The sequence below is a fragment of the Dromiciops gliroides genome, chromosome 1 (assembly GCF_019393635.1).
Source record: "Dromiciops gliroides isolate mDroGli1 chromosome 1, mDroGli1.pri, whole genome shotgun sequence".
NCBI classification, from domain to species: domain Eukaryota; kingdom Metazoa; phylum Chordata; class Mammalia; order Microbiotheria; family Microbiotheriidae; genus Dromiciops; species Dromiciops gliroides.
In genome coordinates this window covers 607,975,195-608,047,283 of record NC_057861.1, presented here as the reverse complement: position 1 = coordinate 608,047,283, position 72,089 = coordinate 607,975,195, and positions in this window count along the sequence as shown.

The following is a 72,089-nucleotide window of genomic DNA, read 5'->3' as shown; positions in this document are numbered from 1 at the left end:
ACAGAAAGTAGTCTAATATATGTTATATATGTACAATCACATCAAAATATTTCTGCATTTGTCATGTTGTGAAAGAAGAATTAGAACACAAGGGAATAACCTCAAAAAAGAAAAAAAAAGTAGAAATAGTATGGTTCAATCTGCATCCTGATTCCACAGTTCTTTTTTTTTCTGGATATGGAGAGCATTTTCCATTGTGAGTCCTTTGGAATTATCTTTGATCATTGTACTTCTGAGAATAGCCAAGTCTATCACAGTTAATCATCACACAATGTCATTGATATTGTTTACAATGTTCTCCTGGTTCTGCTCATTTCACTCAGCAACAATTCATGTAATTCTTTCCAGGTTTCCTGCTTATCATTTCTTACAGCACAGTAATATTCCATTACATCCATTTATCTCCACTTGTTTAGCCATTCCCCAATTGGTGGGCATCCCCTAGATTTCCAATTCTTTGCCACCGCAAAAAAAAAACAGCTATAAATATTTTTGTACATGTGGGTCCTTTTTTTCCTTTTTATGATCTCCTTGGGATATAGACCTAGTTGTGGTATTGCTGTGTCAAAGTGTATGCACAGTTTTATAGCCCTTTGGGCATAGTTCCAAACGGCTCTCCATAATGGTTGGATCAGTTCACAACTCCACCAGCAATGCATCAGTGTTCCAATTTTTCCCCAGCTTCTCCAATATTTATTATTTTCCTTTTTTTGTCATATTAGCCAATCTGATAGTTGTGAGGTGGTACCTCAGAGTTGTTTTAATTTGCATCTCTCTAATCATTAGAGATTTAGAGCCTTTTTTCATATGGCAATAGCTAGCTTTGATTTCTTCATCTGAAAACTGCCTGTTCATATCATTCGATCATTTCTCAATTGGAGAATGACTTTCATTCTTCTAAAGTTGATTTAGTTCTCTATATATTGAAATAATCTTTAATTATGGTCTTTAAGAGGTCTCCCAACCCTAATTCCATGATTGTGCAATACTTAAGTTACATTAAGAAAAGCACTTGTAATCTGAATCAAGCCTCCCTTTTAGTAGCTCAATCTCTCTCCAATCTACAAATCATAAAGGTATGTTTGGTTATTGCTATGATGTGTGTATGTGCGTAATCATATATCATTATTGTGATGCATATATGTGTATTGAAGTAGATCATGTATATTCATACAATATACATTTTTAAACATTTAGCTCTGTTGGACTGATAATCAGGAAAACTTGGAATCAAATATTGCTTCTGTGATACTTGTACCTCAGGTAAGTCTGCAAAATAGAGATAATACCAGTAATCCCTACTGTATATGGTTGTTATGAGGATCAAATCAGTCAATACATATAAAGGTCTTTGTAAACCTCAAGGAATTGTATAAGGCCAGTTATTATTGTAATGATGATGGTGATGGTGACAGACCCATAATAATTATAATTGTAACTACGATGATAAACATTTAGTGTTTATTGAATAGTGTTTTAAGGTTTACAAAGTTTTCAAGATGCAAGGGGTTCTAAAACTCTTTTGGGTCTCATTAGATACTACAAGTATTATTATTATGCCCATGTTATTCACAGCAAGTTAAAAGGCCAGGGAAGGGGATCAGTGAACCCCTCAATCAAGGGAAGGGCTAAGGATCTTATGCAGAGAGGATATGTTGTCCAAGAAGAGGAAGCTGGGAAGAGTAGGGAGAAAGGGAGAATCTCAGAGCAAAGATTTTTAAAAGGTTTAGTCATCTATGCAATGCACTTGGCATTAAATATAAATAAATGCCAGAAAGTAGGACAACCAAAAATTATAATCAATAGGAAATGAAAAGAAACAAATTGAATACATATTTACAAAGATACCAAAGCTGTTTACTCCAGCTTCCAAGTTCTCCCCACCCACATACCTGTATTTTTGACAGCTTTAGCACTCTGGGGAAAGAAAAGGTGCCCAGAACCTGCTGTTAAAGTAATTGCAGAAAGGAAAAAGCATAGCAATTTCTCATCCGCGAGGGCCCATTTTTCTTTAAATGCCAGCTACCCTTAGACATCCCCATCCTAATCCAATGATTTTTCTTTCTTCTGCAGTGTTTCTGCAACAATACACAGGGTTTTGTTGCCTCTGGGCGATGCTCAGTTTTATTTCCAAAGATACAGCCTGGTCCTCAGGCTGCATCATTCACTTCATTAGTCAGTTGCTACACCTGAGCTAGAGGTCAAACAAGAGCCTCAGGCAGCTGAAGGAAGGGCCATGGTTAGGATTCAGATTACCTTTTCCCTTTGAAAATGGAAGAAAATTGTGTGGAATTCATTCTGCCTTGGCTTCTGATATTGTTTTTATTTCTAATCTCAACACTTCTGGGTTGAAATTGTAGAGGGGGTGGGGAAACATTGTTTTAAATGATTCCTTACATTTTATTCAATTCAATTAGACAAAAACAAACAAAACCTAAGTGTCTATGTTGCTAGGGATGGGGATAGAAAAGCAAAAGAAAAAATTGTCCCTGCTCCCAATGAGCTTGAGTTCCATGTTAAGCCTTATGGGTCTTTATAGTTCAAGGATAAAAGATCTAGTAATAGAAAGGACCTAAACAGTTACCTAACCCATCCCCTCCATCTTTTAGATCCTAGCTTCTTAAACTGTGAGTTGCAGACTCACTTGGGGTCTTGTAACTGAATGTGGGGGTCACAAAATTTTAGCAACAGTAAAAATTCTATTTTATATACCTATATAACTAGGGAGGCATGAAATTTTTCAGGTGAAAAGGGGTCAAAAGTAGGAAAAGTTTAGGAAGCCCTGTTATAGATGAGGAAGATATAATGTTCAGAGAAATTAAATCACTTGCCTAGGTCAGACCAAAATCAAGTGGCAAAGCTCTAAGCCAGAGTTTCAGGGCTTTTTCATTTGGTTTTCAAAGTCTGTGTGTGTGTGTGTGTGTGTGTGTGTGTGTGTGTGTGTGTGTACACGTGTATATATATGTGTGTGTATGTATATGCATGCACACAAACATGTAGATATATAATTTCATCTGAACTACCCATAATGTGTATATATGTATACATGCATGTATATCTATGCATAGATGTACATATACATGTATATAATTTCATGTATATGTATATAAGATTTCGTTTGAATATTACCACAATTCTGAGGAAAATGGAGCAGGTATTATTAAATTCATTTTAGAGATGAGGATGAGAGCTTAAAGTATTAAGGGTCTAAGGTCACAATAAATCCCAACTTCCAGGGTGTTAAATTTTAATTTGTCAATTTAACTTGCCAATTAACATTTAGCTTTGCAAGTGTCTAGTAAATGGAAAAAGTGAGATTTGATACTATGTTCTCTAACTCCCAATTCAATATTTTCTCCAGACAATAGCCCTGACAAAGTTAACTTGTAATTGATAATTTCTTATTTCACTTTTTCCAAATTCACATTTTGAGGACTTCTTGTTGAGTGATTTTCAGTGGTGATCAACTCTTCCTGACCCCAATTGGTGTTTTCCTGACAAAGATACTGGAGTGGTTTTGCCATTTCCTTCTCCAGCTCATTTTACAGATGAGGAAACCGAGGCAAATAATGTTAAGTGACTTGTCCAGGGTCACACAGCTAGTGAGTATCTGAGGCCAGATTTGAAATAAGGTCTTCCTGACTCCAGGCACAGTGCTCTCATCTAAGGAAATATAAAGAACTGTTGGCTCATATCTATCATACTGTCCCATTAGTGCCTGTATACCTCCCTCTCCCCACAAATTGCAGGAACAAGATTTATTTAAATCATAGCTAATTTCTGCTGCTGTGATAAGAGGGTTGGCTGCTGCTACAGGCATCCAGTGCATTCAGGTAGAACATACATGCTGTGCTGCTGAATTGGGTATGTCTCCTCACTCTCTACACTCTCATGGAATATTTATAGGTGATGGAAGAGTGCAGAGAAAGGGAGAGGAGTAGAAATAAAAGGGTTAAACCAAAATCAAGCATCTCTTCTCCCTTTTTTCCCTCTTCTCCCTACCCCCCTCCCTCCAAGAAAAAAAAAAGGCTAACCCTTCTAGGCTGTTGCAGCTGTGCTGTCTTCAACAGGGTGCCTGCATTATTCACATGTACAGATGTTCCCCTTAGCCCTTTCCTCTGACCTTACTTTGATAATGCTGGACTGCATTGGGGGATTCCACTTTGAACAAAGGCTAAAGGTGAATCGGAAGGCTTCTGGCCAAAAAGAGATTTCATTTCCCAACAAAGGGAGCATTGCAAGTCTTAACAAATCATTTGTGCTCCTATTAAAGACAACAGCACTTGCTCTATCATTTCCTCAATCAGAGAAGCTGCCACTGCTCTTTTCTGCCAAAGGGAAGCCACCCTCTCCTGAGCTTCCTGATGAGTTTTGATTTATTTCTCCTGCCCCCAAGAAACATGTGTGCTAAGAGGTCAGGCATCCAGAGATTTATGCTTTGTTTTATAAGATCTCTCTGAAAGAGACTCTTTTTTTTTTCATCCCCTCTCCTCCTCAGCTTGTTGTCCATTTTTCTGCCCAAGCTCAGCCACAGAAAGGAAAACTTCCTGTAATCAGAACCCAGCTGTTTGCTGCCTTTTCATATGGCAGGGTGTGTGAAACAGTGAGGGTAACTAACCTCCTGTGGCCAGCAGCCAAATTCCACTCTGAAAGGGGCACATGCATCAGTGAGCCTTGTAAATCTTTTTTAACCTCAGTCTCGGGCCTGGATTTATTTGTTTTTCTAGGCAGACGGATTGGGCTCCCCCTGGGCCCTACAAAATGATCTGTCACTGTCTACCCTGATAACCTGCAGCAGCCGGTAATGAAGTCAGCTTGCCATGTCTTGCAAATGGACCGCATATCTTAGATCATGTTAGACCTTTTCATTTATTAGATTTCCATCTTGGGGGTCCCATGGACCTCTGGATTTCCTTTAAAGCACACCCCCTAGTCACTCAGTGATCTCACTAAGAAAATAGGTCTATCAATTAGTATGAGGTGGATCTTCTATTGTTAGATAGGAACTTTTCATGGCTTTTGTGATTGGTATAGTAATAGCCCCAGCAACTTAACTACTCCAAAATAAAATAAGAAAGAAATGGGGGGAAATCGATTTTTAATTGATAAATACGATAATATAATAAAATATGACTAGAATGGGAGGTGACCTGATCACATAGCTGAGACAATGGGTGGCCATCCAAGTGCTTTTTCCCCACACCACACTAAAAAGAAGTAGAAGGTCTGCATTGTGTTGGTATAGAGCTTCTATGAAGAATGTGTGGAAAGAGCTGGTCAGGAATTAATTACACAAGATGAGAAATCTTGGAGACGGTTAGGATCTGTGTTGGTGGAGAGAAGCTTCACCCTGGTGAACTCAGGCAGTTGAGCCTGATTGTCCTTAATAAGCACCTACCATGTGCCAAGCTCAGGGGATACAAAGAAGGAAACAGTTCTTGGTTTCAGAGTTTATGTTCTATCAAATCATAGATACCCCTAAGTCTTTTAGCAGGTAAGTAAAATTGCTAAAATCATCAAAACCCAATCTTGATGAACACTGGGGGGGAAAAAGTGTTTGTTTCTCGCAATAGCCCCTATGAAGTGGGTAGTATGTACATTATTATTCCTATTATAGGAAAGAAGACTGAGGCTCCAAGAGTTTGACCTTGCTCAGGGTTACACATCTTGTAAGTGCTGAAGGGAATTCTTAAACTTGGATCTTCCTACCCCAAGATTAGTACACTCTATACTTTATGTAACTCACAGCCTATGGTGTTGTGCTAGAAACTATTTAAAGGGTCATAGACCTTCCTATCTCTGTCCATCTATCAATCTCACTCTATGTCTATATATATATATATATATATATATATATATATATATATATATATATATATATATATATATATATGTTTATATCTTTATCAATCTGCTTATTTATTACTCTATTATCTATATCTATCTGTCAGTCTATTAGTCTATTGGCCTCTCTATCTATCTATGTCTATCAATTTACCTATCTACTAATATATTATCTATCTATATTTATCAATCAGTTTATCTGTCTATCCATATGTGTGTGTGTGTGTGTGTGTGTGTGTGTGTGTGTGTGTCTTCTGGTAACATAACTGAAGACTATGGCAGGTAAAAAGAGCTAGGTTAGATTTAAAACTACTCTCTTATTTCTTTTCCTTCCAAGACCTTGACATCAACTGAACCATTATCTTCTAAAAGATTTACATGGGGAAATGTTCTTATGACTTATCTCACTACTACCTGTAATGTGCCCAATCTCTCATAAGATTCTATACTTTTATCTTCTTTCAGAAGGCTAAGTGGTGCTAAGGAGTAACCCCCTAAAATTCTTCTGTCTTCCTTCCTTTCCAAGATCTGTTACCCTTGGCATGGAAACATGAATTTAAACAGTCTTATTCCCTAGGATGCCCCACATACACACACACACAGACACACTCCCTACATATAAGGCCTCTCATACTCAGTAAGGGCAACAAAAATGTTGCTCAGTTCTTTCCTGACCTTGGACATCATCTTGAAAACTTACTGTTCCCCAAGTAACTGTAGAATAATGGTGCTGCTGCTTTGGTGGAATCATAGGAGGGATAGGGATCTTGGATCTGCTCATATTAAGTTAGTCCTAAAGAAAGCCACTTCCCAAATCTTTCACTAGGGTGGAGGTAGTGCTAGCTATTCTGATGGGAAAGGTGACTAGTGCCCTCTCCCCTAAAACATGAGTTCAAGTGTCTACAGTATGACCAAACCCTGAAGAATTGAAGTTTTCAGTTATCTTCCATTGATTGTTCCCCTATACTCACTTGCCTATTTTTTAACTCCTTCCTATCCTGATCCCAGGACCACTACTTTAAATGATCCAGTGCCTCTCACACCTAAAGCACAGAACCCAGTGTATCTGATAGAACCAACTCTTAGAATCTTACCATTTTCTTTTTTGTTTGTTTGTTTAGGTTGTTAATAACTTTAATGACTTTAATTTATTTTATTAAATATTTCCCATTTCTATATAAAATAATTTTTAACAATAATTTCAAAAAATTTTGAATTCCAAGTTTTCTTCCTCTTTCCTGTTTCTCTCCCCTCCTTGATAAAGTGAACACTTTGATTTTGATTATAAATGTGAGGTAATGAAAAATATTTCCATATTACTCATGTTGCAAAAGGAAACAAAATAAAACAATAAAAATGAAGAAAGGTTTTTTTTTTTTAAATTGTGCTTCAATTTCCATATAGGATTAATGAGTTCTGTATTTGGAGGTGTATAGCATTTTTCATCATGAATCCTTTGGAATTTTCTTATATCATCATCTTGATCAGAGTACCTAAGTCTTTCACTGTTGATCATCCTAACAATATTGCTGTATTGTATACAATGTTCTTCTGCTTCTGCTCACTTCACTTTGCATGAGTTCATGTAAGTCTTCCCAGGTTTTTCTGAAAGCATCCTACTTATCATTTCTTATGGTACAATAGTATTCCATCACAATCATATACCACAATCGATGGGCCTCCCACAAATTTCTAATTCTCTGCCACCACAAAAAAACAGCTGCTATAAATATTTTTCTACAAACAGATTGTTTGCCCTTTTCTTTGCTCTCTTTAAGATAAAGAACTATAAATGTTATTGTTGAGTCAAAAGGTATGGACAGTTTTCTAAAATTTTGATCATAGTTCCAAATTGTTCTCCAGAAGGGTTAGAGTAGTTCACAACTCAACCAATAGTGCATTAATGTCCTAAATTTTCCATATCCCCTCCAGCATTTTTCATTTTCCTTTTATGTCATGTTAGTCAATCTGATAGGTGTGAGGTGGTTTCTAGAAGTTTTAATTTGCATTTCTCTAGTCAGTACTGATTTAGAGCATATTTTCATGTAACTATTCATAGCCTTGATTTCTTCTGAAAAATTGCTTATTCATATCTTTTGACCATTTATTAATTAGGGAATGGCTTTTATTTTCATAAATTTAGCTCAGGTCCCTATATATTTGAGAAATAAAGGCCTTATTAAAAAAACTAGCTCAATTATTTTTTCCACTTTCCTGTTTTCGTTTTATAATTTTGGCAACAATAGTTTTGTCTGTGCAAAACATATTTTTTTTTTTAATTTCATGTAATCAAAATTATTTATTTTACTTCCCATAATACTCTCTCTATTTCTTGTTTGGTAATAAACTCTTTCCTTATCCATAGTTCTCACATCAAATTTTCCCATGCTACCCAAATTTATTTCTGATACCACCCTTTATGTCTAAATTATGTACTCATTTTGACCTTATCTTAGTATATGATGTGAGATGCTGGCCTCTGTCTAGTTTTTCCAGGTTTCCAAGAATTTTTTGTCACATATTGAGTTCTTATCTCAAAATCTTGAATCTTTGTATTTATCAAACACTAGATTATTAGGGTCACTTACTGCTGCACACTGTGTACCTAATATATTCCACTGATCTATAACTCTTTTCTTAGTGATCATCAAATTGTCTTGATGACTGCTGCTTTGTATTATAGTCTGAAATCTGGAATTGCTAAACAGTCTTGCTTCACATTTTTTCATTGATTCCTTTGATTTTCTTGATTGTTTTTTTCTTCCAGATGAATTTAGTTACGATTTTTTCTAGTTCTACAAAATAATTAGTTGGTGATTTGATTTGTATGACACTTAATAAATAAATTAACTTGGGTAGAATTGTCATTTTTATTATATTGGCATTAACAATTAATATTTACCTAATTGTTTTGACCTGTCTTTATTTGTGTGAAAAAGTGTTTTGTAGTTATAGTCCCCAGTTTTGCCTTGGGAGGTAGCCTCCCAAGTACAATATATTGTCCGCAGTTATTTTAAATTGAATTTCTTTTTCTATCTCTTGCTCCTGGGTTTTGTTAGTAATATATAGAAATACTCATAATATGTGTAGGGGGTTTTATATACTGCAATTTTGCTGAAGTATTTAATTGTTTTTAATTGATTCTCTAGGATTTTCTAAATATAGCATCATATCATTGGCAACAAGTGATAGTTTTGTTTCCCTATTGCCTCTTCTAATTCTTTCAATTTATTTTTATTATTGATTTATAATAATTTTATAATTGAATTATAATAATTTACTGCTATTGCAAGTATTTTTAGAACAATATTCTATAACAATGGTTATCCTTGATTCACCCCTGATTTTCACCCTTAGGCTTCAATTTTATGCCCGTTTCAAATTTGATTGCTCTTCATTTTAGATAAATGCTATTTATCATTTAAAGAAAGATGTCAGTGATTCCTATGCTTTCTAGTGCTTTCATAGAAATGAGTGTTGTATTTTGTCAAAGGCTTTTGTCTGCATCTATGTATATGCATATATGTATATGATAAAATAATATGGGTTTTGTTGTTTTTATTATTGATATAGTAAATTATGCTGATACTTTTCCTAATATTGAACCAGTCTTGCTTTTCTGTTGTAAATCCCACCAGATCATAGTGTATCATTTTTGTGATATATTACTATAATCTCCTTGCTAGTATCTTATTTAAAATTTTTGCATCAGTATTCATTAAGGAAATTGATCTATGTTTTTGCCCTCTTGTTTAGGTATCAAAACAATATTTGTTTCATAAAGGAAGCTGATAGGACTCCTTTATCTAATTTTCAAATAGTTTTTATAGTATTTGCATTAACTGTTCCTTAAATGTTTGGTAGAATTAACTTGTGAAGCCATTTGGTCCTGGGAAACTTTACTTGGAAAGCAAGTATGACTTGTCTAATTTATTTTTCTAAGATATGGTTATTTAAGTATTCCATTTCCTCTTCTGTTAATCTAGGCAGTTTATATTTTTGTAAATATACATCCATGTGAGTTGAATTGTAAGACTTATTGGCATATAATTGGGCAAAATAACTCCTAATAAATGCTTTAATTTCATCTGTGTTTGGTGATGCATTTTCCTTTTTCATTTTTTATATTACTAATTTGGTTTTCATTTTTTCTTTTATAAAATCAAATTAACCAATGGTTTATCTATTTTATTGAATTTTTAAAAATAAAACCAGCTCCTAGTTGTATTTATTACTTCAATTTTTTAATGTTCAAATTTATTAGTTCCTCCTTTGATTTACAGGATTTCAGTTTTGGTGTTTAATTGGGATTTCGAATTTGTTCTGTTTCTAGTTGTTCTTTTTGGTTTTCTTGCTGTTGTTGTTGCTTTTTCTAGTTTTTTTTTTTAGTTACATGCCAGATTTATTGATCTACTCTTTCTCTCTTTTATTGTTATAGGCATTTAGAAATATGCATTTTCCCTAAGTACTACTTTGATTGCGTCCTACAAATTTTGGAATGCAGTCTCATTGTTGTCATTGAATTTACTGAAATAACTAATAATTTCTATGATTTATTCTTTGCCTCACTCATTCTTTAGGATTTAATTATTTAGCTTCCAATCAGCTTTTAATCTATACTTATAAGACCTTTTATTAGGTATAATTTTATTGCATTATTCTTTCAAAAGGGTACATTTAATATTTCTGCTTTTATGAATTGGGTTGTGAAGTTTTTATGCCCTTAACACAAAGTCAATTTTTTGTGTAGGTTCCAATAGCCCTTTATTTTTGTTTTTGTTTGTTTTTTGTTTGTTTTTTGTTTTGTTTTGTTTTGTTTTTTGTGGGGCAATGGGGGTTAAGTGACTTGCCCAGGGTCACACAGCTAGTAGGTGTCAAGGGTCTAAGGCCAGATTTGAGCTCAGGTCCTCCTGACTCCAGGGGCTGTGCTCTATTCACTGTGCCACCTAGCTGCCCCCAGCCCTTTATTTTTTATCATAAAAGTGTTTTATCATTTTCCATTTACATTTAAAGATAGTTTTCAACATGTTTTCATAAGATTTTTAGTTCCAAATTTTCTCCCTCCCTCCCTTCCCTTCCACTTCCCTAAGACAGAAAGCAATCTGATATAGGTTATATATGTACAATCATATTAAACATATTGCTGCATTAGTCATGTTCTGAAAGAAGAATCAGAACACAAAGGAAAAATCTCAAAAAAAGAAAAAAAAATACAGCCAAGAAGTAGAAACAGTATGGTTCAATCTGCATTCAGGATCCACAGTTCTTTTTTCTGGATGTGAAGAACATTTTCCATCATGAGTTCTTTGGAATTGTCTTAAATCATTGCACTGCTGAAAAGAGCCAAGTCTATCACAGTTCATCAACACTCAATGTTGTTGTTACTGTGTACAATGTTCTCCTGGTTCTACTCACTTCACCTAAAATTAGTCCACTTAAATCTTTTCAGGTTTCTTTCAATCTACCTGCTCATCATTTCTTTTTTTCCCAAAGTTTGCTTTCCTTTTTAAATTTATTTTACATTTTGCAATGTTTTTTCACAATATTTAAGTTTTTCAATATTTAGATTTTTTCTTCAGTGAAGCAGAGGTTCCATTTCGTGGTCCCTGATCTTTTCTTTTAAACAATTGGAATGCCAGTGGCACTGTTAACTGCTTTCTGGCCAGCTTCTTTAGCTTGGTGCTGCTCATCATTTCTTATAGCACAATAATATTCCATTACATTCATATAGCACAAGTTATTCATCCATTCCCCAGTTGACGGGCAGTCCCTTGATCGCCAATTCTTTGCCACCACAAAGAGAGGTGCTATAAATATTTTTGTACATGTCGGTCCTTTTCCCTTTAATATGATCTCTGTGCCAGCCCCTTTTTTTAACTCTGTTTTATCTCTCAGTTTCTAGTGTGTTTCTTGTTTAAAAAATAAAACTAAACAAAACATATTGTTGTATTCTGGTTTCAAACACATTCTGATATCCACTTCCATTTTATGGGTGAATTCATTCCATTTACTCACAGTTATGATTGCTAATTTGTATTTTCTTCTATCATGCTCTTTCTTATCCAGTTTTTCCTCTAGTTTGTTTTGTACATATGTGTATATGTATATATATATATATGTATATGTATGCATGTATTATACATGTGTGGATTCCATCTTTGAACCAATTTAGATGTGAGTGAAGTTTGTGTTGTCTTTTGTGGTTGTTTTGAGTCATTTCAGTCATGCCCAATTTTGGTGTCTCTATTTTAGGGTTTTCTTGGCAAACATACTGGAGTGGATTAACATTTCCTTTTCCAGCTCATTTGAAACTGAGGCAAACAGGGTTTAATGACTTCTCCAGGGTCACAATAGCTAGTAAGGGTCAGAGGACAGATTTGAACTCATGAAGATGAATATTCTTGGTTCCAAGTTCAGTGCTCTATCTACTGTGCCACCTAGCTGCTCTTAAGTGTTGCCTGCCCCAGCCCATTTTCCCACTCACTATAAAAACTATTCCTTGTAACCCCTCTTTTATGTGAGATAATTTTCCCCATTCTTCCTCTCCTTTCCTTATTCTACCAGGGAATTCCTCTTTTTCACTGATTCATTGTTTTTTTTGGCGGGGCAATGGGGGTTAAGTGACTTGCCCAGGGTCACACAGCTAGTAAATGTCAAGTGTCTGAGGCTGGATTTGAACTCAGGTACTCCTGAATCCAGGGACAGTGCTTAATCCACTGCACCACCTAGCCGCCCCCACTGATTCATTTTTTAAAAAATTATCACAACCTAACTGACTTAGTCTAGCACCCTCTTTCTATGTCAAATCCTTCTAAATACCCTAAAAATGATAAAGGTCTTAGAAGACACATCTATCATCTTCCCATCTAGAAAAGTATAGCATTTAACTCTGAGTCCTTTATGATTTATCTTTCATGTTTACCTTTTTATGCTTCTCTTGACCATTGTATCTCAAAGTCAAATTTTTTATTCAGCTCTGGTCTTTTTATCAGGAATGCTTGAAATTCCTGAGAAAAAAGGTATACTTTGTTTCCATTCAGTTTTCTCCAGAGGTCTATCATACATAACTTCTCTACAATTATATTCACATATATTAGAATGGATCTGTGTTAATATTGATTCGAGAATTACCTCTGATGACACAATTTGCAACAGAAGCATATCTCCCCAACCTTTTTCATTCTTGCCCATTTCCTCCCATAAGTTCCCTATAAGAAGTCAACCCAATATGATGGAGACCTCCCATGCTTTCTGCCTCTAAACTCTTGCCACTGATATGAGGCAAACTTGTCTTTGCTTTTTATCATAAATCGAACTTTTGACATCCTTTACTCCTATTTTCCTAGGTTTGTCCCTGGTTTATGTTGCAGCATATTCATAGCTGTCATGTAGCTTTCCAAAATATTTTTTTAAAAATCATTTGGATATGATTGTTTTCCAGAGTTTGTTGCTATATAGCATACCTGGTGAAAAGTTGATATTGAAAATCAGTATTTTTTTTTGAAAAAAATTTTTAAATGGGGCAATGAGGGTTAACTGATTTGCCCAGGATCACACAGCTAGTAAATGTCAAGTGTCTGAGGCTGGATTTGAACTCAGGTCATCCTGAATACAGGACTGGTGCTTTATCCACTGTGCCGCCTAGCTGCCCTTTCTGAAAAATTTTTATTTTGAATGAACAAGGATGTATTTATTATCTCTTCTCCACACCTCCAAATTGAAAAAGGAAGTGAAAACCTTGTAATTAACAAACATAATAAAACAAATTTTCTCATTGGTCATGTTAAAAACCACATAACCCATCCTGCATGATTTCAAAAAATAAAAAAACCTGGAAAGATTTATATGAACTGATGTATAGTGAAGTGAGCAGAGCCAGGACAACATCGTGCAGTGACAGCAATACTGTTTGATGAAGAACTGTGAATGATTTAACTATTCTCAATACAATGAAACAAGACAATCCCAAAGGAATCATCAAGCACACTACCCACCTCCAAAGAAAGAACTTGTATTAATTGAATGCCGACTAAAGCATGCTATTTTTCACTTACTTTCTTTTTTTGCTATTGTTTTCTTATACAAAATGACTAATATGGTAATGTTTTACATAATTGCACATGTATGACCTATAACTGATTGCTTACCAGCTCTGTGAGGGAGGGAAAGAAGGATAGAATTTGGAACATAAAACTTTAAATTAAAATGTTTATTTAAAAAAAATGGGGCAGCTAGGTGGTGCAGTGGATAAAGCACCGGTCTTGGATTCAGGAGGACCTGAGTTCAAATCCAGCCTCAGACACTTGACACTTAACTAGCTGTGTGGCCCTGGGCAAGTCACTTAACCCTCATTGCCCTACAAAAACAAAAACAAAAACAAAAACAAAAACAAAAACAAAAACAAAAACAAAAACAAAAAACTCATCTTGCATCCTGAGTCCATTAAGTCTCTCTCAGGAGGTAAGCAGTGCCTTCATTATCAGTTCTCTGGAATCATGGGAGGTCACTGCATTGATCAGAGTTCTTAAGTCTTTCAAAAAAGTTTGCCTTTAAAATACTGTAATCATATCAGTTATCTACCTCTGTGAGTAACTTATGTCATCATGTATGTTCTATTCACTTAACTCTGCATCAGTTCATATGAGTCTTCCCAGGTTTCCCTAAATAAATCCACTCCATCGTTTGTTATGATGCAATAACTTTCCACTACATTTATGTACCATAATTTCTTCAGCCAATCTCATATTTGTGTATATACTTCCCTTGGTTTCTAGATTTTTGCCATTCCAAAAAGGCTGCTATAAATATTTTTGTACATTTTTCCTTTTTTACTTTCTATGATCTCTTTGCAGTAAAGGCTTAACAGTGGCATTGAACTTTTGTTTCTTTGGGAAACCTGTAGTAATTAAAAGAGTTTTGCAATTTCCCAAAGGTATTAAACCCACTATCCTCTTCCTAGTCAACTCTGGACTCAACTGGCTATCCATCTCAGACTAGTTCTATTAATTATTCAAATGCATGTCATAATACATATTCCTTAGTTGGTCTAGCTAAACTTTCCAGTGATGACATATGTCTTCCAGGATACTCTGCCATGTTCTAGGATTGAAGAAAACAGTACATGTCACTCACAAATAGGATCATTTAAAGACCTCACTATCTGAAAAGAATCTTTTTTTAAAAGGTCTTTATTTATACATTCAAGCACGAACGGGCCAGCTCCCTAATGGAAATGGCCTAAAAAGAATCTTTCAACAACTTGAATTCTATGCAAAATCTTCTTTATCACAGTAGTGGACACCTTTGACAAGAAAACAACATTCCCTTTCTTTATGTCTTGTCTGATATTTATAATCTGAAGGACATCGAATAAATTTATTTTTTTTGTCTTTCAAAGAAGTTTGGCTGATTATAATGTGTGGATGGGAGATTCTTCCTTAGGAAAAGACTGTTTAATGCTGCATTTTATTGAACCAGAATGCCTTTTAATAATTAATACAGAATTAACACTATGAGATCTTATATTTTCCACAACTTTTTGTTTGTTTTTTAGTGAGGCAATTGGGGTTAAGTGACTTGCCCAGGGTCACACAGCTAGTAAGTGTTAAGTGTCTCAGGCCAGATTTGAACTCAGGCATTCCTGACTCCAGGGCCGGTGCTCTATCCACTGTGCCACCTAGCTGCCCCCACAACTTTTGATAAATCATGAAAGGATGAAGATGTAGTTTATTGTTTAATATCACTTGAAATAGCCATTTTCTTCCCCATTGACACTCTCATAAATGATGTCCTAAATTTATGTAGTTGAAATGCATACTTTGTATAGGTGTGAGAATATGCATATCTATTAGTTATTGTTGATGTTTTCTTGGTAGCTTTTTTTAAATTAATAAGGTCTGAAATTTTCTCTTTGCCTTTGTTATCTTCTCCTTCTTGATAGCAGTCTTATAGAATATTTACAATTGTGTCTTCTCCAGCATAGATCTCCTCTAGATGAACTTGATCTTATCTGGCCAATTTTTGAATCTTTCTTCTACAATGTCATGTCTATCTTCCGACACATTGTCCTTTATGGTTAACAACAACAACAACAACAACCTAATCTATTATATTGGTCTTTGCCATTTTTCTTCTATTTGTTGTCCTAGCATTTTTGCTTTTCAATATCCTGAGAATAACTTTGACTCACTGGATTTCTTTCCAAATTTTATTTAAACTGACTTTCCTCCTCATTCACTCTCTTTGTATAATGACACAATACTATGATAGTTTCTTACCCTTCTTCATGAGATTTAACAATTTTACATTCTAAAGAGGTGTTGCTTTTGGCAACCATCTCTCTACTCGTCAAGGAAGAGAGATTTTAGTAAGAAGCTTTCTAGGCTCACTTGGTCTTCTTGTACTGGCAATAGATTTCCACTGGTTAAGCTTCTATGTAAAGTTATTTTAATTAGTATTAAGAAATTCATCAGGGGGGAGCTAGTTGGAGCAGTGGATAAAGCACTGGCCATGGATTCAGGAGGACCTGAGTTCAAATCCAGCTTCAGACACTTGACACTTACTAGCTGTGTGACCCTGGGCAAGTCACTTAACCCTCATTGCCCCACAAGGAAAAGAAAACCATCTTGTCTGTTTCCCATATTTTCCATTCTAATTACTTATTGAGAAAATTCAGTATCAGGTTTTTCCATTGTATACCATATTTTTTCTTATTATTCCATCTTCTTGCTTTTTACTAATTCTGATATATGCCTTGACAATTCATTGGTTTAACAAAACTATACAAAACAACTGATTCCTGAATAATTCCTCTGTCATTATCAAACCTTTTTTATTAGTTCTAATATTATCCATTTCATTGTTTGTGATGTTATTTGGGGTTATCATATTTAGTGCCTAACAAATCTTTTCTATAAGAAAAAATTATGATATAAAATATACATTACAAATCTCTAACCTCTCTCTCTCTTTCCTGAAGCATGCTTTCCTATATATTTCTCACAACCTTACTTTTTTTGTACCACATTTGCATTGAAGTTACCAAGTATCAGGTATCAGATAGCCAAGTATACATGCATATATACATACATACATACCTCTCTCTCTCTCTCTCTCTCTCTCTCTCTCTCTCTCTCTCTCTCTCTCTCTCTCTCTCTCTCTCTCCCAATATCACCAAATACCCAACCTACTCATAGTGAGTATCTCTGTACTTAAACAGGTCTGCTCCTTAGGAAGCAGACTGATTCTGTTCCTGGAGCCATACTAGAAGCCCTCAGCATGATAGGACATACTAGAAATTATGCTCTATTAGCATGACATTCAAGAAGCTAGAGCCATCTTCATGTCACAATAAAGAACTAGAGTATAAATTTGTAAAGGATGAGGCAGCAGAGAAGAACTTTATTCCTCTCTGGAATCCACTCACATTTTCCATACTTTAGCATGCCACAAAAGCCTCTTAACCCTGGAAGTGCATTCCACCCCTATATTTCTCACACTGGTAGCACATTCTATCCCCACAGCCCTTTCTTCTGATTGGATAATTCCTCTCAGATCCTTCATTTTAAGGAAATGCCCAAACCATCCAACTTCATTCACCTTCAGGAGGCAATTCTCACACTCTGGACTTTCTCTGCTATTCTCCATTAATTCTTCAGTTACCTCTCTCATCTCCCCCACTTCTTCCAGCTATTAGAATTTAAATTTCTTGAGGACAAGGACTTTCTTTCTGTTTATAATTGTATAACCAGCTCTTAGCACAGGGCCTGGTACACTGTAAACACTTAAATGCTTGTTGATTTGATTTATGTTTACATATGACCTGTGGTTGAGTGGAGTGGCTCATCAGCTTGGTACAACAATATGTGCATCTTGGGCAAAGGATACAAATGGAGAGTGAGCTGAGGATGTAATTGTTTGTATTTTAACCTTAAGGCAATTGGTAACCACTGGAACTCCTTGATCAGGGGAAACAACAACAGGAAATTAACAGCACAGAAAACTTTATTGAAAATTCAATGACCAAAAAGGGAGGTGAAATTGTCATGTGGATGAAAGACAATTGGTGGAAAAGTTGAATGGTAAAAGAACAAGAAGGCATCCAGTGCATTGAATCGAACTTCTGTGAAAGATTTATGGTAAAAACATGGGAAAAAATTTCACAGGATGAGAAGTGGAAGTTTTGTAATATGCATTAGTAGAGAGGATATTAACACCAATAAAATCATGAATCCATCAATGCAGTTTTAGAAAGCTAACATAATATTAAATTAACTATAATAACTATGTCATTTAGCCATTTATCATGTGATGTGATGAAATTTCTACTATTAGCAGGGCTAGTTCAGGAAGTAAATATAATAAGATTAAGCTTGCGCCACACTTGCATGATCTTTTTTTTTCTTTTTCCTTCCAATAGTCATGCATTTTTGAAAATCTGGGATCAGATTTGGCTCTTTCCTCTCGCATCTCACTGAGGACTGACAAGTCCTATCAATTCAGCCTCCATCATCTATACCTCCATCATCATCTCATTTCCACTACCACAATCACAATTCAAGTCCTCATTACTACTTTTCTAGAAAATAGAACGCCAGCTACTATGCCTGCTTCCAGTCTTTCTCTTTCCATACTATCCTACAGAATACTGTTAGTTTTATGTCCATAAAGCAACTAATAAAATCTCTCCCTTGTTCCAAAAACTTGTAATGGTTCCATGTTAATTAACAAAATAAGCCTGAATTATTTTAGTTAATGTTCAATGACATCCATGAAAGTGGTTTCACTCTACCTTTCTACCTCATTTCCCACTATTCTTTTGCTCTACCAGATTAGGCAACAGAATTATGGTATAAAAATTATCAATTCTGGAAAGGACTTTGCCAGCCATCTAATCTCTTTCTTAATCAAATGAAATATGTGAAGCACTTAAAGTACTATATAAATGTTCACTATTATTATAAGCAGTAGTATTATTCTCCAATCCAACTTTTAATGTCTGAAAGGATTCCTGATTATAATGTATCCAATTAGTGGCCATCAAGCCATCATGTGAAGATCTCCAATGAAAGGGAACCCACTATATCATAAGGCATCTTTTTACTTCTCTGTATATTTGCAATGTCTTTCCATTGCTCCCAAGTATACACTTTGGGGTAAAAAAAAAAAGTTAATCCCTCTTTCATGTGATATCCCTTCAGGTATTTGAAAATAGCTATCATATCCCCTTTGAATCTTTTTTTACCCCAGGTTAATTTTCCTCAGTTCTTTCTACAGATCCCAAATGCTCATATGAACTCAAGGTCTTTCACCATTCTGGTTGCCTTCACCATAAAGGATAGTCACTAGCTATAATCTATTTTCTTATTCAACTGTGGCACCTGGACATGAACACCACTATGTCACATATGTGGTCTGAGCACAGAAGAATACAGTGGGATTATCACTTCCATATTCTTGAAAGCTATCCTTTTTATAAATGCAGGCCAAGATAACATTTACTTTTTTTGGTAGTCATATCACATTGTTGAAGGAGCGAAGTCAAGATGGTGGAGTAAAGGCAGTGATTTTTCTGAGCTCTCCATAAGACCCCGCCAAATAACTTCAAATAATTCCATAAGACAATTCCTGGAACAGCAGAACCCACAAAGGACAACATGAAATAATTTTGCAGCCAAAGAAAACTTAGAAGGTCAGCAGGGAAGGTCTGTTACACCATGGTGAGAGTAGAGTATAGTCCAATCCAAGCCACACCAGCATAGACCCAGATCCAGCAAAAAAGGAGCAGGATTTTGGAGCCACTGAATCAGCATTAGCAGCAGCAGTACCAGCAAACAGCAACTGCGTCTAGAATTCAGCCCATAGAGAGTAAGGTGGTTGATCAGTTGGACAGAAGGAGATTACAGGGGTCTTTTTTTTTAATTAATAAAGTATTTTTTTCCCTTTACATGTAAAGATAGTTCTCAACTTTTGTTTATACAAGCTTTCCAATGTCAGATTTTTCTCTCTCCCTCCCCTCCCTCCCTTCTCCCCTAGACACCAAGTAATCTGATATAGGTTATACACACACACACACACACACACACACACACACACACATATATATATATATATATATATATACACATAATAACATTAAACATATTTCTGCATTAGTCATGTTATAAGAGAAAAATCAGAGCAATGATGAAAAACCTCACAATAGAAAAACATCAGCACCAAAAACAAAAGAAAAAGTATGGTTCATTCAGCATCTATACTCCATAGTTTCTTTTTTTCCCTGGATGTGGAGATCCTCTTCTATCATGAGTTCCCTGGAACTCTTCTGTACCATTGCATTGGTGAGAAGAATATAGTCCATCACAGTAGATCAACACTCAATGTTCATGATACTATGTACAATTTTCTTCTGGTTCTATTCATCTCCCTCATCATCAGTCCATGCAAGACCCTCCAGGTTTCTCTGAACTCCTCCTGCTCATCATTTCTTATACCACAATAGTATTCCATTGTATTAATATACCACAACTTGTCCAGCCATTCCCCAATTGATGGGCATCCCCTCAACTTCCAATTCCTTGCCAACACATAAAGAGCAGCTATAAATATTTTTGTACATGTGGGTCCCTTTCCCCTTTCCATGATTTCTTTGGGAAAAAGACCTAAAAGTGGAATTGCTGGGTCAAAGGGTATGCACAGCTTTATCGCCCTTTGGGCATAATTCCAAATTGCTCTCCAGAATGGTTGGATCAGCTCCCAGCTCCACCAACAATGAATTAGTGTTCCAATTTTCCCACAGCTTCTCCAACATTTATTATCTTCCTTTTTTGTCATTTTAGCCAATCTGATAGGTGTCAGGTGGTACCTCAGAGTTGTTTTAATTTGCATCTCTCTAATCATTAGAGATTTAGAGCATTTTTTCATATGGGAATAGATAGCTTTGGTTTCTTCATCAGAAAACTGCCTGTTCATATCCTTTGACCATTTCTCAATTGGGAAATGACTTGGATTCTTATAAATTTGATTTAGTTCCCTATATATTTTAGAAAGGAGACCTTTATCAGTAGTACTGGCCTCAAAAATTGTTTCCCAGCTTTCTGCCTCCCTTATAATTTTGGATGCATTGCTTCTGTTTGTACATTTTTTTTTTAATTTAATGTAATCAAAATCATCCATTTTACATTTTATAATATACTCTATCTCTTCTTTGGTCAAAAACTGTTTTCCGTTCCAAAGATCTGATAGTTAGACTAATCCTTTCTCTCCTAATTTACCTATGGTATCAATTCTTATGTCTAAATCATGTATCCGTTTTGACCTTATTTTAGTATAAGGTGTAAGATGTTGGTCTATACCTAATTTCTGCCATACTATCTTCCAGTTTTCCCAGCAGTTTTTGTCAAATACTGAGTTCCTATCCCAGAAGCTGGAGTCTTTGGGTTTATCAAACACTACATTAGTAGTGTCATTTACTACTGCATTTCCTGTGCCTAGCCAATTCCATTGATCCTCCACTCTATTTCATAGCCAGTACCAGACAGTTTTGATGACTGCCGCTTTAGAGTAAAGCTCCAGGTTTGGGACCGCTAACCTACCTTCCTGTGAATTTATTTTCATTATTTCCCTGGATATTCTTGATTTTTTATTTTTCCAGATGAATTTTGTTATTATTTTTTCTAGCTCTACAAAATAATTTTTAGGTAGTCTGATTGGTATCACACCAAATAAGTAAATTAATTTAGGTAGTATTGTCATTTTTACTATATTAGCTCTGCCTATCCATGAGCAATTGAGATCTTTCCAATTATTTAGATCTGATTTGATTTGTGTGAAGAATGTTTGGTAGTTGTGTTCATAGAGTTCCTGGGTTTGTCTTGGCAAGTAGACTCCCAAGTATTTTATATTATCTACCATTACTTTAAATGGAATTTCTCTTTCTATCTCTTGCCGCTGCACTTTGTTGCCATGTATAGAAATGCTGATCATTTATGTGGATTTATTTTATATCCTGCTACTTTGCTAAAGTTGTTAATTGGTTCAAGTAATTTTTGAGTTGATTCTCTAGGGTTCTTTAAGTATACCATCATATTATCTGCAAAGAGTGATAGTTTTGTTTCCTCCTTGCCTATTCTAATTCCTTTAATTCCTTTCTCTTCTCTGATTGCTAAAGCTAACATTTCTAGTACAATATTAAACAATAGGGGTGATATTGGACATCCCTGTTTCACCCCTGATCTTATTGGGAAGGCCTCTAATTTATCTCCATTGCATATAATACTTGCTGATGGCTTTAGGTAGATACTGTTTATTATTCTAAGGAAAGCTCTACCTATTCCCAAAGTTTTTAATAGGAATGGGTGCTGTATTTTGTCAAAAGCTTTCTCTGCATCTATTGAGATAATCATATGATTTTGGTTGGTTTTCTTATTGATGTGGTTGATTATGTTAACAGTTTTCCTAATGTTGAACCAGCCCTGCGTTCCTGGTATAAATCCCAACTGGTCATAGTGTATTATCCTGGTGATCACTTGCTGTAATCTCCTTGCTAATATCTTATTTAAGATTTTAGCATCAATATTCATTAGGGAAATTGGTCTATAATTTTCTTTCTCTGTTTTTGCTTTGCCTGGTTTTGGTATCACCACCATATTTGTGTCATAAAACGAATTTGGCAGAACTCCTTCTTCACCTATTTTTCCAAATAACTTGAATAATATTGGAATTAATTGTTCTTTAAATGTTTGGTAAAATTCACCCATAAACCCATTTGGCCCTGGGGATTTTTTCTTAGGGAGTTCATTAATGGCTTGTTCAATTTCTTTTTCTAATATGGGTTTATTTAACGATTTTATTTCCTCTTCAGTTAACCTGGGCAATTTGTATTTTTGTAAATATTCATCCATTTCATTTAGATTGTCAAATTTATTGGCATACAGTTGGGCAACATAATTCCTAATTATAGATTTAATTTCCACTTCATTGGTGGTAACATCACCCTTTTCAATTTTGATACTGGTAATTTGGTTTTCTTTCTTTTTTTAATCAAATTAACCAATATTTTATCTATTTTATTGTTGTTTTTTCATAAAACCAGCTCTTAGTTTTATTGATTAATTCTATAGTTTTTTGCTTTCAATCTTATTAATTTCTCCTTTAATTTTCAGGATCTCTAGTTTAGTATCTAATTGGGGATTTCTAATTTGTTCTTTTTCTAGCTTTTTAAGTTGCATGCCCAATTCATTAATCTCCTCTTTCTCTTTTTTATTCATGTAAGCATTTAGAGCTATAAATTTTCCCCTAAGCACTGCTTTGGTTGCATCCCATAGATTTTGGTATGTTGTCTCATTATTGTCATTCTCTTGGATATAGTTATTGATTGTTTCTATGATTTCTTATTTGGCCCATTCATTCTTTAGAATGAAATTATTTAGTTTCCAATTGATTTTCATTCTACTTTTCCCTGACTCTTTCTTACTTGTTTTTATTGCATCATGATCTGAGAAGGATGCATTTACTATTTCTGCCTTTCTACATTTGACTGTGATGTTTTTATGCCCTAATACATGGTCAATTTTTGAAAATGTGCCATGTACTGCTGAGAAAAAGGTATATTCCTTTATATCTCCATTCAATTTTCTCCAGACATCTATCATGTCTAACTTTTCTAGTAATCTATTCACCTCTTTCACTTCTTTCTTATTTATTTTTCAGCTATATTTATCTAATTCTGAGAGGGGGAGATTCAGATCCCCCACTCGTATAGTATTACTGTCTAATTCCTCTTGTAACTCATTTAACTTCTCCTCTAAGAACTTGGATGCTATACCACTTGGCGCATACATATTTAATATTGATATTATTTCATTATCTATAGTACCTTTTAGCAAGATGTAATTTCCTTCCTTATCTCTTTTAATGAGATCTATTTTTGCCTGTGCTTTGTCTGAGATAAGGATTGCTAGCCCTGCTTTTTTTTTTACTTTAGCTGAAGCATAATATATTCTGCTCCAGCCTTTTACCTTTACTCTGTGTGTATCTCTCTGCTTCATGTATGTTTCTTGTAAACAGCATATTGTAGGATTCTGGTTTTAAATACACTCTGCAATTTGCTTCTGTTTTATAGCAGAGTTCATCCCATTCACATTCACAGTTATTATTACTGACTGTCTATTCCCCTCCATTCTATTTACCCGCTTTGTACTTTCCCCCCTTCTTTCACCCTATTCCTCCTCACCGACGTTTTACTTCTTACCCCTGCCTCCCCCGATCTGCCCTCCCTTTTTATCAATCCCCTCTCTTTTCTTTACCCTTTTCTCCCTTGCTTTTGTCCTCCCTTTTATCAGTCCCCCCTTTCCCTTCCCTTTTTGCTTCCCTAAAGAATGAGCTAATTTTCTTTATCTCAATGAACGTATATGTTATTCCTTCTTTGAATCAAATCTAATGAGAGTAGGGTTGAAAAAATGTTCACCCCTCCTTTCTTTCCCTCTATTGTAACAGGTTTTTTTCACCTCTTCATATGATATAATTCACCCCATTCCACCTCTCCTTTCCTCTCCTCCTCATAGACTCCCTTTTTAACACCTTAATTTTTTTTTGTATCATCAGAACAAAGACAATTTATATTTATATTCTCTGTGTAAAGTCCTTCTCTCTGCCCAAATACATTTACCATTCTTAAGAGTTATGAGTATTATCTTCCCATGTAGGGATATAAACAGTTTAACCTTATTAAGTAACCTTTTTTTCCCCTCTGTTTAGGTTTTTAAACTTCTCTTGAGTCTTGTATATTAAGATTGAATTTTCTATTCAGTTCTGGTCTTTTCATCAGGAAACATTGAAAGTCCGCAATGTCATTGAATGTCCATCTTTTCCCCTGAAAGAGAATGCACATTTTTGCTGGGTAATTGATTCTTAGCTGCAATCCAAGCTCCTTTGCCTTCCGGAATATCATTTTCCAAGCCTTGCCATCCTTTAATGTTAAAGCTGCCAGGTCCTGAGCAATCCTGATTGTGGCTCCATGATATTTAAATTGCTTTTTTCTGGCTGCTTGGAGTATTTTCTCCTTCACCTGATAATTCTGGAATTTGGCTACAATATTCCTTGGAGTTTTCCTTTTGGGGTCTCTTTCAGGAGGTGATCGGTGGATTCTTTCAATGATGATTTTGTCCTCTGATTCTATGATACTAGGGCAGTTCTCCTTAATAATTTCCTGGAATATGGTGTCTAGATTCTTTTTCTGGCCATGGCTTTCAAGCAGTCCAATGATTCTCAAATTGTCTGTCCTGTATCTGTTTTCCAGATCAGTTGTCTTTCCAATGAGGTATCTCACATTTTCTTCTATTTTTCAATTCTTTTGATTCTGCTAGACTGATTCCTGGTGTTTCATGGATTCCTTCTCTTCCAACAGTCCAATTTTAATTTTTAAGGCATTGTTTTCTTCAGTGAGACTATGCACCTTTTTTCCATTTGGCCAAATGAATTTTTTAAGGCATTGTTTTCTTCAGTGAGATTATGCACCTTTTTTTCCATTTGGCCAAATGAATTTTTTAAGGCATTGCTTTCTTCAGTGAAATTATGCACTTTTTTTTCCATTTGGCCAGATGAATTTTTTAAGGAATTGTTTTCTGCAGTCAATCTTTGTGCTTCCTTTTCCAAGCTATTGATTCTTTTTTCATAGTTTTCTTGTTTTGCTTTCATTTCTCTCCCTATTTTTTCTTCTACCTCTCTCAATTGATTTTTAAAATCCTTTTTGAGCTCTTCCAGGAAGGCTTTTTGTTCTTGAGACCAATTCACTTTCCCTCGTGAGGCTTCACATGTAGGCGATTTGAGGGTATTGTCCTCATCTTAGTTTGTGTTGGCTTCTTCCCTATTGATACAGAAGCTCTCAATGGAGAAGGCTCTTTTTTGCTTCTTACTCAGTATTGCAGCTTATTTATTTATTTTTTAAGTTGAGGTCTGCTCTGGGGGCACCAGGGTACCTCTTCTGGGCTTCTTGTGCAGGGGTATAGGTGCTATATGACTGGCTTTTTACTTTGAGGCCTTTATAGTGTGTGCAGTTCACCCCCCTGCACTTCCTATCTGAGCACACTAGGTCGGTGTGCCTGATCCCAGCTGTCCTGTTCGTGGCCCTTCAGCTGGCAACTTGACCTCTTGACTGGTGCAGGTAGGTTTTTCCACTGTCCTTCTTGGCCACCAGATTTTTGAGCCAGGTTCCAGGGGCCTCATTGTTTGACTGTGGCCCACAGCTCCTGCTGCCTTGCCCCGACCCCCTAGGCGCTGGGCTGCTGCCCTGTGCTGGGACTCCCTTTTGGCTGAGTCAGACTGACCTTTTCCTGAAGTCTTCTAAATTATCTCTGGTTGGAAGATTGTGTCTCTCTGTCTCTTTGCAGGTTCTGTAGTTTCAGAATCCATCCAGAGGCTTGATTTAATGTTCTTTTTGAGGGAACAGAAGGAGAGCTCAGGCAGCTTGCTATTTCCTCTCCGCCATCTTGGCTCTGCCTCCACAAGGGTCTTTTTGCTACCACTGAGACTGGGCTCTGTTGTTTTGCCCATACTGGGATCCAAGTCCCAGTCTTTGGTGGTGGTCCTAGGCCTGGGAAGAACACTAGTATACCGGAGCTTAAAGACACAGTGGAGTTGAATGTTTCTCATAGTTCCAGGGCAGAAAAGCATGCTTGTGGCTTCTTGCAGACTAGAGCACAGGCCAAGAGAGTAGTAAACATACGTCTTCTTAAATCATACAACAATCAAAGATTATATCACATTATTGACTCACGTTGAGCTTGTAGTCCTCTCAAAGTCTAAGATATTTTTAAAACAAAAGTACTTTCTAGCTTTACCTTCTCCATCTTGTACGCAGTAAGTTGTTTTTTGGAACCTTGCATTTATCTATACTAAATTGTATATTATTCAATTTACCCAGCATTCTAGCCTACTTCAATCTTTTTGGATCCTGACATGGTTTTTAGAGTATCAGTTTTTTCTCCCAGTTTTATATCATCTCTAACTTATAGGAATCCAATCTCTGCCTTTATCCAAATTCCTAAGAAAAATGTTTACTTGCATATAGCCAAGTACAATCCTTGGGGTACTTGAAAAAAATCCCATTCCAATTACTGATATTGAACCAAGGATATGGTAATAAATGTTTAACAACCAGATCTGGAAAAAAAACACACAAACCTTATGTTGTAAAGTTGCTATCTGTAAGGGGCTAAAATTCTAGCTAAACTGTCTAAAAATCTATTGACTGGTTGCCATAAATTGGAAGCTTTAGCAAGAGTTTAAACGTTTAAGCATTTATTAAGGTGCATTAGGATCTAGTGGTCAGTAAGAAAGAGGCCAAGTTTCCTTCATCTATCTATCTCAGGGAGCCAGCATCTCAGCTCCACTCAAACTGAGGTCCCAGGTGAAAGAGCACTCCCTTCCTCCTTCCTCCACCCAGAAGCCTCCTCTCCAACAGGAAACATGGTCATACACACACACACAGCTCCAAGCTAATTGGCTGGTAACTTATATTGACAGAACTAACAGGAGGCTCTACAGATGCAAGCCGGCCAACTTCCAGATGCTAATGCCTCATGGTTTGTCCTCACATGGCTTCTTCTCATGGTGGAGCTTCCCTACAGCATCACTCCAGCAGGGGGAGTCATTACAATTCTCACAATGTACAACACACTTTAATGGTTCATTGCATAATTATTAACATTTTCTCCATCACTTTCTTAAAGTCTAGATAATGAACAAAACAAAATATCAAGCTCTGATTTGTAACATCTGCCATTTTCAAAGGTATAAATGGTCATACTTCAAATTTAGCAAACAGATCTCATGATTCAATTAGAACTGACTCCAACAAATCCTTGAATTAAAAACTATTAACTACTACACTTTTGGCCCTATTATTCAACCATCTCTAAATCCATCTCATTGAATATCCTAGCCACCAATTCTCCTCCTCAAGAACACTGTGATACACTTTGTCAAATGCTATACTACAACCTTGGTAATCTGGGTATGTAGTGGTCCTTAATCATAGCATTTTATCATTTAGCTTAGTTTGACCATTTTTTTAAAATGAAGGAATGTTGACTCCTTGTGATCATCAATTTTTTCCCCTAGATGTTCAATAGTCATTCCTTTAATTACCAATTTCAGGATTTTGCCAATAATCAATATCAAGCTAGTTGGGCTAGAGTTTAGAATATCCATTTTCTTCCCATTTTGAGAACTGGAAAACAGTTGTCCTTTTCTGGCCATACAATCATAGATTTAGAGCATTTCTCCTCTAACATTTCTGATTTTCTCATTTTTCATTTTTGTCATTAGTCACTCTGATAGGTGTGAGATAGGGTTGTTTTAATTTGCAATTCTCTATGTGGTAGTGATTTAGAACACAGTTTCATATTGTTAAATTTAATTTCTTCAGAAAACTGCTTTTTCATATCTTTTGATCATTTATCAACAGGGGAATGGCTCTTATTTTGACAAATTTGACTCAGATCCTTATATATTTGATACATAAGAACTTTATCAGAGAAACTTGCTGTAAAAATTTTTTCCCAGTTTCCTGTTTTCCTTCTGATTTGTGCTACATTAGTTTTGTTTTTGCAAAAGCTTTTTAATTTTGTGTCATCAAAATTATCTGTTTTAGTTCCTGTAATCTTCTCTTTTTTATAGTCACAAACTTTTTTTCTTATCTACAAATATGACTTCACACTTTTTCAATTCTTCCCAAATTTACTTCTTATGTCACCCTTTATGTGTAAATCATATACTAATTTTGACCTTATCTTGATATGTGTGTATGTATGTATATGTGTATACATATATATATATATATATATATATATATATATATATATATATGTACAGTGTGAGATGTTGATCTATGCCTAGTTTCTGCAAAACTGCTTTCCAAGGTTCTCAGTAATTTTTGTCAAATGTTGAGTTCTTATAGCAAAAGCTTGGTTCTTTGAATTTATCACACTAGAATATTATGGTCATTTACCACTATGTATTGTGTAGCTAATCTAGTCCTCTGATCCACAACTCTTTCCTTAGTCAGTTCCAAATTGTTTTGATGACTGCTCTTTTGTAGTATCCATAATATTGAACCAGCCCTCTATTCCTGTTATAAAAACAACCAGGTCAGAATTTATGATCTTTGTGATATGTTGCTGTAATCTACTTGCTGGTAACTTATTTATAATTTTTGTATCAATATTCATTGAGAAAATTGGTTGATAATTTTCTTTCTCTATTTTTAAACCTCCTTGGTTTAGGTATCAAAACAATATTTGCATCAGAAAAGACATTTGCTAGGTTTCCTTCTTTACCTATTTTTTCAAATAGTTTACATAATAATGATATTAATTGTTTTTTAATTATTTCAGTAGAATTTATGTCTGAAGCTATTTGGTTTGGGGTATTTTTTTTCTTAGGGAGCTCATTGATGGGTGATTTGATAACTTTTTCTGAGTTAGGGTTATTTAAACATTCTATTTCCTCTTCAGTTAATCTGAGTAGTTTATATTTCTATAAATATTCATCCATTTCACTAGGATTGTCAATTTTACTGTCATATAATTGGCAAAATAATTCCTAATAATTCATTTAATTTCAATGTCATCAGTGGTACATTCACCTTTTTCATTTTTTATACTAGTAATTTGGTTTTCTTGTATTTTTAATCAAAATAACCAATCATTTATCTATTTTATTGTTTTCCCCATTAAACCAGCTCTTAATTTTATTTGTTAGTTAAATTTTTTTAAACTTTCAATTTTATTAATATTATCTTAGATTTTTAGGATTTCCATTTTGGTGTTTAATTGGGCATTTTAAATTGGTTCTGTTTCTCATATTTTTTTTTTGGTTGCATGTCCAATTTATTGATTTACTCTTTCTCTCTTTTATTGGTATATGAATTTAGAGATATAAAATTTTCCTTAAGTGTAGCATGGGCCACATTGCACAAATTTTGGAATGCTGTCTCATTGTTCTCACTCTGTTGTCAATGAAATAATTGATTGTTTCTATGATTTATTCTTTGACCAACTCATTATTTAGGATTTCATTATTTAGTTTCTACTTAGCTTTTAATCTGTGTTTCCAAGGGTCTTGATTAAATCTAGTTTTTATCGAATTATGGTATGAAAAGTATTCATTTAATATTTCTGCTTTTATGCATTTGGTTCTGTGGTTTTTATGTCCTAATACAAACTCATTTTTTGTGTAGCTTCAAGCTGAGAAAAATATATACTCCTTTTTATTCCCATTCAATCTTCTCCAGAGGTGTATTGTATGTAATTTTTTGAAGATTCTATTCATCTCCTTGACTTCTTATTTATTTTATTATTAGATTTATCTAGCTCTGAGAGGGAAAATTTGATGTCTCCCACTAGTATTGTTTTAATATCTATTTCCTCCTGTAATTCATTTAATTTTTCCTTTAAGAATTTGATTACTATTCCATTTAATGTTCATATATTTCATTGTCTATATTACCTTTTAGGAAACTATAGTTTCCCTCCTTATCCTTCTTAATTCGGTATATTTTTGCTTTTACTTTATCTGAGGTCATGATTGCTACTGCTGGCTTTTTTTACTTCAGCTGAATTATTATAGATTATGGTCTGGTCCCTTATTTTAACTATGTGCCTCTCTGTTTCAAGTGTGTTTCTTGTAAACAAGAGATTGTTGAATTCTGGTTTCAAATCTATCCTGATATCCACTTCCATTTTATGGGTGAATTCATTCCATTAACATTCTCAGTCATGGTTACTAAATATGTTTCTCATCACACTATTTTTTCTGTTTATCTTTCCCTCTCTCTTTTTATCCTGTCCCTCTTCTAAAGTGTGTTTTGCTTCTGACCATTGCCTTCTTTTATCTGCCTTTTCTTTCATTACCCCTCCCACTTCTCTTATCCTATTCCCCTCCTACTTCCTAGTTGGACAAGGTAGATTTCTATTACCAGTTGAGTGTATAAATATATTGACACATATATTCCCTCTTTGAACCAATTTTCATGTTAATAAGATTTAAGTGTTGCATTTTGTTTTGAGTCAGTCTAGTCATATCAAACTCTTCCTTAACCCCATTTTGGGGCTTTCTTGGAAGACATTGTAGAGTAGTTTGCAATTTCCCAAAGGAAAACCCGCTCATTTTACAGATGAGAAACTGAGGCAAACAGGGTTAAATTACTTTCACATGGTTACACAGTAAATGTCAGAGGATATTTTTGTACTCATGAAGATGAATATTTCTGTTTCTAAGCCCCTTATGCTATCCTCTGTGCTACCTAGCTTCCCTTAAGTATTGACTACCCCAGTCCATTTTCCTTTCCACTATGAAAGCTCTTCCCTGTACCCCTCTTTTGTATGAGATAATTTTCCCCATCCTTCTCCCTTCCTTATCTACCAGGGAATCTCTGTTTCTTACTCATTTTTTTATCATTATCACAACCTAATTAACTCACTCTAGCACCCTCTTTCTTTGTCAAATCCTTCTAACTACCTTAAAAATGTAAAGTTCTTAGAAGATAGGTATATCATCTTCCCACATAGAAAGGTAAAAAAAAAATTAACTTTATTTAGTCCCTTATGATTTCTCTTTCATGTTTACTTTTCTCTGCTTCTTTTGAGTCTTATATCTCAAAGTCAAATTTTCAATTCACATCTAGTCTTTTTATCAGGAATACTTCCATTGGTCTTTAACCAACTGTTCTCTATAATGATTCTTCTCTGGTACCTAGATTTTCTCATGTGAATGTATTTTCTTAATATGCAATACTATCCATCCTTACTCATTTACGTGCCCTATTTATTTAGAACAAGGTATACTTACTAATTTAGAGCCATTTTCTAATATGGATTTTACCCAACTAATTCTTAGGAATAACTATAAGATCAAATTTGCCTCTTTGCATTAGTTCCTCTAGTTATCTTGCTTATTGCCCACACTAAAAGTAATTGTATATAGTTATTTCTCACTATCAGTGTCTCCTTTTTCAATATCTTTTTTCCTGTAAACTTTTGATTACTTAATAAAATGAATTAATTGATGGATGAATGGACACTAGTGATACATTAAAAAGCAGGGAGAAAAATTTCAATCTATCCCTTCATCTGTTTTTAAATGGAAAAAGGGAAAAGGAAGGAAAAACTAGAGTGAGGCCAAAGTAACATAGTTTTGTCCCAAGCCATCCATGATACACAGAAGGACTGGGAAAACAAATTAGTTCTGAGGATTTCTGTCATGGGATTTATTTCTAGAGTTGGCCTGGGTAGAGATAAGGTTGGGTTCCATACTAAATCAAACATAACAACCCATCCTAGAGTAGACCTACCCTTCTATCCATGTTGATATTTAGACTGCAAAGCTGGTATTCCTATCCATCTCTCTGCCTTCTTTTATATATTATATGATCCAATACGATCAAATTTCCTATAAAACAAGATTTCAAATGGTACAGTTTCTGATACCACTTTCAATCCATTTTCAATCTGATACCAGTTGGATCCTAAAGAGTCCAATTCCTAGTGGATAAATTTGAACAAAATACATGAAAATTACATTTATAATACCATTTTATGTTATAATTGTTCAGCTCTTCTCCAATTCATGTGTACCCCCTCATTTTTCAATTTTATGCTACCACAAAAAGTACTAATGCAAATTTTGTTAGTTTGTTTTTAGTGAGGCATTTGGGGTTAAGTGACTTGCCCAGGGTCACACAGCTAGTAAGTGTTAAGTGTCTGAGGCCGGATTTGAACTCAGGTCCTCCTGACTCCAGGGCCGGTGCTCTATCCACTGCGCCACCTACCTGCCCCGCAAATGTTTTTGTATAGCCTTCTTTAGAATTTACTTTTCCTAGAAATAATCCTTCCCTTAACCACCCTCTCTCCTATTTTCCCTATTTCTTCTCCCTTTTTTCTCATTTCCCTGTTGAGTAAAACATTTTTCTGTACCCAACTATTTCTGTGTATATTCTTTCCTCCTTTGGTTCAGATGAGAGTGAGGTTCAAGTGCTACCCGTTCCCCAACTCCTTTCTCCTTGTTTGTATAAACTTTTACATGGGAAATAATTTCCCCCAACTTTACTCCCCTTCCTTCCCTTACTCCACTTCCTTCTTGTTTCCCTTTCCATCTTTTTAAATAAAATCATCAAAATATAACAGAACCACTCCTAAGCTTTTTATCTAATTTGAATTCATCTTCCATAATTATTGATGATAGGGTTCTGAGAGTATACATGTATCAACCCCTCACATTAGAAAACAAATAGATTATCTATTTTTAATCTTTTATATTGTTCATTATTTAATTTTTATGTGTGTTTCTCAATTCCTGTGTTCGCACTTCAAAGTTTCTATGCAGCTGTGGTCTTTTTAGCAGGTATGCCAGGAAGTCCTCTATTTCAACAAAAGCACATTTTTCCCTTACAGGAATAACCTCACTTGTGATGGGTAAGTATTCTTCATTTAATACAATGTCCTTTGTTTTCTAGAATATCATATTCAAAGCTCTCAACTCCTTTATAGAGATGGTTACCAAATCTATAATTTTGACTGTGACTTCTTGTTACTTGAATTCTTTCTGGCTGCTAGAATTTTTTTTCCTTTGATTTGGAAGCCCTGGATTTTGACTATAATATTACTGGGAATTTTTATTTGGAGGTTTCCCTCAGGAAGTGTCCAATGGATTTCTTTCTATAATCTGAGAATAATCTATATAGAGATGATAGTTGAATCCATAGGAGTTGAAGATATCATCAAGTAAAATAATCTAAGAGAATAGAAGAGGACCCAGGATAGAGCACTGAAAGCCACCCATGATTAACAAGCATAAACAAGATAAAGATCCATCAAAGGAGTTTGAGAAGGAATTATCAAACTATCAGGATTAGAACCAGGAGAGAGAAATACCATGAAAACCTAGGGTGAAGAGAGCATTAAAGAGAAGATGGTGTGATCAAGAGTGTCAAAGGCTGTAGAGAGATTTAAAATAAAAAAAGAAGATTGAGAAAGGACCATTAGATTCAACAGACTTCTCAAGGAGTTCACAAAACCACCAAGGGAGAAGAAATATTGGGTAATACCTAGTACCGATGGATGGATGGATCAAGCAAGGGATTTGTTTGTGGATGGCAAAGACTCGGGTATGTTTGTAGGATGTAGAGAAACCACCCGCAAACAGGGAGAGACTGAATAGAAAAAGTATGAATGATAAAGGGAACAATCTGTTGGAAAATACAAAATAAAATAATGGACATTTAGAAGGATTTGCCTTGAAAAAGAGAAGTGCTACCTCTTGATGTAAGAAGTAAAGGAAGAGAAATTGGCGCAAGGCATCTTAATGATGGTAAATGAGAAGCGTAGGAGGAGAAGGAGCTCTTGGCAAATGGTATCAATTTTTTTTTCAGTAAAATATGAGGCAAGGTTTTGAGTGTTGACAGTACATTTGTTTGAATAGGTATAGGGAGAAGAATATCAAGTAAACATGGTTGGAACTCACTTAGTATACAGGAATAAAAATATTCAATAGAACTTAAGTTTCCTGAAGGAAAGGACTTTTATTTGTGTCTTTCTAACTCTAAAATATGGTGTAGTTCCTAGCACATAATAGGTGCCCAAAACATTTATTGAATTGAATTGTGGTTAATACTACAAGAAAAGTTTAGTAGTTTTCAGTTTGAAAAACATTTGTCAAACTTTAATGATTTCTGAAAATATTTTCAATGATATATAGTATAATTAGCCAATTTTATTTCATTTTGAAAGATCACAGGATTTAGAGTTAGAAATGACCTTAGGGAACCATCTAGGTCTTGTATTATAGAATGAGGAAACTGAGACCCAGAAAAGTTAAGTGATTTGCTTAAGGCCATTGTCACATAAATAGTGAATATGAGAATTGGAATTCAAGCACAAGCTCATAATCCTCCATCAACAACAAAAAAAAATGTATTTTGGCTGAGAGGATACCAACTAAAGTTCATGAATTCAAGGAAATAATGGTACCCCATGGATTTCCCTATCCACAGTCCTTATACTGTAAACATATATCCATACATACATGTATTCTTCTAGCCAATCTTGGGGCAGAAATTGTTCTAATGTGTTGTTTCACTGTCTCTTCTAATAATATGTTGCTATCCTCCCCTAAAAAGAACCAAATACTTTTTGGGCTGATAATACTTCATTTAAAAAAAATAAATTGAAAAATAAAACCAAAAATCAAACTTACTACCTCTGGGGTAGGCTGAGAACAACTTTCTAAAATTTATGCACAATACACAATACCAGAGGTTGCATTTAAGAAACGATCACTAGGGATAGTGTTTAAAGACTCCTACTAATAGCCTTATATCAAATAAAGCCTTCCCATGGAAGGTTTTGTGGTGACAGTCTTCTCTGTTTAAAGATGACTGGCAGACACTAAAAAAAATCAATAGCACTTAGAGATGATGATTAGTATAAGCAAAGCATATGTTAGGATGACAGTATGGGGAGAAGCTGATTTAGAGGAATGAATACACCTATTCTTCCCCTCCCCAGTTTCTGCAGGAGAAGTCTTAGATATCCTGGGGAAGTTAGGATTCATCTTGGATATTTACAGCAATAATTTATAAATATTACATTAGACTTACTTGGGTACTGCCCAATGTCCATCTCTTTGCACTATAGGGCGATCCCCAGCTGATGCTAATTTGCAAAGTCTCTGCAAAGGAAAGCCCTGAGTGAAGGCTGGGAGAATTGTACAGCACCTGTGGCTTAACTTTACCTGGAGAAGACTGTGTGACAGGAACACAAGACTAAGCCTTATTTCCAGCCAAGGGGAACAATTAGTGTGAGCCTAGCAAGAACCCACATTAAACATGCTTCTTCCTGTGGTGCTTGAGCTTCTAGCATATTCTCTCTCTCTCTCTCTCTCTCTCTCTCTCACACACACACACACACACACACACACACACACACACACATATACACACACACACACACACACACACACACACACACACATACATTTTTTTCTTGGAGCAGCTTTTCCATTGAAAAGACTAAGATGGTGAGGGACAGCAGAGTGGCATTTACTCATTTCTCATTTTCCACCCTCACCTCTGGGAGGAATGAGTCATCCTACTTTGATAGCACACCTGTGAATCAGTTCTATGCCAAGAGACCTAATCATCCCAGTAATGACCCAGCATTTCTAGCTTACAGGCCCATTTGTTTGCCTCAAATCCTCCTAAATTCTCTCATGACAAGATGTCCAAGTCAGTTGTGTAGGTTATAGGGAGGAAAAGAGCTAATAAAGTCCACAGTGAGGAGGAACAGCCTGGGAGATTTCCCTGAGAGCTGAATGACTCATCCATCCCCAATTCTCATTCAGAAAATTGGTAGGAAGGGAAGGGATAAAGCTAGGAGGGCCCTTATTTAGGGAGGAGAAGGTGCTAGGAGATGATGCCTCATATCATATGCCAGTGGTTCCCCTAAATAATTAAGATGAGAGGATGCTGCACATAAGGGTCCATAGTCTCAATTTTCTATCAGGCTAAGGCTCACTTATGGCCCACAAGGGATGGAGTAGATGGTAGGAGGAGCTTTGGGCTGTGGCTGCCAAAGGAAAGACCCCTGTGAAGAAAAGGCTATTAACAATCTCAGCTCCATTAAATTTAAAGCAGCTGCTAACAGTGGGGGTCTTTACATTGTCAATTATATGAATTTTCCTATTACACTGTCATAGCAAAGAGCAATTATCATACATTCATCAAACACTGCTTCTGCCTCTCTTGAGGTGTCCATTAAAGCAAGGCCACAGCGGCAGGAGGGAGAAAGATTTCAAGCCAAATGTAATGTAGGGTGTGTTTGTGTGTGTGTGTGTGTGTGTGTGTCTGTCTGTCTGTCTGTCTGTCTGTCTGTCTGTGTGTATGTAGAAGACAAAGTCAAAGAGAAGAGACAAACAATTTTCTTCTCCAGAAATCTCTTTTATCAAGTTTTGGCTTCAAAAGCAACCTGTCTATTCCCCCATGACCTTGGTACCAATAGTCTCAAAACTCTCTAAGTGGGGCAAAATAAAAGCATCAATTTGAATAAAATATTCCCAGAGCTACAGAGATAGAAGATACAAGAAGACTGGAAAGGTAGGGAGGTGGGACAAGTTGTGAAAGGCTTTAAAGGAGAAACCGAGGATTTGATTACAGAAACAAGAAGCTAGCACAGTCTTTCTTATTGAAAAATGCCTCCAATATTTAATTGCTATAGTTAATACCCCCCCCACTCCATTATGATAACCAGTAGGTTACCATAACATTGCAATGAGGTTTAGATGGAAGGAATAAACATACCCAGATGGTCCCCACACTTTCCCTCCAGGGTTCCCACTTCTTATTTGCCCTGGCTCTGGCTCTAGTCCAGTCTTCCTGCCACCCCCACTCCCACTGATACCCTAGAAGCATATGGATCCATGTATCTATCATGAGCAAGGTGTGGAAAAAACATATTTTTCCTGTTAGCTTAACCAAGCCAAATGAGACTTCTTTTTTTTTTTAAAAAAAAGGAATTCTAAGTATAGAACTAAGGGAATGAAAAGTAAAAAATAAAGAAATAGATTAGTTTGCAGGACTGAGAAATGATTATTAAATAACTAATTGTTAATATTTGGGAGACAACAGAATTTATCCCTCTCTGAAATCTATTTCTTTATTGGGCAAAGCCAGCATCTGAAGGACATTGCTGATAGTGAGATTGGATTGGCTTTCTCCCAAATCTTGTTCAGACCCCACCCAAGTGGGGAAGCTCATTGTGATCTCCTTAGGTTTGGGTAGGGATAAATTCTTTGATTAGATTTCTCAAGGCTAGGGGTGATTTGGGAGTAAATGACATGATCAAAGTCATGCCCTCCAGAAACCTATGAGAACAGGTCCACTTCTCATTATAATATTCATTCTCTCATTTTGTTAACCAATAAGAGTTGATATCCACCTTCAGGTACATCCACTCTTCCAAGGGCATATAAGCACTGAGTGAGTTCCATGATTTGGCTTTGGTTTAAGAGAGATGCCCAAATGACCACCCTTTTATTAATCATATACTAGCATTATTAACCAAATGATTAATTACCCAGAAACTATGTCTTTTAAACTTTTTATACATTATAAGATTGAACTAAATTTAGCAATTCAATTCAACATTTATTAAGTATCTACTGTGTCAGGGTTCTATGTTTCTATGTTGAAATTGTATCTTGTTATGTTCCCCGTGACTGCCCAACCAACAGAACAGAAAGTATGGAAGTAGCCGGTGTAATGTAGCAATAAATAGGAAATAGGAACTAAGAGTGTAAGAAAGAACATAGAAACACCTCACCAAAACTGCCTCCTAAATTAAGTAAGGCCAAATTCAGAGGCTATGGGTTAAAATAAGAACACAATAAATTGTCTTTGCACTACAAGCTATAGATGAACACCAGATAAGTGCAGTAAAAAACTAAGATAACCTTAAGATAACATCAATATGCTAATCAGGTAAGCCTAAGGTGATGGGAATAAAATTTAGTTCTTCCTTCTACCCAATAGAACACTTGTAAGAATTAGGACCCAAAACCCTGCCTCTCAAGCACTTCTCCAGCTGCTATGGATACATGCTTCCTGAGAGATCCTCACTACTATGCTATATGCTATTACATGACAAATATGTGATCTTCTCTATTACCTGTCCATTTCCCATACTGTTTGTCTCTTCCACCCAATCCCAACTCTCTTTTCCTCTGTACTCCCTTTGTTTTACTTAAGTGCAATTGATGCACTATCCCTCCTTGCTGCCCTTGTGAGTCTTCAAAGAGTGGAGCTTGCTCCCCTTGATCTATTCCTGGGACTTCCTTGTGATTCATCCCCTACCCCGGGCAAGGCTTCATGGAGACAGCATTTCAGTTGGGCATTAAAAAAATGAGTAGAAACAAAAACCTCCACTAAAACCCTCACTGGGGTATATATATGGAAGTGACCCCATATAATCTTCAAGGCTCCATCAGATTCTAAGAAGCTGGAAAGGCTTTATGCAGTGAGGCCTGCAACAGATAATAATGATTGTCATCTGAGTTAATAAGTCAATGACATCAGGGGCAGCTAGATGGTGCAGTGGATAAAGCAATGGCCCTGGATTCAGGAAGACCTGAGTTCAAATCCAGCTCAGACACTTGACATTTACTAGCTGTGTGACCATGGGTGAGTCACTTAACCCTCACTGGCCCACCCCAAAAAATAAATAAATAAGTCAATGGCATCTATTAAATACCTACTACTGTGGCAGCACAGTGCTAAGCACTTGGGGTACAAACAAAAGACAAAAACAGTCCCTTCTCTCAAGGAGCTCACTGTCCAGTGGAGGAGACAACATGCAAATGACCATGTAAAAACAAAATATAGACAGGATGAAATGGAGAAAATCAGCAGAGGGTAGGAACTAGCATTAAGGGAGACTGGGAAAGACTTCTTCCAGATAATGGGTCTTTAGCTGAGACTTGAAGGAAACCAGAAAAGCTAGGAGACAGAAATGAGACATCTCTAGACATGGAGGACAGCCAGTAAAAACCCTTAGCGGTGGGAGATAGAGGGTGGTGTACAAGGAGCAAGAAGGAAGCCAGTGTCATTGGATAAAAGAGTATATGGGATGGAGGAAGGTATAAAACATTTGTAAAGGCAAGAAAGGCTGAGGTTACGGGCACCAGCTTAGCTAATTTTCAAGAGACTCATCACTTAGATAGTCAAGTGGATGAAAAAGCTACTAAAGTGTCGAATGCACTGTGGAATGCATCCAAAGGAAGTACACTCCCAACAGGGAAGTCAAATGATATTCAAGAGCAGGATTCGATTATTTGGAAGAAAGAATGAAAATAAGTCAGGGGAGTAGAGAATCTCAGAGGTGAAAGAGACTTTAAAGCTTAAGGAGGCCAATCTCATTTGAACAAGAATCTCATCTCCAGTATTTCCAGCAACTGCTTCCATACCCCTTAAGCAAGGGAAGTCAATCACCTCTCAAGGCAACCTATTTAGGACAGCTCTAATTGTTAGAAGGCAGATTAGGTGGTACAGTGGATGAAGGGTGGGGCTGGAGTCAGGAAGTTGTTGTTGTTGTGGTGGTGGTGTCATTTTTCACTCTTGTCCAGTTCTTCATGACCCCATTTGGGCTTTTCTTGACAAAGATACTGGAGTGGTCTGTCATTTCTTTCTCCAACTTATTTTACAAATGAGGAATTGAGACAAACAAGAGCTAAGTGACTTACCCAATGTCATACAGCTAGTGAGTGTCTGAGGAAAGATTTGAACTCACAAAGATAAATCTTCATGACTCAAGGCCCAGCACTGCACCACCTAGCTGCCCTGGAGTAAGGAAGACCTAAGTTCAAATTTGGCCTTAGACATTACCTCTCTGACCCTAGGCAAGTCACTTAACCCTGTTTGCCTCAGTTCAAGAATCAGGAACATCTGAACCTACACAACAACAAAAATGAGTTGGAGAAGGAAATGACAAATCACTCTAGTATCTTTGACAAGAAACCCTAAAATCAGGTCATGGAGAGTTGCATACAACTGAAAACTATTGAACAACAACAAAATTGTTGGAAAATTTCTCCTTTCTCTGAACCAAAATCTACTTCCCTATAAAATATGCTCATTTCTTCTACTACTACCCACCAAGGAAAAAAAAAGGAAGAGTAAAGAAAGAGAGTGAAGGAATCAGGACAGGAATAAGCACTTATAAAGCATCTACTATTTCCAGGCCCTGTTCTAAGTATTTTACAAATAGTATCTCTTTTGATCTTTACAACAACCCTACAAGGTAGATAATGTTATTATCCCCATTTTCTAGTTGAGAAAACTGAGGCAAATGAAGGTTAAGTGACTTTCTCAAGATAATGAAGCTAGTAAATATCTGCAGCCAAGGCTAGATTTGAACTAAGGTTGGCCCCAAGCCCAGGACTCTATGCAGTATGGTGACACCTATCTCCTTCTACATGGCCAAGCCCTCTTTTACATTATTATTATTATTGTTGTTGTTGTTGTTTGTCCTTCATTATTGAAGAGGACCATGACATCAGGGTGATATCATGACTTGCATTGAATTGGATTTAAGTGAGGAAGGGCTGTGAAAATTCAGCAACCTTACTCTCTCCTCCAGAGCCATCTGAGTCCAGTGGCAAGATATACATCAGGATGATTGGGGATGGTCCTGTATGTTTAAGATAATTGGCATTAAATGACTTGCCCAGGATCATATAGCTAGTAAGTGTCTGAGGTCAAATTTGAACTCAGGTCCTCCAGACTTTAGGACTAGTGCTCTATCCACTGTACCAGCTTGCTGTCTCCTCTTTCCTATGATTATAAAAAAAAGAATATGGATTCTAAAGCATTTCAATGAGGTTACATATGCTAGGATCTCATGATCATAGGTCTAAACCTAGAAAGGAATTCAAGAAGGTATCTTAACCCAACTTCTAAAGAAGCTGGATCCCAGGGAGTTGAAGGAACTTGCCCAGGATAATATGGGTAAAAAACAGCAGAACCAGCATCTGAACCCCTCTTCATATTAGTTTGGAGGCTTCTCAGACTCCACAGAACTCAATTGCTTTTTTTACTTAGGGGCCAATAAACAGATTTTGATCATGGAAAACCAGAGACAAGACTTAAAGTAAGGACATTTTGCTTCTAAAGATATTACTTTTGAAAAGGAGGTCCAAAATATTAAGGAAGGAAAATAACTCCTTGAAAACTAGAATGGGGGGGTGGGGCAGAAACTAGAATTTGGCAAGAGGAATCAAATGATATTATGAGACACCAAGAAGTAATAAAACTAGAAAAAAATAGGAGAATTTGAAATCTCATTAGAAAAAATAGCTGATCTGTAGAACAGATTGAAGAAAGACAACATAAGATTGTTGAACTACCTGAAAGTTAGTAAAAAAAATGAATCCTGATACAATACTATAAGAAAATTTTAAGGAAAATTGCTCCAAAGTTCTAGAACAAGAGGGTAAAGTAGAAAGAGAAAAAAATCTACTGTTCACCACCTGAAAAAAATCACAGGAGGAAAACTTACAAGTTCAGAATAAAATAATTTTTTTTAAAAAGAAACTGCACTAAGCTTACCTTATAATGACACCCTAGAAACACTCCAAAATCCTAGTATCTTCCCAGAAAGGTCCCTTGTTCACCTCTCATGAAAAGTACAGAGTAGAGTTAAATCTAAGGGTAAGCAAGGGATTTATGTGCCTACAATGCAGTAATCAAGTGGGTACTATTGTAGTTAAATCTTAATAATATTCTTAGAAATGCACATATTCTTGTACAAGAAAAATCTCTTTGTAGAAAGTAGATATTTACATTGTGAAAAAATGAAGTTGATATATAGTGACTAGGTCTCAAAGCCTCTGGTGGATAATACCAAAACTTCATGGGAACATGGCAATAAAGGAAGAGACTTTATTGATAATTCTCTTGGTCTAGTGAATGCTACTCAATTCAAATGAGTAAATATCAATTATTCTTTAAATTATACTTTGTTGTGATGGACACAGTGGAGTGAAGAGTGTTGGCTTTGGAGTCAAAGGATTTGGGTTTAAATTCTAGGTCTGCCATTTTCTCTCTGTGACCTTGGAGGTGATCTCCAATGAGAGGGTTGGACGAGATTGCCTCTGGGTTTTTTTTTCTACTCTAAACCATAGGATCTTATAATTCAATGAATTTTGCATATGAGATATTGCAAGGTTTTCAGCATTTCATAATTCTGTTTAAAAGCTCAAGCAATCAGGATTCATTTTTGCCAGCTGGATACTGGATTATGTCCTTGGGGGTTCTTATCTAAATAGAAGAGGCATTATGGATATAAATGCAGGTGCATCAACTAATTTAATCATCCCACTATACTTCTATCATAGGATCATAGATTTAAAGCTAAAAGATACCTTAGAGTTCACGGAACGCAACTCCTTCATTTTATAGATGAAAAACCTGAGGCAAAGGGAAATTATTAAGTGAATTATTCTGGTTCACACAACTAGCAAATATCTGAGGCAAGATTTGAAGTAAGGTATTTTTTATTCCAAATCCAACTTTCAAACCCTTTTGCCACCTAGCCACTTCCCAAATGATTTGTAAGTATCATATGCAAAGAACTTTAGCAAACTGAAAATAATTTAAAGCAGATAACAGCAGCTATAGTGTCCAGGTTGGACATATCAAATCTAAGTACATTTTCTTTAATTACAGAACATTATGATGTAGTAGGAAAAGCACTAGACCACAAGAAAGGTGAAACTCATTTCCAAGTCCTGTTTCTGGAACTAAAAAATAAAAAAAAAAAAAAAACAAGCATTGAGTAAACACCTATTACGTCCTAGGCACTGTGATAAGTGTTTTATAATTATCTCATGACAGCTTTACAACTACCCTAGGAGATAAATGCTCTTTTATGACAATTTTACATATAGAAAACTGAGGCAGATAGAGTTTGAGAAATTTGCCCATGGTTATACAAGTAGTAAGTGTCTGAGGCCATAATTGAACTCAGATCTTCTTGCCTCCAGGCCCGCTGCTCTATCCACACCATGTAGCTGCCTTTCCTAACTGATCTTTGCCAATATAATAAAAATGACAATAGTCTGAAAGTTAATTTGAATTTTAATCAATTTTGTAATTATTTTATCAAGTTCTTGATAAAATAATTACAAAATTGATTTGGAAAAACAAAAGTTCTAGAATAGGGAAATGATAGAAAGGAGTAAGACAATAGGAAGATAAGCATTTCTAGAACTCAAACTATGTTATAAAGCAGCAGTCATTTAAATCATTTGGTATTGGTTAAGAAATAGAGATAGATTGGGGGGCAGTTAGGTGACACAGTGGATACAGCACTGGCCCTGGATTCAGGAGGACCTGAGTTCAAATTTGACCTCAGAGACTTGACACTTGCTACCTGTGTGATCCTGGGCAAGTCTCTTAACCCTCAGTGCCTCTCAAAAATAAAAAAAGAAATAGAGATAGATCAATAAAACAGACTAGACAAGAGAGAATCAGAAACAATGGAACTTAACTGCCTAGTGTTTGATAAAGTAGAAAACATGAATTATTTAGGAAAGGGCTCCCTATTTGATAAAAAAAAAAAAACTGTTAGAAAAACTGGAAGGCAGAATGGCTATTGATAAGAAGAAAGTCCTCATATATACCACCTGAAAAGTCAATGTTTATCAATTGGAGAATTGATAAAGAATTTATTGTATATTAATATAATAGAATATTACTGTGCTGTGAGAAATGATAAATGTGATAAATACAGAGAAACATAAAATTATCTACATGAACTAATACAGAGTAAAGTAAAGCCAAGCAAACAATATACACAATGACTAGTAGTAGTAGGCTTCCACCAGTCGCAGACAACCATGGATCAGTGCCTTGAAGAGCCACAGGCTGTAGTGTGGCTGTGCAGTCCAATACAGGAGATGCAGCTCCTGCCGCAACGAGGACATCGGAAAACCACACTCTCTGTTGTCCGTGGGTTCCTGCATCTCATTCGTTTTTCTTCCTCCCGAACTTGAAGGCCCATCTCAGCTGGGGGTAAGCTGCTACTGAGTACTGAACTCCATCGGGAGTGGTCCTTGACCATTTCCTCCCAGCTGCTGATGTCTATTCCCAGAGCCCTCAAGTCTCACTTGCATACATCTCTGTAGTGAAGCTGGGGGCTTCCAGCAGGTCTTTGGCCTGAGGCTAATTCACCATAGAGTAGGTCTTTAGGAATGCGCCTGTCTTGCATACGGTGCACATGACTGAGCCAACGGAGCAGTGTTTGTTTCAGTAGCGTGTAGATGCTCGGAAGTTGTACACGTTGGAGCACTTCTGTGTTGGTGATCCTATCTGACCAAGATATGCCAAGGATGTGCCAAAGGCAGCACATGTGGTAGCTGTTAAGCTTCTTCTCTTGTCTAGCATACGTAGTCCATGTTTCGCTGCCATACAGTAAGGTACTCAGAACACAGGTTCTATAGACAGCAAATTTGGTTCATCTTGTCAGTTTACTGTTTGCCCAGACACTGTAAGAATATAAACTATAAGAATATAAACAGAAAGAACAACCACATATACATGCCCAATCAAAAGTGATTGTAGCAAAATGATCTAGATCAAGCATGACTTGAAAGAAGAGATTATAAGAGGATCCTCCCACCCTAGCCCTCTGCAGAGGTGGGAGGTCCACAAGTGTTACACTTTGCACATTATTTTCAGACTTTTACAATGTATTAATCAATTATACTTTGTTATAATATTTTTTAACCTTAAACAGCTTAAAATCACACAGAAACTTTTGGGACAACATATATATGTATATAAACACATATGTGTATACACACACATACACACATGTACATAAATACACATGTGTATATATACATATGGGACAGCATACATACACATATACATGCATATCTATGTATATGTGTATGTGTGTATGCATACGTGTGTGTGTATGCATACGTGTGTATGAGTGTGTATATGTATGTATTTGTGTATGTATATATGTATGTATGCTTTCCAAATCTTAAGGCACTATGTAAATTTCAGTTATAGCTATCATATGCATTTCTTGCAATATGATACAGCAAAATATATTAATTTTGAAGATTTAGTCAATAACTTATCTGCTTTCTACATGATAATAAATGCTCTATATATGTATCTAATAAATGGTAAAACATTAAAGCATGAAATTCTATGTGATGAATCTAATAAATTTCAATTACACTCATAAATACCTATTCAAAATGTTGCGAAAATGTCTGAGTTTAGTGTTAGAAGAAGAAAAAAACAAAATCTCAAAGCCAAAAGAAAATAGGTTTATTGGGAGAGGGAACATGTCTCACAATAAAGCTGGTCTCAGGTTTTGGACCCAAAGACCCTGAACCTCAGGATACACAGATATTTATATACCATAACTCCTCCCACAAATTAACATAATCCAAGGGGTACAAATACAATAAATATGGAATAGGAAGAAAGAAATTGTTAGATGACTAGTACAATCACTCGTCATTCTATATATCCTACTTAAAATAGCCCAGTTACTAAGTAATGGGATCATAACATAAGAATCCATCTACTGGATTGTGTCTTTGCCATCTCGAACATAGCCTCTATAGCCTATCTTTCTCTGACTTATTTCTCAGCTATCAAGACTTTCCACTATATTGGTTAAGTTTGGTTTTCCAACTTTTCTGCCACTCTGAGTGGTCCCTTATGGCTCAGAATTTACTATTTTAGGGATCTGACCTTTAAGCTGATTGGTGGCTATAGCTAACCACAATTGGTCTTGTTTGTCTGTCTGTTTGTTTGTTTGTCTGTTTGTTTTTTTGGGGAAAAGAAGGTTAAGTGACTTGCCCGGGGTCACATAGCTAATAAGTGTCAAGTGTCTGAGGCTGGATTTGAACTTAGGTCCTCCTGAATCCAAGGCCAGTGCTTTATGCACTGCACCTCCTAGCTGCCCACCTAACCACAATTGGAAGTCAAATAGTTGAATCTTTGGTTAAGTTTGTAGAGTAGACAAGTTAGCATTTGCCTTAGCTCCTTTCAATATCTATCTTACTTATTCTTAAGCCACTAAAGAATATATAAATATAATAACACTCAAGCTAGTAAAGAATATCTAAATTTATTAACTCTTAGACTACTAAAATATCTAAATATTTTAACTCTTAATTTGTAGTCTATAAACTGATTAGTAATATAGTTAAATCACTGGTATCGAAGTGGTGGGGAAAATCTCACTCACAAAAACTCCTACCCCTAAACACTGTAAGAGGAGTAGACTGCAAAAGAGGCCTATCACTCACACACACACACACACACACACACACACACACACACACACATTAAGAAACCCTAAGACTTACAAATAACATAGTACTAAGTCCTGGAATTTTACAAATCTGCCATTGAAATTTGAACCAATACAAAGAAGATAACTCATTATTGAGACTAGAAAACCAAAAAAAAAATTAAAATTAATACACCCAGACTGTGACATACAGCTTGGCAAGGTAACCTATCAAGTTAATCCATAAATATCTACATCTTGGAAAAGCACTACAGATAGGCAATGAGTTGAGCTCAGAACTGAAATGACCAATTTACTGATGCAAGAGTCCATTTCATTAACATCAATATTTACCCAGTGAGGCCATAATACCATGAATGACAGGATAGCATGATTTCAGAATAACAAAAATTACAAATAATCTAAAGAGCAATACAGAGATGCATAATTAACAGTATGCAGAATGCTGCCAATGGCGGTTTGTGGAGGAACAATATCATTAATGTCATAACTCTTGCATAGTACATTGGATAGAGCTTTGGATTTGGAGTAAGAAAAATTGACCCTGAATCTTAGCCCTCCCATTTGCCCTCCTGTGTAAGTGACTTGACCCTCTCTGTTCTTAGTCATTTGAATTGTCTGAGTCTCAGTTTCCTCTTCTATAAAATTTAGGAATTAAACTAAATGACAACTAAAGTCCCTCACAGCTTTAATGATCCTATAATCCCTTCTATCTCTGAATATCTGATTATATGATACATATGACAAGAGAAGGAGATATGATGTTCAACTAATAAAAAATGAGAGCTAACAGAAGGACAAGTATGTGATATTTGATATTTCTAAGATATCAATAGAACAAGAAGACAAATAGTATCTTAAGGGGAACTTTATGGAGGATTCATGGAAAGATACAGTCAAGATATTTACAAAAGAAATGAGGAGGGCGTTGCATGCAGCCTGCCTCACTGAAAAAAGTACCCAAATATTATAGAATCTTAGGATTGTGGATTTAGTGTTCGAAGTCATCTTAGAAGGTACTGAGCTCAATCTCTTCATGTTATAGAAGAAGAACCTGAAAGCCCAAAAAAGTTAAGGTCACAGAGTTAAAAATTCAGATTCCAGGCTGACACTGAAATACTTCTAAGCAAAATAATTTGCATTAAAATGAAAATTTTTACTAATTAGAATTTGTATTGAGTATATTAAAATGTGTAAAATATTAGTAAATTATTAGAATTAGAAACATATTTTTAAGAAGTAAAATTGCATTTGTACTTTCAGAGCTAGACATTGGTGGGAGGTTATAGGGATACATTTCAAGTTGTGAAATTCAAATTATGAAATTCTAACTCATGACACCCACTCTACTAATCTGTGTGTGTGTGTGTGTGTGTGTGTGTGTGTGTGTGTGTGTGTGTGTGAGGCAATTGGGGTTAAGTGACTTGCCTATTGTCACACAGCTAGTAAGTGTCAAATGTCTGAGGCTGGATTTGAACTTAGGTACTCCTGACTCCAGGGCCGGTGCTCTATCCACTGTGACACTTAACTGACCCTATAAATATCTTGGGGGACCCAAAGATCTCCCCCTTTTTTGTTTTTGTTTTTATTTTGTTTTGTTTTTTGCAGGACAGTGAGGGTTAAGTGACTTGCCTATTGTCACACAGCCAGTAAGTGTCAAGTGTCTGAGGCTGGGTTTGAACTCAGGTCCTTCTGAATCCAGAGCCAGTGCTTTATCCACTGAACCACCTTGCTGCCACCACTCTACTATTCTTAAAGGGAGGTTCTTCTTGGATTAAGTTAATTTTTTTCCACTGGGTTTGAGCAAAGGAAAGAGATACACTGAGAAAGTGTAAAATATTTAGGAAACATTTTCTGAGGGCATGAAAACATTTGATTTGCCTTTTTAAGAATAAAGTAAAAGGGGCAGCTAGGTGATGCAGTGGATAAAGCAATAGCCCTGGAGTCAGGAGGACCAGAGTCCAAATCCAGCCTCAGACACTTGACACTTACTGGCTGTGTGACCCTGGGCAAGTCACTTAACCCCCATTGTCCCACAAAAAAATTAATAAATAAAAATAAAATTTTTAAAAAGAATAAAGTAAGACATTGTAAAAACCAATCTACATAGCATGTATGATATAGACCCATAACATCATCCCTATATTCAGTTGACTATCACCTCATTGGAACAAAGATCAAAATCAATGGCAAATTAATTGAGAGGAGAATATTATAATAAATGAATAAGATGGGGGAAAAGACAATGAGAAATTATAATAACTCTAATAAAGCTGTCTACTATTTACTCAAGATGTTGACTGTGGCAAAATGGATAATGGTTAAGCAATTGACAACAATTATAACCATTTTCTAGAAGAAGTTAAGCATTACAAATCAATAGCCATGAGAAAGAAACCATAAGTCTAGAAATAGCCTCAGATAGAAAATACTTGAACCCATTCATTTTCAATTGAACTTACATAACAGCCAAGGCAATATTGGGATGTTAGAGTAGAAGCTCATTTGAAGAATGTTGGGGATGAAGCATGGGGTAGATTATAAACAGTGTTGCTTCATAAAAAAGTAAAATGTAATAGAATAGAAAACAAATCAGCAACATGCATATCCTGACAATCAAATCAGCCAGATTATTTCAAGAGCTTTTATTGATGAAATGGAAAGACAACAGAAAAATGCAAATGGAATACATTCCCCAGCATTTCTTTTTTTTGTTTTTGTTTTTTTGTTTTCAGTGAGGCAATTGGGGTTAATACATGCTCTTGCATGAATTCCTCTTGCCCAGGGTCACATAGCTGGTAAGTGTTAAGTGTCTGAGGCCAGATTTGAACTGAGGTACTCCTGACTCCAGCGATGGTGCTCTATCCACTGCGCCACCTAGCTGCCCCCCAGCATTTCTAAAGAAACCTAGCTTCAGAGAGCTATAGTGGAAAGAGGGTAGGACTTGGAGACAGGGAGACCTGGATTCAAATCCTCTTTTGGACATTTGTTAACATGGGAAGATCATTTAACTTCTCTCAATCTCAGTTTCAACATCCATAAAGAAGGGAAGAATACTAGCATGTATCTCACAGAATTGTTTTGAAGTTCAAATAACAAAAAGCTATGAGAAATGTTTTGCAAACCTTAAAGAGCTATATAAATATGAGTGAATGAATGATGATGAGGATGAGGATGAGGATGATGATTGCAAAACCATCACACTTGGCCTCTAAAACTTTTCTACCTAGAGAAAATGTATACATATAACTTAAGAGGATGAAGTTGGGAAGAGTCATTAAGCTGGACCAAATATATCTGCAGGAATCCATGCTGGAAATGAAACAATTTTGAAAGAATTCACAGGGCTTTATTTCAAGATGTCTTAGAGAAGAATGCCAGAAGAACAGGAGAAACCAAGGCAATATTATTACCTATAAAAGGCTACCAAGAATACTATTGATACATGGGCCTTTTATCTCCATAACATCTTTATAATAATGGTTGTGGGATACTATGGCTTTATCTGTATGGCCCAGTCACACAAGGAAATCTGACCTCCCATTCACCCTGTTACATAAGGGGAGGTATGTGTGCATGCTCACCTTTGTTAAGGGCTAAAATTCTAGCTATTCTGTCTAAAATATCTAATGAGTAGTCGCCAATAAATTATAAGCTTTAGCAAGAGTTAGACTTTTAAGCATTTATTAAGGAGAATAAGAATTTGGTAAAGAGAGAAGAAAAGGCCTAGATTCCTATCTATTAAAGGGAGAGCACATTTCTAGCTCCCTTCTCCACCAGAATCCTCAGGAAAGAGCACGAGACCGAGTGCCAGTCTCTTCCTTCTTCCTTCCACTAGCCAACATCACTTCCTGATGCCAAAGAAAAGACTCCTGGTCTTTCCCTCAAAGACCTTCGCTTCATGGGCGGAACTCTTCTACAGTAAGTCTCCAGCAGGTGGCGTCATTCCAATCGTTACACCTTTGAGGCACACTGCCATATTTTTAGCCAATCCTTGACAGTCGATAGTTTCCCAGGTCTACACCTGGCCTCTCTCCTGTGTGCCTTCCTTGCCTCTCACTACAAGAGGAGCCCCCTTAGGGTTGGATGATATGAGGGATCAGGATTGATCCATTTTTGTCCATTGGCCATCATGGACTTTTCTTAAATGACGATCAAGATAGATTCACATGTGCTCCAACTGCTATCACAGACTTCTGCTACCCAAATGTGAATTGTTTATAATACATCTTTATTATTCCCAATACTGGCTGTTCCAGCATCATTTTTCAGTATCTTTTTTATCTCAGCTTATGGGGGGAACTTACTCCCCCAAGCCTTTCCTGGGATCTAATAGTGGTCTACACACATTCAGGGTAGGTATCCTTGATAAAAATATGAGGAGATTAGAAAGCTTTCACAGATCATTTCTATGGCAAACCATATCTTCACACTTATACAATTGATAGAAAGGTACAGAAACTACAATAGTTCTTTTGATTTTTACTGTTTGTGGATTACAAAATATTTGGACTTGGCAGAGCAAAAGATAGTATTGAAATCTGTATGACAAGGAATCTTATGTTATGATCCAAAAGCTGGCATGAACATATTAAAATCATTCAAGGTTCCTTGATGGATGCAATCACAGATATAACTACTGAAGATCCTCTGATTATTTTGAACTTAGTTCAAAGATCCTCTAAGCAAAGACATAAAACAAGGAGTTACATGTTTACCAAAGCTGTTTGCCACTGTTATAGAAGATATCCTGCACTAAGTTCAAATAGAAGTGATTCCCAATAGATCATAAAGACTTCCAAATACATCATGAAACAGATGATATTTTGCTGACAATCAAACCCCCACAGTTCTTCGATAACATCCCAAGTCCCTCAAAAGAGATTAGCCTCATAATCCACACAGAAAAAAATCATGTGGATGAAGAATGTCTATGTCTAGATTATGAGATGCAGCTGGATGTGCATCTCATTTAGTTATCGAATTAATGAAATATAGTCAGATAGATACTACAGATGGATAATGAACTGAATGTGAAATTGAATCTGAAGAAGGAAAGTTAGTTTGCAATTTAAAACTGTATAGCACAATCACTAATCCCATACTGTTCCTCAGCCTAAAAACCTATCTTTTTAATACTACTAGCTTTCCCAGGGATACTTGTGGCTTCAAGTCATAACCATCACAATTTCTAAGGAATCTGAGTTCCCAGGTTAACAGTGGCACATACATTCAAATTTAAAAACCGATTGTCATGCCACAGAGGTGCCAAACTACTTACCTGATTTTTTATGGAGTTCATAACTGCTCTAATGGATCACAACATTTTGCTGAACAAATATCACCAGAGGTAGGCAGCAAGGTGACATGGTGGACAGAGTGCTGGGTCTGGAGTAAGGAAGACCCATCTTCCTGGGTTCAAATTTAGCCTCGTATACTTACTAGCTGTGTGATCTTAGGCAAGTCACTTAAACCTGTTTACTTCAGTTTCCTCATTTGTAAAATGGACTGGAGAAAGAAATGGGAAATCACTCTAGGGTCTTTGCCAAGAAAACCCCAAATGGGGTCACAAAAAGTCAGACATGACTGAAAAATGACAAAATAACAAATACTTTTTCTATAATAATAGCAGTATTTGGCTTTTATAAAGCATTATAAAATAGATAGCATTTTCATAATAATTGCTTCCATTTAAAAAGTACCTTATGGTGGGCTAAATACTTTGTATATGGATAGACATCAGTTGGACAACAACCCTGAGAGGTAGGTGCTATTATTATCCCCAACTGGTAGGGGATGGGTGGGGAGGGAAACAGCCCTGGGCCTAAATTCAGGAAAGGCTTAAGTTAAAATTCTGCTCAGACACTTACTACCTGTGGGACCCTGAGCAAGTCACTTAACCTCTGTCTGCCTTAGTTTCCTCAACTATAAAATTAGCTTAATCATAGTGCCTACCTCCCAGGGTTGCTGTGAGGATCAAGTGACATAATAATTCTAAAGAGCTTAGAGCAGTGCCTCACATATAAAAAATATTAAATAAATGCTTGTTCTCTTCCCTGCCTTTTCCCCATTTCATTGTTCTGTAAATGAAGGCTCAGAGAAGGTAAATGACTTTCCTATAGTCACATTGTTAGAACGTATTTGTCACAGGGAATCAAAACTAAATCTTTTTTACATTAAGTCCAACTTTCTATCTACTATGCCATGCTGTATAATCAATAAAATGATGGATTTGGAGTCAGGAAGATGTGGGTTAAAATCCCATCTCTAACACAAGTTATATGCTCATGAGCAATTCACTTACTCTATTTCAACCCCAGTTTCTACAAAATAGGGGAGAGGTAATAAAATCTCTATTATCCATCCCACAGTGTTGTTGGGCTCCTATGAGATAATACATATAAAATGTTTTGCAGACTATAAAGTGCTATAAAGTACCAGATACTGCTACTACTTGAATATTATTATTAATTTCTTCATTAACAAAATTATTTACATACTTTATCTCATTTGTTCCTCAAAACAATTCTGCGAAACTCTACAAGTATCATTATTTCCATTTTTCAAGAAAGAAAGCAGACTCGGACTCAGTTACATCCATAATCACACAGTTCGTAAGGATTAGAAGCAGGGTTTAAACCCATGTCCCTATTGACTTAAATTCCAGCATTTCCCCATTACAATTGTTGAGGGAGAAAAGTTGGGCTAGGTTGACAATTGTGTCTGTATTTGGGGAGGTGTGGGGGAAGGAGATTGAAGAGGAGGCAGGTAATTACAAACCTGATATTTGGTGAAGACAATGCAGAAGCAAAAACTTCATGGGGTTAATGCTTAGTGATTAAAGTTCCAAGCTTCTGTATGTTGACCTGAGTGCATAATCATATTCTCTCCCCCTTCTTCCCGCCCACAGCAGACACTCTGCCTTCATGCTCCAGGCAGCTACAATTGGAAGCAGGTGACAGCAGATCTCTCCCTTTTAATGTCCTTTGCCTCAGGCACAAACCTGGGTCTTTTCAGACACCAGAAATGTTACAGAAGAGTATTCACCCAGTTTTCCCTCCTGGCAAAACCAAAACACACATTTCAATTGGATTTTTGCTATGCTGATGGGTATTAGAGGCCTGACAGGTTGCTTCAGTAGCAGGCCTCCCACTTGGTGGTTTTCACCTATATCTTTATTTAGTAGAACAGATTGTAGGGGGAGGGAAGAAAAGGGAGAGAAGGACAGGGGGAAAGAAAGTGTTGAGTTGTTTTTGTTTTGTTTTTTTTCCCTCTATATACCTGAGGGACTTGGGAATCTAAAAATTTATGCCATTATTACAGCAGGGTTAATGCTGGTTGCTAAGAATTGTGGGAACTTTTAGACAGAACTGCACACTGCCCCAGAGCATAGCATTTCAGGCTCATTAAAGAAGTTGAATCCATCCTTAACGATGTAGAAAACTGGACTCCTAGCCATAACAAGAGTCCTACTCCAAATCATTTTTACCTCTTCCCCAAGAGAGCCAGTCATGACACATTGGATTTGGAAGAGAGAAAAATCCCTGGATCATGGAGGCTTAATTATGTCATTAGTGTTGTAGGGGCCAGAATTTCTTGGGTACTTTGCCAACACAGTAGCTTCAACACCATTCCCCTTCCCCAACTCATAGCAATTGCAACTTGTTCTGAGTAAGAAGAAGGTTGGGGGGGCGGGAGGAGGGAAAGTCAATAACCGAGAGTATCCATTAATAGAGATTCCAAATGCATTAAATTTGCTTTATTACCAACATGTCAGAAGATCAGTATTTGTTCCATTCTCACAGCCCTCCCTTCATCAGTCTGATCAACATTTGCTCTTCAGGATTATGGCCAATATCCGATGGGCTGGGATACAAGTGACTTCCAAATAAGCAGACTGCTTCTGGCAAGATCATTGCTATTTGCTTCAAATAGTTGAAGCACAGTTGATACACAGATGTCTTTCAATAGACTTTGCTTCTATATTTACATCTTATGAAAAGGAGGTAATGGTTATAGGTAGGACTAGAGAGCCCTCAGTGCTAGGCTACTATTGATCATAGAGAAATTTTGAATAGTCTGAGGAGTAATAACAACCAGCATTTACGTAATACTTTAAGACATGCAAAGGATATTACATAGATTACTTCATTGGTTCATTGTAAGGTAGGTGCTATTATTATATTCCTTTTAAGGCAAGGAGTTTGATAAAGGAAAAATGACTTGCCTGGGATTATATAGGTCATATGTACCCGAGGCAGGATTTGAATTCAGGTTTTACCTGATTCCAAGTCCACCACTCTATCCATTTTACCTACTTTATTCAACATATTTATTCTTTAATGAATATCTACATGAACCTCACGCCCATGAGCCCTTAGTATTATTTTCTTTGTGATCTCTAATCCTCTCTTCTGAGAAGTCTTCCCAGAAGCCTACAGTTAGAACAACAACAACAACCATTTACTAAGTTTGTAAGAGGAGACAGATTTAGGAAGAAAGATAATAAGTTTATTTTTAGACATGATGAGTTTAAGATGTCTATAAGACATCCAGTTTGTGACATCCAAAAAACAGTTGGAAATAAGATATGAGGTCAGGAGAGAGGTTAGGGCTAGATAAATAGATATAAGATTCATCTCTATGATGATGATAATCAGATCTATGTGGGAGATGATGAAATCACTGAATAAAATAGTATAGAGAGAAGAAGAGGGCTCAAGAAAAAAAGAACCCTAAGGATTACTGCTAGTTAGCATGACCTAGAAGAAGATTCAACAAAGGAGACTGAGAAGGAGTGATCAGACAGGTAGGGAGAGGATCAAGAGACAGTAGTATCAAAAAACCTAGAGAAGATATGATAAAAGAGAAAGGATCAAGAAGAGGCTGATTGACAGTGCCAAAGGTTGCAGAGAGGTTAAGAAGGATGAGGTTGAGGAAATGCCATTAGATTTGGCAATTGAGAGACCACTGGTAACTGGAGAGAGCAATTTCAGTTGAGTGGGAAGTTGGAAAACATTTCAGAGGATCTAAAAGAGAGTTAAAGAAAAGAAGTAGAGACATTAATGGTAAACAGCTTTCTCAAGGAATTTAGCCACAAAAATGAAGCATGATCTAGGACAAAATTAGTGGGAAATGGATGGATCAAGTGATTTTTTTTTAAAGAAAATGTTCTTTCCTCCTTCATACCTTGTAAAATACGTGGTTAGGCTTGTTCTTCATAGGAAAATATATTTAGAACCAGGAGGGATCTCAGGAGCCAACTACTCCAACCCTCTCATTTTACAGATGAAGAAACTGAGGCCCAGAGAGATTAAAGTGAATTACCTAAAGTCACACAGGTAAAAAGGAGCAGAGCTGAGATTTAAAGTCAGGTCCTATGATTCTGAGTGGAGTATTCTTTCTACCGCTCTGCTTCAACTGCCTCCCATCTCAACTCTACCAATCCTGCCTTCTGTCTTTAGTTTCAATTTGGAGTATGGTTATTCATGTATGTTTCCTGCCCCCTTACTAGATCGATACATCCCAATAAGCATTTCTTGGGTTCCAGTTTATAAAATGCACTGGACAAAGCACTGGGAACACAGACAAAATGAAAAACAGGCCTTACCTTCAGAGAGCTTACATTAAAATGGACTGAAGTTCCATGAGGTAAGGGAATTTGCCTTATTTATCCTTTGCATCCCTCCTAGTACCTAGCACCTAATTACAAAAGACTCAATAAAGTCTCTTTTGAAAAAAGATCAGACCTAGTCTTTATTAAGCAAAGATTTTGTGAAAGCCTAACTCCTTAACTTACTGCCTGTATAACCCCAATAAGTCACTTGCTTCCTCAGAGCTTTGGTTTCCACATCTGTACAATTCACCATTTCCTTTGACTTCTCTGTTCAAAACTTTTCTCATTTCTCTGTTTTTGATGTCTTCTATTATAACCTAAACTCCTTGAGGACAGAGAAAATGGTTGCTATGTGCCAGGCACTGTGCTTACATATTCAAAGTTAATCAAACAAGAGAGAAATAACACTTCCCAATTAAAAATTGGTCCCCACACATTCTAATCTAGTTTGGGCTACGCTAGAGCGTTTCAGACCACAGGTTAGAGGAGAACAGAGAGAAAGGAGAATAAAAATATATCTGGAGTCAGTCCTCTCATCACAAAGATTATGTACAATAAGAACCTGGTCTAGTCAAACCCCACATCCCCCAATATGAGGAGATTGAGGCAATTTAGCAGCCCAGGCTATGCAACAGTAGGAGAGGAAGAGGTCAAAGTATGAGAAGGATTACCTAAGGTAAGAGACAGGAATAAAAGATAAAAGCTGAAAACCAAAAGGTTGAGAGAAAGAGTAAATAAGGATTTAGTCAACAGGCAGATAAATGATCAGAGAGGATCGTAAAGACAAAAAGGAAAAATGAATAAAATCTCAAAGAAAAATCAAAGCACTTTGGATAAATATTGTAATATAAAAGAAAATGAACCAATTCTACCTACTAAATGAGAGAATGCAGCAGGCAAGGAACAATAGCAAAAACTTTTAAGAGAGAAATAAACCTCTTTGAAAAAAGTAATTAGAAATGAATTTAGAACAAAATTCAAATATCTCAATGAGAATTCTTTTTAAAACATGTTCAGCAAAGTAGGAACAACAGATAACTCTATCAATCTATAGAGCGGTGGATAGATTGTTCAATGTATAAACATTGCAAACAAATACAACATAGATAAATAAGTATAATTATTGAGAAAAGACTAAGTTATAAAATGAATTCTCTCATGTTTATCAGTTTATTGAAAGTGAAAGAAAGAAAAAAGATATAAGATTAAAGAAAGAACAAAATGGTGAGCCTTATACTTTCCTTAGCTTTACCTCTCTCTTCCTCCATTCAGTCATAAAGGGCAACATGTGAGAAAAAGTGATATTGCTTGACTGGGAGACACCAACTCTAATTCTTCTGGTAAGATGAAGGAACATTAGGCTTTGCTATCTCTTCTGCCACTGCATCCTAAGGTCCTTTGGTGTTTACCATCCATGCCACTGCTATACCCAACAGATTTTCCAGGCATAGCCATCTGACCTGCTCATATACACATGGGTCTGGCCCTAAACTCTCACTATTGTACTCCTTCATCTTTTGGGCCTTTCCATCTGACCTGCAATTAAATTGTGAACTCTTTGACAACAGGAACTATCTCAAGTTTTCTATCTGTGTTGTAAATCTTTAGTAAGTACTTTTTTTATTCTTTCATTTGCAAAAGGACATGCAGGTATAAAGATTTATGGGAAATTTGAATTAGGAGAAATGAAAGTGGATGTGGTGAATTAATACACCACAGACTAAATGCTTCCATAAATGAATCAATACATTTTTGTGAGAGATGTTAACTGTTTAACAAGTTGCTTGAATGGGAAGAGTTAAAATAAGAGACAAAGGAGAAAAGGTACCATATCATAGGAAGTCCATAGACAGTGAAAGTGCAATGATTCTTCTTGTCTCTCAAGGGTATGGAGGTGCTATGAGAGAATAGGACAAAGGCAATGGATATGGGGGGAGGGGGGAGAGGCTAATGGAAAGTAGGATAGAAAAGGGAACCCTCTTGTTCCAGAATGGTAAAGAAAAGGATAACACTGAAAAAAATTCCTTTGGGAGAGGATCTTTTTGCCTATGATCAAAGACAAGGTTTCTTTTTTTTTTTCATGGAATTCACCTAAGAAAAATTTGCACATTAAATTACTTTCTCTGAGAAAACATTGAACTTTCCACACAGCATCCCACTCTAAGTGAGGGATGTATGAATCCCCAATGTCAGTGGGCACCCTGAATATTAGATAAAACAGATGATAATGGAATGGAGTCTGATCAAGGCAAGGGCAGAAGACCAAGCCTCATAATCTGAAACACCAGGTGATTCCTGTCACACAATGATTTCTATCTGACATTGCTTCCCACATTCACTAATCTTTCTAAGTGTAATACATTGCATAAAAGGAGAACAACAAAAGAAATAATTTTGAAATTGAATAGAAGAGGTAGCTCACACCTTGTACTTCAGAAGTTTTTCTCCACAAGGGAAAAACAAAAACTTAGAATAATAAAGGCAAACAGAGGCAGGGGAGACAAGGAGAACCTATAGGAATAAGCTAATATCAAAGTACTATAAAAAACATAGGGACAAAATATTGACCTAAAACAAGAATAGTATGATTTTTTAAAAATAAGCAGATGAAGATACAGGCCCAGCAATCATAATTTTAAATGTGAATGTATTAAACAAGCCAAGAGAATATGAGAGTGGTATAATGGTTAAGAAGATAAAACCCAACAATCTGTTGTATAAAAGAAACATGCCTAAAAAATAAAAAGGTATGCAGAATGAAAATGAGAGGCTAGAACAAATTTACTATGTATCATCAAGTGAATCCAAAAAAGCAGGTGTTGTAATCATACAATCAGACAAAGAAAAAATACAAATTCATAACATCAAGAGAGATAAGCAGGGAAATTATGCTTTGCTTAAAGGAAACACAGATAATAAAATAAGAGCAATACCAAATATATGTGAACCAAATGGCACAGCATCTAAAGTAATAAAGGAAACATTAACTGAATTAGAAAAATGAATAGCAGCATAATAATTATAGGAGAGTTTAATGTTTCTTTTTTTGGAGCTGCACAAATCTAACAGAAAGATACACAAGTAGGCAGATATAGAACTGAGTGCATTGTTAGAAAATGGCAAGCTGAAAGACTTGTGAAATACTTTGAATAGGAAAATTAAAGAATATACATATTTTGCAGGAGCACATGGTCCCTTTACAAAGATAGAATATGATTTATGGCACAGAAACATGATAAATAAATGCAAAAATGCATTTATATCTTTTATAGACTACAATGGAATAGAATAGTACCTAATGCAGAAAATACAGCTTTGCCCTCAGAGAGGAACCAGCTGAGATTACATTGTATAAGTTTGTAATGTCCTCAGTTACTGATGATTCATGATATTCTTTAACCCCATTCATCTACATTTGAATATGTGTTTACATATATAAATAAGCAGAAGCAAAGTGCGACACACATATACATTATGACTGCAATAATTTAAATGAAAAGAACTTAAATTGAATGCTGTATGATTATAATGACTAAATTTCACCTCAGAGAAGGAAAAATATAAACCTCTTATATTATTTTTGGAGTGGGAAACAAGGGTTATGGGATTTTACATATTCCACAATATTCAGGCTTAGTTCACCTGTTTTGCTGAACTGCTTTTTTGTTTCTTTTTATTCTTTGATATAAGGGATAGCTCACTGGAAAGGGCAGGATGGAAGAAAAAACTCAGAAACAGAGATCTAAAAACCAAATATTAAATATATATACATATCTCTATCTGTCTCTATGAGTAAGCATCATTTGTAAAGATGGCATATATACATATATATGTATGTATGCATACCCTCACAATATGACACTAACTTTCCTCTAAATTTCTAGTATACCTTCTAAACAAAGTTTCTAAACAATGTTAATTATATAATCATAGTTAATGATATTTATTGATTGTCAGTCAAGGCTATGGAAATCTTTGAAGTAAAATCATATTTTAAGAAAATGATTGCTCAGGCTAGATGAAACTTTAAAGACTATCCAATCCAACCTCCTCATTTTACAAAAGAACTATTAAAAAAAAAAGAATTGGTTCCCTTCCACTGACTCGATTGTCACAGAATTGATGGATGCTCTACTAATTAGGCATCACAATATCCTGTTAGATTTGGTTAAAGTCAGTTTAAAGAATGAAAATATTCAGACATGGAAACACTGTTGGTGAATGTTTTTGAGGAAAAGAGGTGAAACAATTTTAGAAAGAGGCTAAAACTTATTGCAGGTACTTTTGTTTTATATTAAGTAGTCTGAAACTCAACAAGTTGGAGACAAGTTAGTATATTTGAGTTAACTTGAGTGGAGAAAAAAAGTAGCAAGTGAATGAATGAGCAAACATTTATTAAGTACCCATTTTGTGATATAGTAGACAGCTGGGAAAGCCTGAGTTCAAATCCCACCTCTGATACATATTGGTTATGCGATCCTAGACAAATTACTCAACCTTTCAGTACTTTAGGCATTCTTTAAGAATATCAGTTGAAGAAAAGGAGACAACCTGCCTTGATGGACTAAGTGTACTCATTTGGGTTCTCTCTAGACCAATTAAATCATAACTCCAATCCCTATGTTCCAATAACTGTGCTAAGCACTGGGACAAAATACAAAAAAAGAGATTTTGCCCTCAAGGAATATAAATTCAATGGACAAAGTGCAATGTATGTAGGGGAATAGGGTCCAAGGAAGATGTTTTGAGGCTTGGGATTTCCAGGAATTGCAAACAGAACCAGAGAGCAGTGAATTAATTGTCAATTCCTTTCCAGTAGCAATTGTAGCATTGATTTAATATTTCATTATATTGATTTCTATTTTCAGAATAGGAATGAATCACGCTGGGCAAGGAGAGTGTTGGTGAGGAGAGACAGGGCATCAGAATCCTGCCCCTTCTATAGAGTAGATGGCAAGTTGCCCATGCTAGGTTTCCCTTGATTTCCTGAAGTATGGGCTAGCTACATATCACGGGGTGGGTGAATTTTCACTCATTCTCCCATCCATCATGATTTCTCAGCCTGGGGATAGAGTTCCCAAACTGAGTGGATTAACTTCCCTGGGGTGAGGAGAGAGACAGGCATGCAATTTTTCTTAAAGAAATATATTTAGCATGGAGTTTTTCCTCTGTCCACACATATTATGCACTAAGAGGAGAAAGAAAAAATGCATTTTATTTCTCCTCATAGCTCTGCAATGTATCAGATAATCAGACCCACTCTTTTCCAGTGACAAGAATACTAAGATGAAAAAAAGAAAAATGCACCTCTTTTGGCAAAATGAAACTAACTTCAGAGGACATGAATTGATGATTGAAAAGCTACTGGGGATGCCCACAGGATGTCATACATCTCCTTTTCAGGAAATTACAGCAGTAGAGAGACCAGACAGAGACAGTAAAACAGCAATAAAAATGTATTTTAATTACATTATTCTGCAATAAAACTAAAAGGAATCTAAAAACAAAGGCTGATTATCATCTTTTGAATGTCTTGGGCAAGAAATCATTTTGAGATAAGGGCTGGTTTGTTTACAAACCATTTCTTGATGAGTTTCTCTCTCTGTCTTTCTGTGCCTCTCTGTCTCTGTGTCTCTCTCTCTGTGTCTCTCTGTGTCTCTGTCTGTCTCTGTCTCTCTCTGCGTCTGTCTGTCTCTCTCCCTCTCTCTCTCTCTGTTTCTGTCTCTTTCTCTGCCTCTCTCCCTCTTTCTCTCTTTCCTCTTTCCTTTCTCTTTATCTCATCTTTCCCTTGTTTTAATCTTGTATCAGATAAGACAAAGATTTACAGAACCCTAGGACTATAGGCTTGAGAGCTGTAAGGGGCCTCAAAGATGTGCAGAGAGAACTATTCGACACTAAATTACATGAACAGTAATAGTAAATACCTTCTCAGCTCCCTCAGATACCTCTCCCCTCTGAATGGAGGCCTAAAAGATAGATCACTACATTGCCCCCCAAACCTTCCTTATGAAGGATTGGATTCTAAAAAAAATCCAATAATTCTCCACTTTCCATCAACAGTTCTTGGTTTTGGCTCCATAAATTGTCATTCTCCCAGCCCCCTATATTCTGGGAGTACCAACCATAGTTCCCCCTCTTTTTTAGCTTCCTTTGTACGTTGTCTTCCCTCATTATATTGTAAGCTATTTGAGGAGAGGGATTGTCTTTTTTTTTTCTTATTTGTATTTCCAGCACTTAGCACAGTTGCTGGCATGTAATAGGCACTTATTACGTATTTATTGAATAGAAGTGGCAGAGTCAGAATTTCAAGGATCTTCTCACTCCCACTAACTCCACATGCATTCACACGATACAGAGAAAAATCATTTTGGTGGCATCACATAATTTTGATGTTGATGTTGTTGTTTGTCCTTCATTCTTGAAGAGGAACATAAAATCAGGGTAATGTCATGGCTTGCAGTGAATTGGATTCAAGTAAAAGAGGGCTGTGCAAGGTCACTCACCTCACTTTCTCCTCCAGAGCCCAAGTGGCAAGATATGTATCAAGATGACTGGATATGGGCCTGGATCCTTTTTTTAAGGCAATTGGGTTTAAATGACTTGCCCAGGTTCACACAGTTAGTCACTTAGCTAGCTGAGATTTGAACTCAGGTCCTCCCAACTTCAGGGTCAGTGCACAATCCGCTGCACCACCAAACTGTCCTTTGTGTTGGTACAAGTGAAGCTAAAAGACTGGAATAGAAGTAGATTACACTTGACTAGGTTTGCCAGGATGATGTGTTTGAGAATGGTGCCAAGCAACTTCAGATTCCAGTTTTGTTCTCTGGCCCCTTGGCATAAACTGTCTTAATGCTTCGGTGCCCTTCCTCACCCTGCCACTAAAAGATATGTAAATTCTATATTCTTTATCCATTCATTGAATTCCTATTAAGCTTTTAAATGCCTACTCAAATGTCTTCTCCACAAAGACTTTTCTGATCTCATCATTATATCAAGGACAGGTTTTAATCTGTTTCATCTTCCCTTAACACCTAACACAGTGTTCTGTATATAGTATGTACTTAAGAAATATTCATTGTTATAACTGACATCATGGAGATTGGCTGTTTGTTTTTTAATCTATTATTTCTGAAGCCTCCAATTTGTCTAAATGAGAGTTTCCAAGAGAACAGCCTGAGCTAACCTTTATTCACATGGGGAGCAGTTGTACTAGGTGAAGCAGTTCAATGAAGGGGATAAAAATGGCTGCTTCATGGAGTAGTAGACAGATTTCTAGATATGGAATCAAAATATCCAGGTTCAAATCCCAACATAGAGGTTTACTCTTTCCAAGATACTTTACCTCTCTGTTTCCAAGTTTTCCAAGCCTCAGTTTCTTCATCTTTATAGTGATGAAATTGTACCAGTGGGTCTCTGAGGTACCTTCAACTCTAGATCTAGCAGCCTATGAATCACTGGAGCCAGGTTCAAATCTTGCCTCACTTACTTATGGTCTGCATGGCTATGGGGAAATCACTTGACTTCTCTGGGATTTAGCTACCACAGATTTAAAATTAGAGACTTGGCATAAAGGAGCTCTAAATCCTATGATCTTGGGTGAAGAATTATTACTTAACATTCTATTTATCTATTCATTTCTTTAACTATCTATCCATCCATCCATCCATTCATTCATTCAATTGTTTTTACTGTAGGACATGTTTCCATTGCTTACCTTAAGGGCTGCCTTTTGTTGATAATTCAGGACTATAGCAACACCCAAATAATGTGAGGACACCCACCCCTCATTTAAGCACACTCAATTGGAAGGTCCTTGACACTACTACTTCCACTGATTTTCCTTACATGCATTTTATAATGATTTCTGGAACCCAATAAGTACTTAACTATTGAACCCAGCCCTAAATTATTTATTTTGCAGGGGGCAGGGCAATGAGGGTTAAGTGACTTGCCCAGGGTCACACAGCTAGTAAGTAGTGTCAAGTGTCTGAGGTTGAATTTGAACTCAGGTCCTCCGGAATCCAGGGCCAGCGCTCTATCCACTGTACCACCTAGTTGCCCCCCTAAATTATTTCAAGAGCATTGGGGAGGGTTTAGGGGGAGGGAGAGGAAAAAATAGAAAAAAAAGGTGCATGATAACTTTAATATATATTTTAAAGGAATAGCAAATTTTGCATAATAGATTTGCAGTTTTATATGCAATCATCTATTTTTCTATCCTACTACATTATGGAAATGCTTGTTTTATTTCTTAAGTTCAGAATTGTGTGTTTCTGTGTGTGTGTGTGTGTGTGTGTGTGTGTGTGTGTGAGAGAGAGAGAGAGAGAGAGAGAGAGAGCTCAGTCATTTTCATAAAAAAAAAAAAAAGATCAGTCATAGTCAGTCCTACTGGTCAGGTAAAGCTTGGGGCACAATTTTAGGTTTTAGTAACTGATCAATATCTCCAGTGCTTCCCTATTACATCTAGGATAAAATACAAAATCTTCTTCAGTATTTAAAGCTTTTTATAACTTGACTTTCCAGGCTTACTACATATTACCTCTGTTCATAGCATCTGTAGTACAAACTATAGAATTACTTTCTGTTCTTCATACATGGTACCTGATGTCTCATCTCCAGGTTTTTGTACCTGGGTGTGGAATGAACTTCCTTTTCAATTTTCCCATTTAGAATTCTGTTTCCTTTAAAGCTCAGATTAATTGTGATCTTTCATGATTTTCCCTTCTGCTACCACCTCTCTCCACCAAATTATTTTTATTTATTTTGTGTGTATGTATATATGCATATATATTATAAAATAAACATTTACATGTACATACATTGTTTCATCCAGTGAGCATATGCTCCTTGAGGTAAGGGACTATATGATTTTTGTCTTTGTATCCCTAGCATCCAGTACATTGGCTGGCTCCTAGCAAAAAGATCACTAATTTTGGAGTGAGGGGACTTTAGGTTCAAATTGTCCTCTCATGCATACTACCCATCTGACTTTAGGTAATCATTTAGACTTCACTTTCCTCATATATAAAATGATAAAATCAAACTAGATGGTACTGAGGTCCCTTCTGGTGCTAGATCTGTGGCCCAATATGCTTTAAAAAAATGTTCATTCATTAACAGACTAACCTGGAGTCACCACATCTTAGGACTTAATCATCCAAATAAAAATGGCTAGCATTTATATAGTGCTTTAAGGTTATCATCTGCTTTACAAATATTAACTCATTTGATCCTCACAACAAACCTGGGGTGTAGGTGCAATTATTATTCCCATTTTGCAAATGAGGAAACTGAGGCAGGCAGAAGTTAAGTTTCTTCCCCTGGGGTCACATGGTTAATAAACATCTGAGAAAGGATTTGAACTCAGGTCTTCCTGACTCCATGTCAGCACTCTGTCCACTGTTCCACCTAGAACCCTAATATGTAATAATTAATACATACTATACTATGAGAACTCACATCTACAGAGTTTCCATTATGTCACTAGGTTTCATTAGATACACTCTCTTTCAGAATTAATACTAGGGTGCCAGTCACTTTAGGCAAAACATCTCTACCTGATATAGAACCCGCCACTGACATTGCCCTCCATCCGCATTCTGAGCATGGTTTTTTAAAAAAAATAGGGGCATGCAAAAGATTCATATGATGCCTCAAAGAGGGTATAAACATTAGTAAAGAACAGCCCTGAAGAACAATGATGGCTGGAGTCTCATAAACATTAATAAAGATGGAATGCAGTTGTGATGGCAGAGACCAATCAGTGTCTGCCTTAGGACATGATCCACACACACCTTAATGTAGAGTGTATGTCAGATCACTGTCTTTTATCTCTCTCCTTTATGCCTGCAGAATAAAAGCAATGCAGAATATTTATGGTACATGTCGGGCTTTTTAGTGTGAGGGAGCTCTGTATGTCAAAGTCGACCTCCTCAAACTAGACCAAGTCATGTGGGCTGGTGTTTATTGTGTCACTAACAGCAGACTGATAGATGGAGCCTTCATAAAATACCCACTCGATGACTCGCTCTTTGCTTGTCCCTAGGAGGAGCAAGTTCTGATAGGGTTACCCAGAGACTGTCCTAAGTCTACATGGAAGTAGTTTTATTTTGTGTCAGATTTTTCTATGGGCACACCATCTCAGGAATGTGGCAAAGCAAAAATGAGATATAGCTAGGTGATCACCAAAAGAATATTATTTTTGGTAAAGTTTATGAGATCAACCACCATCTTGTTGATATCTACTTCTTCGCCATCATAGTGTGTTGCTTTTGACCTACTTTGTCAAAAAATTCTTTCCTGACTTCTGTTTTTGTACTTAACACCATGGATTTGGTTACCCTGGGAACTCTGGCAGGACCCAGTCTGTTTTTTCCCTTTTTCCACAGGAGGGTTTTTTCTCTTGGGTCCTGTTAAAAGCCCCCAGTCACTAGTGCCTATTAGCTCCATCCTCCTACTAGGAAAGCAAGATTTTATAGAACCATCTGGTTTGTCTGGAAAATTAATCTGTAAGAAAAGCAAACTGTCACTTTTGTTGTTGCTGTTGTTCAGTCATTTCTGATTCTTCCCATTTGGAGTTGTCTGGGCAAAGATACTGGAATGGTTGGATATTTCCTTTTCCAGCTCCTTTTACAGATAAGGAAACTCAGGCAAACTGGAGTAAGTGACTTGCCCCCGTCACACACACACACACACAAACACACACACACACAAACACACATACACACAATCTGAGGTCAGATTTTAACTCAGGAAGATGCCTTCCTGGCTCTAATCCCAGAACTCTAGCCCCTGTGCCACCTAGCTGCCCACCCACCTATCATTGTCCACCCTATATTCATCCATTAGACTTTTCTCCCAAATATCAAACTTATTTTTAATAGAAATAAGTTAAATTCTTCTCATGTAATGTATGGTTTAGGTTTGGGGTTTGTTCTTGGGTTTGAGGGTTTTGGTGTTTTGCTTTTTTTTTTTTTTTGGTCTTTCATTAATTTTGCAGAAAAGAATGAATACAGTTGATCCCAGTATTTCTGCTACACTTTAGGGAATTTATAAGGGCTTGTAACTAATACTTGCAACATTTAATATCTTACATTTGTAGGGTTTTACATTATACAGAAATCCCCAGCTCTCTAAAATCCCTGTTTATCCAAATATAAAGTTTCCAAACTTAAGAATTCTTGTTGAAAGATAGCTATCATGTATCTTTTTAAATATTTCCAGTTAATGGAGCTGATTATTTCACAGGGAAGTCCATTCCATTCTTGCCCATTTCTAATTATTAGAAAGTGCTAATTTTTGTATTGAGCCAAATCTACCTTCCAGTTGACCTACCTCTACTCTAGTTCTGCCTAGCAATATAAAATGAATATAATCCTGCCTTAATATGACAGCCTTTCAAATGTTTGAAAGTAGTAATAATATTCTTCTTATATCTCTTCCTTCTCCAGGTTTCAAGGTTTTTTGGGGTTTTGTTTTCTATTATTGCATAGTATATTTCACTTCTTGGTTGCTTTAGCCTCAATATACTCCAGTTTGTCAATGGTCTTCTTAAAATAGCACATCCAGTAAGAAAATACTTTAGATGTGGTTTGCCAATGAAGAGTAACATAAGACTTTTCTTGAACTAGATGCTTCATTTCTATGAAGGTTTACAAGATAACATTAGTATTTTTATCAGTTTTTTCACACTGTTGTTTCATATTGAGTTTGCCAACATCAAAAAATAAAGGTATGTGATGTGGTAGATAGAGTGCTAAGCTTAAAGTAAAAACGATCTGTATTCCACTCCTACCTCTGACAATTATCAGTTCATAGATCAGTCATTTAACCTGTATGTGCCTTGTGCAACTGTCTAGATTTATTTATCAAGTCATAAATGGGTTGCTATCTGGCTGTTATAAGGAGCTACCACAAGGGGAGTTCTCTATTCTGAAAAACTCATATACACTTCACATATTCATGCACACTTCCATCACTGGTCCTACCTGTGCAATCTAGAATAGCATAGAGCAAATTTAAATTAGCTCAGTTTGTCTGATTCTTTGTGTTCTCTTCTGGGGTTTTCTTGGCAAATACTAGAGTGGTTTGCCATTTCCTTCTCCAGCTCATTTTACAGACGAGGAAACTGAGACAAACAGGGTTAAGTGACTTGCTCTAGGTTACACAGCTAGTAAATGTCTGAAGTCAAATTGGAACTCAACAAGATGAGTCTTCCTGACTTCATACCCAGCCCTCTGTTCACTGCACCATCTAGATGCCCTTCTTCAGGCTAAACATTTCTAATTCTGTTTATTATTCATCCTGTGATATAATTTCACTTTTTGATTGTCTTAATTTCAATGCCATACTGTTTTTCAATTGGCTTATTATATTACAATCTAGAACTAAGAAAACCTTCCATATGTGGTTTGGTCAAGATACAGAAGGACTATTTCCTTTATCCTTTATCTATATATAATGCTTCTGTTAATACAACCTCAAAACTAGAAAGTGTAGGGGCAGCTAGGTGGCACAGTGGATAAATCACCGGCCCTGGGTTTAGGAGGACCCGAGTTCAAATCCAGCCTCAGACACTTGACACTTACTAGCTATGTGACCCTGGACAAGTTATTTAACCCTCATTGCCCTACCCAAAAATAAAACAATAGCAACAAAACAAACAAACAACAACAACAAAAAAAAACCCCTAGAATGCGTAGCATAGTGATAGGAGAGTCAGAAATGAATTCAGAAAGACCTGGGTTCAAGCTGTACCTGCAATACATGTTGGCTACGTGAGCATGAACAAGATCAATGTTCTAAGCATTTGTCTAAGACTAGAGGTACAGAGCAGGCACCAACATTCATGAGTAGGCATTCTATTGCTGGTAATTTCCTATACCAATGAAATCAGAAGCCTAGTTTAAAAAAAAAAAACAGCAAGAAAATATATTATCTTTATGTACTAACCATTATCCTGTTGACTCATATTGAGCTTGTAGTAAATGATAGCCCTCAGTTTTAAACATATATTATTGGTAAACCAGGTATCTCTCATTCTGTACTTGTAAAAATGGTTTATTCAACCCTAATCCATGACTTTGATTCATCTTTGTTTGTTTTTTTCCTTGTTTGTTTTGGCCCTTGATTCCCACTGAGATCTTTTTTGAATCTTTAGTCTGACATCTCTTATATGCTTGAATTCATGAAAAACAATGCCAGACTAATCTCATTTTCTGTTTGTTTGTTTGTTTGTTTTTTGTTTTTGACAGAGCAACAAAACTGGTAGTTTAGGGAAATCTTTCATTATAGTATATGCATATAGTAATACACATATGTATATAGTTTTGTATTATTTATACACAAATATATACATATATACATATACATATGTGCATATTTCAACAAAGTTTTTTATAGTATGTTTTTATTAACCTGGTAAACAAGATAGACAGATATGAACTACATGATAGTTAATATTGGTGGATTTGAAACTTATTGAATGTCCAGACCCCAAAGTAATTATCAATAGGCTGATGTTAAGGTGAATGGAAGTCCCTTAGTATAGTGCCTCAAATATCTTGTCTTGGCCCTATGCTGTCAAATATTTTGTAAGTGACTCGGAGGAATTCATATCAGGCAAGAACATCAGTTTTTCAGGTCATGTGAAACTGGGAGGAACAGTTTACATAAACTAATGACAAATGACAGTATCCAAAAAGGCTTTGTCAAGTGAGAATGATAAAATGAATAAAATAGGATTAAAGTTAATGGGAATTAGAAGATCTCAGGATTAGGAGGGATCTCAGAGGCCCTATGGTACAACATAGACCTGACCAAGAACCTGCTCTACAACATCCCCAAGTTCTACCCTTTATTGAAGAATCCATTGACGGGAATCCATTACTTCTCATTGTAGCACATCATACTTTGGGATGGCCCTAATTGTTAAAAAGTTTTCCTTATAAAAAAAATACAAAATTAAAAAAAAACAGAAGTTTTCCTTATGCCAAGATTAAATTTGTTTTCCTGACATTGTTGTGAGATTCTATCCCTGCCTTCTGTGGCCAAAAGGAACGCCTAATCTTTTTTCTACTTGACAGACCTTCAGATGATAGAAGACAATTATTATATTCCTCATGATTTTTCTCTTTACTAGTCTAAACATTACACGTTTTCTCAGTGTCTGTGGCTCGATCTCTAGATGCTTTGCCATCCTGATTGCCCTTCTTTTCACACTCTCTAATCTATCTGCATCTTTCTTTAAAAGTGTTACTCATGGGACAGCTAGGTGGTGCAGTGGATAAAGAACCCACCCTGGATTCAGGAGGACCTGAGTTCAAGTCTGACTTCAGACACTTGACACTAACTAGCTGTGTGACCCAGGGTAATTCACTTAACACTCATTGCCCCACAAAAAAAGTGGTACTCATAACTAAGCATAATATACCATAATATACCATAATAAGTAACTTGAAGAGGTCAGAGGAAAGAGAAATTATATCTATCCTTCCCTGGACATCTCTTAATGTAGCCTAATATTGATTTAGCGCTTTTTTTTTTGTCTGCCATGTTATGGTGTAGATTTATATTGAGCTTGGAGTACACTAAAAATCCTAACTCTTTTTCAGATAGATGGATATCAAGCCACAATTTAAATTTCTGAGTTTTATTTTTAACATATACATACGATTTCATATTTATCTTATAGAATGTCATCTTATAACATTTAGATTTGATCCTACCCAAGAGCTTGTCAAAAATCTTTTTGGATCCTGACTCTGATCCAAAGCCTTCCCTCTGAGTTTTGTGTCATTTGCAGAATTGATAAATATAAAGTTCTACACTTGTGGTGGAAAAAATAATCAATTTAAGAATTAGAGAATGTGAAAACCATGACTAGACAACAGTTCTTGTAAACGTGATCTGGGCAGTCTAATGAACTATAAGATCAATAGTGCAATTTGGCAGTCAAAGAACTCCTGCTATCCCAGGATGCACAAAGAAAATCATAGTGTCCAAGACTTGGAAAGAAATAATTACCCTGTAGTCTGCCCTGTTGTCAGACCACAACAGGAATATAGTACATATTTTACAAGACCATAACTAGCTGGAGTAAACATAGAAAAGGGTAAACAATATAGTGAGATGACTTAAGAATATACAAAACACAAACCAGTTAAAGAGAAACATTATAAGGGGTATGATAGTTGTCTTCAAGTAAATTAAGGGCTACAAAATGTAAGAAGGATCAGATTTGTTCTTCTTGTGCCTATGGAGTACAACTAGGATCAAGAGATGAAAGTTTCAGAAAAGAAGACAGGTTTCATAGAAGGCAAATTTTCTAAAAGGGGAATCTCAAAAAGAATGGGAGGTAGTGGGTTACCCCTCTACATAGATATCCAAGTACAAGTCTTCAATTTACTTCTTTGAAATGTTGTAGGGTGGATTCATATAATCAGGCATAGGTTTTAATAGACCACTTCAATTCTATGCTTTTAGGATATATCTTAGTGGAAAGAACTCTGGTCTGTTTTCAGGAAGCCAGGAGTATTTGAACCCACAGGTGCTTGTTTTCTGCTGAGTAGAAGACATGACTAGTACCCCATTTAACATGATATGAAGGTGCTTAAGCCTGAGCCTGAATGACAAAAGGGTATCTGATCTTTTTTTTACTTTCTTTACTCACTCCCCAGCCCTGGAAGGTGAATCTGACCACACTTTCCTGTTAATTCCCTGGATTTACTGCTTTGGGAGCT